The sequence below is a fragment of the Notolepis coatsorum genome (genome assembly GCF_963971535.1).
Source record: "Notolepis coatsorum genome assembly, chromosome: 11".
In the NCBI taxonomy this organism is placed as follows: Eukaryota; Metazoa; Chordata; class Actinopteri; order Aulopiformes; family Paralepididae; genus Notolepis; species Notolepis coatsorum.
In genome coordinates, this window is record NC_140175.1 from 55,423,074 (window position 1) to 55,495,162 (window position 72,089).

The 72,089-nt window shown below is 44.0% G+C and overlaps 1 protein-coding gene across 1 annotated transcript; it reads right to left on the reverse strand.

Annotated features, from left to right (window-relative positions):
• Positions 1–18,242: 18,242 nt before the first annotated feature.
• Positions 18,243–32,444, reverse strand: LOC311237308 (myosin heavy chain, fast skeletal muscle-like; the record flags this gene model as incomplete). Its single annotated transcript, XM_084325123.1, has 39 exons — positions 18,243–18,263; positions 18,374–18,505; positions 18,606–18,701; positions 18,823–18,927; positions 19,038–19,208; positions 19,393–19,518; positions 19,609–19,812; positions 19,991–20,299; positions 20,450–20,574; positions 20,691–20,856; positions 20,943–21,126; positions 21,219–21,415; positions 21,505–21,623; positions 21,698–21,824; positions 21,910–22,299; positions 23,003–23,093; positions 23,227–23,372; positions 24,172–24,348; positions 24,437–24,679; positions 24,781–25,036; positions 25,131–25,267; positions 26,410–26,533; positions 26,616–26,733; positions 26,855–26,942; positions 27,036–27,106; positions 27,321–27,621; positions 27,721–27,891; positions 27,996–28,145; positions 28,356–28,474; positions 30,021–30,159; positions 30,697–30,800; positions 30,921–31,019; positions 31,100–31,163; positions 31,251–31,343; positions 31,432–31,540; positions 31,634–31,661; positions 31,750–31,906; positions 32,004–32,147; positions 32,238–32,444. The coding sequence occupies 39 exons, from the start codon at positions 32,442–32,444 to the stop codon at positions 18,243–18,245; spliced, it is 5,808 nt and encodes a 1,935-aa protein (XP_084181249.1).
• Between the last annotated feature and the right edge of the window lie 39,645 nt (positions 32,445–72,089).

Here is a 72,089-nt window from a genome sequence, read left to right on the forward strand (position 1 = left end):
TTGCCGTAGGCGATGATGTCACGTTCGAAAATGTAAACACAGGAAGTGTTAACATGGCGCTGGAGGCTGGATGCTGATATAAAATGAATAAATAAGCAATAAATATGAAGTTATATTTGAACCTCTGTTGTCAAGCCTTGTCAATATAACCCACCCCATTTTATCACGAATGGATGGTGTTGTAGAGTTTGCTTTTGAGCGTTTCCCAGGGCTAACGCTAAGCTAGCGGTTAACGCTAGTTAGCTTAGCCTAGTCTAGTATAGCCTGTAGCACTTTTTCTTTTCAGCAAAGAACGTGCAATAAACAAAACGGATACATTCACTGTGTGTTCTGCCTCTTTTCTCACGAATGGAACTCTGTTGTAGAGTCAGCTTTTGAGCGTTTTGCAGGGTTAACGTTAACGCTAAGCTAACAGCTAACGCTAGTTAGCTTAGCGTGTCCAGCAGCTAACATTATCCCATCGTTCGTGGCAATTATATTACATGTCATTGATCTACTGGTCGACCACGGCCGACTGGTTGGGCACCACTGGTCTAATAGAAATAAATGCATTCAAACAAGAAACTAATGTATAGAAAATAGCATGGCAAACAAAAATTGCCAGGCCTAATGCGAGCCAGGGAAGTGCTGTGCGTTTGTAACATGGCTTCATGTTTTCATCCACTTCTTTTTGGTTGAGGTCTGAACTCTCAAATTGCCCATAAATATCGTTTTTGTGGGTATTCTCCAGTTGTTGCTGTGTGGTGCTATCTGCCCAAAATTCAAGCAAGCATGACAGTAACAACGTTGTGTGTGTCAAGCCCCCCGCACCCGCACGGCCCGATTCCGAGACCACCTAATCCAACTGATCCCGTTCAGCGGGGGGTAAAACGAATCAGCGCCGTTTCGCATCCCAAAAGGGGTGAGTGAGAACACTCCCCCCCGTTCCCGGGAGCAGTGATTCGATCCCCAAACGTGAGTGAGAAAGGGCCCTAAGACAGTCTATTTGTGAGCTCCCACACAGATGTAATAATAATAATAATAGCTTTATTTTATATAGCGCCTTTCAAGAGACCCAAGGTCGCTTTACATAGGGGAAAAAAGAACAAAGTAACAAACATATTGGACAGACACAACATATAAATATGATGATGGAATTCATGTTTGCGTTTTTATTGATCACATAGGCAGGCTATACATAGGCTACATGGCAGTGATATTCATTGTTCTACTCTTGTATTATTGTTATAGTATATGCTATTGTCAAGAAGGAAGTACATTATTTTCAATCGTGGCTTTAATTCGTATAGCCGAGAAGCAGTCTCCTATCAGCTTCATTAATCCAGAGTCCCGACCCATCTCAGCCACAGCATAACTGAGATCGGCTATGGAAACAAATCATAAATAGACTACTGTAAATAAAATAGCCTAGGATAGGCTATAGCAGGGGTTCCCAACCTTTATTCCCCAGAGCCCCACGATTCCTTGGAGACATAGGAATATGATATGATATAAAGGTATACTGGTCCGTCAGCGAGGAGATAGCCCACAGCAGATATAGCCATTAAATGCCATTTGAGAATATAGGCTATTAAGGCAAAACGACGGCCTATAGCCTATACATATTATTTAATGTTTTCATAAGCGTAAAGATACAAGGACAACAGTTATATTAACGATCAAGTTAGTTTACTGTATGCAGGCGCGGGACTCCGTGTGACATGTCTGTGCCATGCTGCACGCGTTATGCTCAAATGACTGTTGCATAATGTAGGCTATGCATATATAATTTATATAGGCTATACGTAATACCGACATCAAAATAGATTGTATGCCTCTACAAATGATATTAAACCATGCAGGTAGAAAATTATGGAAAATCCGTCGCGATTCGGAATCAAATTGACGGGGGAACTTTAATCACTGGGTAATCGAACTTTAAAAGAACGAAGCGAAAAAGGTCATTCATATTCCAGCACGGTTATTATTAATGACACCAACGCCAAACAGTGGTTAACGGTCTTTATTAGTGTTTGTTAACTAGTCAAGTTTGTCACAAAGACAACATGTGAGGGCGAGACACAGACAGAGGAGCCAGAGCTGGACTCCAGAGTAAGGTGTGTAGAAACAGAGACACATCAGCCCAGTGTACTTGGCACGGTTGTGCAGGCAGACAGTCAGCCACCCCCAGAGGGCGGTGATGAGGAGCACCCGAGGGTGACGTCGAGTGCCCCAAGCAGTGGGAGGTACCCCTCGAGGGAACACAGACCCCCAAAGTATCTGACAGACTATGCTCGGAAAGGGAGTGACGAGGAGGACAGTACACCCATCACCGTTGATTACTGCTACAGGGTAGTTAGTGGGGTCCCTCAGACCTTTAAAAGGCCATAGTGTCCCCTGAATCAAGTAAATGGGAGAGAGCGATGGACGAGGAGATGAGGTCCCTAGAGGACAACCACACCTTCACTCTAACCTCTTACCAGAGGGCAGACAGACAGTGGAAGGAGGAAATTGATGGCCACGATAAGTACAAAGCTAGGTTTGTAGCTAAGGGTTTCAGTCAGAGGGAGGGGATAGACTATGGTGAAACATTCTCCCCCACAGCCAATCTGACCAGTGTAAGATAGTGGTTCAGAAAGCAGCTGAGGACAATCTGATTCTACATCAGATGGATGTGAAGACAGCCTATCTGCACGCACCCATAGATAGGGAGATATATTATTATATATATATTAGAGGTGGGCATAGATACATTTTTTTAATCTAGATTAATCTATCTGCAATCCTGGATTTAATCTAGATTAATCTAGATTAAAATGGCTCAAAAAAAAAAAAAAACCTGCCGAAGGCATTCAAAATATGTGTGTTCTACCCAAATAATGACCAGAAGTAAGTCCTTACTTTTTCTTTCCTCCTTATGTTTCTCAGGCCAGTTGGCCCATTACACCATGAGCCCATCTCCCATTTCCAAAATGCATTACAGACTGTTTGAAAAAGCTGTTTTGCTATGATAATTGGTAATGAAATATCAAAATAATGTTCAATAAGATGTACTTGTGTTTAATAAGTTGTTTTATTCAGAAGTTAACACAAATACATAATATTACCAGTACAGTACAGTATCTAGCACACTCTCAGGAGCAAAACAGAAAGAATCATTTCAAACTTGAACTATGTGACATGGCTTGAATCAACTGCTCCAGTGGAGTTGCTCAGTGGCCAATGGTGTCAACTGTGGTTGTACTGGGCAGCTCCCAGGTGTGAATGGAAAAGAACATCTGTGCTCAGCGAACCTACCCTGGGTAAATAAAGGTAGAAAAAAAAAAAAAAACAAAAAAATGTTTTTTAGATTAATGCGTTAATTATATTATCGCGCGATACTAGTATAGCGTTAACGCAGCACGTTAACGCCGTTAACGGCCCAGCTCTAATATATATATTATGGAATGAGGGTTACGAAAAGGAAGGAGAGAAGCTAGTGTGTAAGCTGGAAAAATCCATTTACGGCCTGAAACAGTCTGGGCGAAATTGGAACGAGATGCTGCATACATGCCTTATCAAAGATCACTTCCTACAGAACCCAGTAGACCCCTGTGTTTACTCGAGGGAGTCAAAGGAGTCGGGAAAAGTGATCATCGTCATTTGGATAGACGATTTGATCATAGCAGCGGACAACACCAGGAGCCTAGCACAGGTGAAAGAGATGCTCTCCAACAGACCTTGGGAGGTTAAACACTTTCTAGGTATGGATTTTGAGCAGTCTACCAATTGTGTAACAGTATCCCAGAAGAGATATGTGGAAAAGATTCTGAAATATTTTGACATGCAGGAATGTAGAACAAGGGATACACCATGTGATCAAAACAGAAACTGACAGATGTAAAAATGTACAGGGAAGTGGTGGGTAGCCTCATCTATTTGACGACATGTACTCGCCCTGACCTATGTTTTGTAGTGAGTAAGTTGTCACAGCATTTTGCTGATCCCACAGAGGAGCACTGGATTACGGTAAAACATGTTCTTCGTTATCTTAAAGGTACAGCAGACAGACAACTGTGTTTCAGAAAGAGCAGCGAGGGTCTAGGGCTTAAAGGGGAACTATCTTATAAATGACCTTTTCCAGTGTTTAGGGTTATTTTCTAGCTATGTGGACTTATAGTAATAGGATCTATGTCTCTAATTCTCGATTTGGCGCATTCTTCCAATTCTCCTCTCACAATAATGTCCCTCCCTCAAGTGAGTCATCTGAAAATTAGCCTATTCGGGACGTCAGGTGGTGCGTATTTGCATAATAACACCCGCCCCCTCTAGCTGCCCGCCGAGCGAGAGCGAGAGAACTGTAAACACTCTGCGTGTCTCCCTCTCCCTCTCGAGGAAGTCCACCACCGTGCTGCGCTACAGCCCATGCTCCCGAACCGAGAGAGAGAGAACTGTAAACGCTCTGCGTGTCTCCATCTCCCTCTCGAGGAAGTCCACCACCGTGCTGCGCTACAGCCCATGCTCCCGAACCGAGAGAGAGAGAACTGTAAACACTCTGCGTGTTCTCCCGGCTCCCTCTCCCGGGAGGACACGGAGAGTGTTTACACTTTTTTTTTCTTTTTTTTTCTCTCTCTCTCTCTCTCTCTCTCTCTCTCTCTCTCTCTCTCTCTCTCTCTCTCTCTCTCTCTCTCTCTCTCTCTCTCTCGACTGACTGTCACTCTCTCTCTCTCTCTCGACTGAAAGTCACTCTCTCTCTCTCTCTCTCTCTCTCGACTGACTGTCACTCTCTCTCTGTGGACTGATTGTCACTCAAAGTGCTTATGGGCGGAGCCAGGCCATAACAGCCTGATTTCTTGTGGCTGAAAAATGATGGTTTTGAGTACTTGATTAGAAATATAAACCAATGAATTTTTTTTGAAAAAAAACGTACAGATGTCTTCAATAGACTCACAGGAATTGTGTAAAGTTGCCCAAATAGTGCTAGGAATAGTAAAATAGTTCCCCTTTAAAGCCTACAGTGATGCAGACTGGGCAGCTGACACCACAGATAGAAGGAGTACCACCGGATATTGTGTGAGTTTGAACACAGACAGCTCATTGGTTTCATGGAAAACAAAGAAACAGCCCACTGTGGCTTTATCAACTTGTGAAGCCGAATATATGGCTCTAGCTATGACCATACAGGAGTGTATTTACCTGGAACAACTGCTCGAAGGGATGGATACCTATGTACAGGGCCGCCTCAGGGGGTGTGCAAGCAGTGCGGTCGCACAGGGCCTCGCGGGAAGGGGGGCCTCGCAAAATAAAATAAAAAAAGGCCCCCCTTCCCGCGAGGCCCTTTTTCATCACAGACCTAAAATCTAGTTTTGCTTATATGCTTATATATTTCACATTAGACACGTTTGTAGAATGTGTCTGACTTGTTCCTGCCTCTGCGGCTCTGCAGACTGCAGTGTTCCGGTTTCTGCGGCTCTGCTGCTCTACAGATTTTAGAATAGTGTTTCCGTGCTCTTCTCGGACCCACGAGGTACAGGGATCTAATTCAGCGCTATTCAGAGGAGCGAGTGGATGTCTTTTCAAAAGCAGCATGGATCAGAAGAAATTACACAGTGGGCCAAGAAAGTCTCCTTCCAACTTTACCATTGATACTGCGTTATGGTGAGTTCATGCAACCTATTCTATTCCCGCCGTGGATCTCTCTCTCTCTCTCTCTCTCTCTCTCTCTCTGGAGCCAAACTGGCCGACTAGCTGTTGTAGTACTAGTAGCTATAGCTAACGGTGTGTGGCCTGGTGTCAGCACCTGTATTGCTTTTCTCATGTTGTACAGTTTCAGTGGTAGCCGCATAGCTTGCTTCTGCGTTAGCTAATGGTTAGCGATAGCCGGGTTGAGCTAACTGTTAGCCAGTTAGCTGTTTAGCTACGACGTTAGCTGCCGGCTGCGCACGTTAGTTTGATGCTATCAGTTAGCCTAGAGTTAGCTGTTAGCTTGTGCTACGACCATTGACATTAGCCGTGAGAATAGCAGGGGGTTCTGGCACTCTGACTACGACATCATCTTTGACAGAAGATGTAGTCGGGCCTGCACCATGACAAGGCTCCGGCCATAGCATAGCTTCTTTTTGTCCCGCCAGCGAGAGGCCTTTCGTCAACGTGGAGACCTGGGTTGCGGCCTTTCGCCCTGCGTTCCTTGGTGCAGGTAAGATGAATGAAAATGTAATGACATTACCCCACTCTTCCTTCCTTCCCCTCCCGAATGTTTTGTTAATAACGATGTTTTTTTCCAGGCAAAACATATGTTACTTCACAACATTTGGAGATACGACATGTGCTGTGTGTGAATGTCTTGGTCGTTTGTGTAGCTTGGGTAGCGTTGGGCCATTGGCCAAAGCTGTGTGTGGCCTGGTGTCACAGTACCTGGCTAGCCTATTTAGCTGATGTCGGCCATTGGCTCCTTGCTGCTTTGTTTTCTCTGGTATAGACCCTCTTCTCTTTGGATTTAAGTGTTGATCTTTGTCCTTTTGGATCTCTCATACATGCTCTCTCTCTAACACACACACACACGACAAACACACATGCTCTCTCTCTCTCTCTCTCTTTCTAACACACACAGTCTGCCTATGGCGGCCTTTCTCGATGGCTAGGCTGTGCTCGCTGAGTCTGTACCTAGTCAAGGATCTTCAGTCACAGTGCTCAGGTATTCTGCCACTGTCTGTTTAGGGCCAAATAGCATTTCAATTTATTTCCAATGTGTCTCTCTCTCTCTCTCTCTCTCTGTACACTGTATATTGACTGTAGAACGGGAGCTCTCTCTCGCTCTCTCTCTTGCTATATGTTGACTGTATCATGCCCAGCCTCGGGCAGCGCTATTATTTAAGAATATGTTGACTGTATGAAAAAGAAAAATATATATATATATATTATTTTTTTATTTTTTTTTACTTTTGGGGGGGGGGGGGGGGGCTCGCGTTTAAATCTTGCACAGGGCCTCGCATTTCTCCCAGGCGGCCCTGCCTATGTATATAAGAAGACTGTTGTTTACGAGGACAACCAGGGAACCATTGCGATTGCTAGAAACCCTGTGTGCCGACAGAGATGTAAACATGTCAATATAAAATATCATTTCATTAGATTTGTCATCAGAGAAGAAAGGATGACACTGATGTATTGTCCAACGGACGACATGGTAGCAGACGCTATGACGAAACCTGCCTCCAAATTGAAATAGAAGAGATTTGCAGAGGCCATGTTTGGTGTGTAGATATTGACTGTCATGTTCTATTGATGTTTTTGGAGTATATTATTTCCTTTGTAAAATGTTTTTCAAAGAAGTTATCCAGTATGCTAATACAAACCTAAGTGGGAGTGTTGAAGTCAGAGGTTCTGTGTAGGATTGTTAGTAACTGTCTAGCATATATAACTGTTTCCACTAGAGGGCGCTCTAGGCGGAGCCACTCAGGTACACATGTGGCGAGTATAAATGTAGATGTCTCCTCCCACTTCTTTCTCTCCCCCATGTCTCTCAGTGAGAGAAGACCTGTAGAACTGCTGCTCTTCATGTGAATAAATAAACCACGCCAGTTAAGGCTCAAGATAGAAACCATGCCTCTTGACCACATTATTGTCACCCTATAGCCGAATTCTGTTAACACTTTCTAAGAATTGTTGATAAATGAGGGCCCAGGACTTAAAAAAAAACACCCATTCTCCCAATAACCATCTCAGACCAACCCATAACCCTAACTGAATCATTCAAGTTCCTCGGCACCCACATCAGCAATAAACTCAAATGGGACATTAACACCACTGCCATCAACAAAAAGGCCCAGCAGCGCCTGTACTTCCTCAGGCAACTGAGGAAGTACAGAGTCGAACAACACCTACTGGTCCATTTCTACACTGCCATAATTCAAAGCATCCTCACCTCATCCATCACAGTCTGGTACGGTTCGACTGACAAACACACCAAACACAAACTCCAACGCATCACCAAGACAGCCTCCAAAATAATTGGCTGCCCCCTCCCCTCTCTGGACTCCATCTACACCTCACGCACAGTCGCCCGCTCTGGTAAAATAGTCAGCGATCCCTCTCACCCAGCACACCACTTATTCCAGCGCATGCCCTCAGGTCGCTACAGGTCCATTCTAATCAGACACACACGCTTGAATGAATGAATGAATGAATGAATGAATGAATGAATGAATGAATTAATGAATGAATGAATGAATGAATGAATGAATGAATGAAAACTTTATTTAACAGATTGCAGAATGGGTACAATACAGTACGGCTCAATACATACAATTGTTAAGGGGATGCAGACCTGAGAAAGACGTTTGTCTTGTTTCCATCAGGGTCCCCCATTTTCAATTCATATAGACATTTATGACATACACAACATACATGACATTTATGGCATAGGGACATATAGGTATTTAGTACTGATACATTTGTGACATAACGGTATTCAAATATACAGTACTGTTACCCCTAGATCCTGACAGAGTATATACATATGATGGGGAGGGGACTGTACATTAGGAGGGGGTGGGTGGGTGGGAGGGAAATATACATACGGCGGGGAGGGAATATATACATGCGGTGGTGAGGAGACTGTCTATTAGGAGGTGGTGGGGGTTTTGGGCATTTACGGTGGCCAGTTTCGAATTGCAGCCTCCCGTAGGTGCTCTTTAAGAGCGGTTTTGAATGTGGGCAGGGATTCACATTCCTTTACAGCTTTGGGTAGGGCGTTCCACATTGTTGTGGCATAATTGCGAAACGTGTTTAGTCCCTTGTTTGAGCCGAATCTGGGTTTAACATGATTTGTTGAGCTTCCTCTGGTGTAGTGGTTGTGGTATTCACTGACCTTTGGGAAGTATTTTGACATGTACATGGGCACCCCGGTCGTATAGTGTATCTTGTAGACCAGGCCCATTGCAAGTTGTTGTACTCTGTCGTCTACTCTAAGCCATCCTAGGTTGGCAAAGTGGGCAGGGGTGAGGTGGGTTCTGGGGTTCAGGTCAAGTAGTAGTCTGACCAGTTTGTTTTGTGATGTTTGTAATTTTGTTTTAAGCGCCTTTGAGGTGCTTTGGTACCATGAGGTGCACGCATAGTCATAGTACCCTTGAATGAGTGCTCCTGCCAGAGTCTTCAGGGTATTCTTGTTTACCAGAGAGGAGATCCGGTACAAGAATCTAGTTCGTTGGTTGACTTTTTTTATTACATTGGATGCCATTTTGTCACAGGAAAGATTTGCCTCTAGGATGGAACCCAGGTAGGTAATTTCGTCTTTCCTTGTGACAATATTGTCACCCACTGTAACTGAGAATCCGTCGGTCTTGCTGAGTTTGTTATTTGAACCGAAGAGAATGGACTCTGTTTTGCCCATGTGTAATGATAGTTTGTTATCAGCGAGCCATATGCAGATTTTGCCTAGTTCCGTGCTGAGGGTTTTTTCAACCTGCAATTTGTTCTTGTCAGAGACCAGCAGGGCTGAGTCGTCCGCAAACAGGAACAAGTTGCAGTCACAGGCTGACGACATGTCATTTGCATAAATTAGGAAGAGTAGCGGTCCTAGTATGCTTCCTTGTGGAACACCACAGCTCACTGTGAGGGGGGGGGATAGAGTACCGTTTACCTCTACCATCTGTTCTCTTCCCTCCAGGTAGGATTGCATCCAGCTCACTGATAAGCTATCAAAACCAATTGCTTTTAGCTTGTCCATTAGAATGGAGTGATTGACAGTGTCGAAGGCCTTTTGTAGGTCCAGCATGACCATGCCGCAGTATTTGCCCGCGTCCACCTCTTGTTTGATGTGGTCATTCAAATAGAGGAGGCATGTGTCAGTGGAGTGGGACGTTCTGAAGCCAGATTGGAATTCGTAGATTCGATTTTTTTCCGCCAAGTACTTTTCGACCTGTTCATAGACTATTTTCTCCATGACTTTCGAGATGGAGGTAAGAATAGAAACAGGGCGGTAGTTGCCTGGGTCTAATTTGCTGCCCTTTTTGTGTAGGGGTCACTCTCGCAATTTTGAAGTCCTTGGGGACGTGCCCCTGTTTTATAGAGAGGTTTATTATGTGTGTGATGACTGGGGTGATGGCGGCTGCTGCGTCTCTGAGGAATTTGGAGGGGATGTTGTCATGGCCAGTGGCCTTGTTAGGTTGGAAGGCGCTCAATTTTTTGAGTACCTCATCGGTTGTTACCATTTCAAGTTTGAAGTCGTCTTTGTGGACCCCTAGGTTTTTGTAGTATGCTACTATGTGTTCTACCCCATAATGCCCTGAGTGGGAGGGTAGTTTGTTTACCAGTGTTGTGGCTATGTTTGTGAAGAAGATGTTTAAGTAATTGGCTACATCCAGCTTGTTTGTGATGAGCGTGTTGTCCATCTTTATGTTTATGTTTGAGAATCTGGTTTTACGTTTTTTACTGCAGCCTAGTTGATTATTGAGTAATTTCCAAAGTTCGCGGGGTTTGTTTTTGTTTTCCTCAGTTTTGTCGTTGATGAAATTTCTTTTTGCGGTTCTGATCATGGTGTTTACGTCATTTCTTAGTCTGTTTCTTTGGATTTTTAGTTCAACCACGTGGGCTTGGAGTTCACTGTTTGAGCTTTTGGAAAGCTTTGTCTGACTTTTATGAAGTTCAGAGCATTTTTTGTCTCTGGTTTTCATAGCGGCCAGTATTTCAGTGTGCATCCATGCCTCAGCGCGATTTTTAACCCTGGTGGTTCTTATCGGTGCCATGTTGTTGAGTATTGCTGTGAATTTGGTTTTGAATCCAAGCCATGTTTCTTCAACCTGTGTACCACTGAGTTCATCTGACCAGTCCAAGCTCCCCAGTTCTAGGTTAAAGGCCTCTCTAGAGTAAGTTTTGAGGTCTCTAGATGTGACTGTTTTGTGACAGCCGGCCTTCTGTTTTAGCTTTTTGCGGGTACAGAAAATCATATAATGATCACTTAACCTGCATGCTATCACCCCTTTATTGGAGATCATTGACTTGTCAGTGGTCAAAATGAGGTCAATGGTGGTTTGTGTCGAATCGCATACCCTTGTGGGTTGGGTGATTAGCTGGCTGAAACCGTGCAGATCAGAAAACCTACTGAAGGCCTTGAAGACGGGTGCTGATTTACGCAGCATATCCGTGTTCCAGTCCCCCACAAACAGTTTTTTCCCCACAGCAGTCCGAACACTGAACACCCTGGCCCGCCCCCCTTTGCACAGACGGGCAAGCATCTGTCACTGACTGACACTGTTACACGTGACTGTCCTGTATGTATTTATGTATATGTATTTATCAGTGGCGAAGCGTACCGGAGTTAACCGGGCCTTCATAATATTATATATTATTAATATTATATTCCAAATAAAATAAGTCCCTCGATACTCCGTGCTGCTGCTGACTTGAAATAAAATAGACCGTTCTGTGGGCAGTCGGCCCGACACTAAACAGCAGTCTGTTATAATCACATTTGTATGAGCTAACGAATTCCGTTATATTGGACATTTGTATTAATTATATCAAGCGAAGAATTGAGAAAGCAGAGAGAGACGGCAACATTATCGTGTGGTTCAACGTTGCGTGATCGCTGAAACCAATGCCGATCTCCGCCTCCCAGCGAGTTGTCATTATTATCAACAACGAAACAAATGTAACTATTTTAATACAATTCAAATTGTGCTTAGAGGGAAGTTACGGTATGCAAAGAAAGATCAAGTCAAGAATTACCAAATGAAACGCACAGCAGCCCAGCCAATATTTCAAGACAGACATATATTTGTGTGGAAATAAAATGCGCAGCGGCAGATCAATATAATCAATATAAATTAATTTGTTTCACTCACCATTTTGACGTGGTTCACCTGAAGACGAAATCCATCCTCCTGTCCGTTTGGGTGAACTTTTCAATGACCCGGTCATACAGCTGATCAGTCCTTTTCAGATCCAGGAGCATTTCTTTTTCAATTGACATGGAGGATAATGCAGAGAGTCGGGCTTGTCCGGTTGTATTCCTCGCATATGTTTTAATGCGCTTGAGGGCAGAAAATGTCCTTTCCACGGTTGAGGTGGTGACAGGGATAGTTACAACTAAACACGTCAGTTTATATAGCTGCTTCATGCTTTCACTGAGTTTTTTTTGTTGAAGAAATAGAAGAAGGTCAGATGGGTCCTTTCCCTGAAAATCTGCCATAGAATACATGACACCGAGTTCGGTTTTCAGCCGTGGCAAGTCAAAACGCGGCCCGTAGCTGTCAGTCAGGCTTGTGAAAGCAGTTTCAGGGAACGTTTTCTTATAGATGGTGAACTGCGTGGGATCCAGAAGGGAAAGGAATGAAAGCTTTTCGTGATCTTTAAAACGAGTTGTCATTTGATTTAGAATATTGTCAATAATGCCATCATGCACCTTCTTGTAGTATGTACGTGGATCTCCGCGCGCTCTGCGCCCAGGTGGCACACCGGTGGTGTTCACTGTCTCGTCATAGAGTTGCTCAAAACGTGGCCTCTGCTCCTCAATGCGAATGCAAAACTCGTCCACCCGAGCCAAACAAAACTGCATGTCAAATGACTTGCTCTGCAAAATGTCAAAAAGAACATCTGCATGGGAAAACATTTCGTAAAATGTTGAAATTAAAAAGCTAAATTCAAAGGTGCTCAAGTATGATATATGAGCATCAGCACCGCCTGTAGCAGTATCGTCAAATTCCTCATGGTGGTCAACTATGTACTGGAACACGTCCTTAAGAGCATCTTTCTGTTCAAATACAGTGCAAACCAATCTTGATGTGAAATTCCACCTAGTTGGTGCAACTCGTGGCAGTCGCCTTTGACACATCTGGTCAAGCACTTGCGTACGTTTGGGCGATTTAGTAAAGAACGCGGCCATGGAAGACAGGTGTGAGAGGAAGATTTTGCATTCTTGAATTTTTTTTACACCTTGAGATAAAACTAAATTAAGGACATGTGCATAACAGTGTATGAAAAGCGCATCGGGGACCCTTTCCTTCACTTTGGCTTGGACACCGTTTAGTCCCGAGGCCATAACAGGTGCACCATCGTAACACTGCGCTGCAAGTTTATCTGTGCATGCATATTCCTCCAAGAAATTAAGAGCCAGGGTTGCAACCTCTTCTGCTGTTTTGCCCCCCGACACATCCACATATTTAATGAACCTCTCTTTTACGCCACCGTCTGTTACATAACGAAGAACAATTGACAGCTGTGCAGCATTGCTCACATCTGACGTTTCATCTAGCATTAGAGCTACACATGACGCGTTCCTTATTTCTTCTTTAATTTCGTCATTCATCACATCAGCAACAGCACTTATCAAATCGTTCTGTATTTGACTTGAGGTTCCAATAAATACCTTGGAAGTGGTCAGATGGTAGTGCAAAGCTGGATCATATTCTGCTAAAAATGACAAAAGCTCCAGGTAATTCCCCCGGTTCAAAGATGTTCCACTCTCATCATGGCCCCTGAAAGCCATCTCCTGTTTCCCTAGGAAAACCACGCAGTGTATAAGCCGTTTTAAAATCTCCCGATTTTTTTTGACCTTTTCGTTGTGCATCGTTGTTTCTCTCCGTCTCTGTTCATCCAGCTGTAAATCAATCCTTGCGTCTCCAAATGTTTTCAGACTAATTGTTGCCTTAAGGTGACTTGCCGAGCCTTCATGCTTTTGTGCAGACTTTGTTAAACAGGTAAGGTTATCGAAGCCTCTAAAGTTCCACGCACCCTTGTCGGTCCCAAACAACAAACATTCCCAGCAGAAAAGCTTCTTCCGTGAAACCGAGCCAGTCATCCAGGGGTACCGTTCTCAATTGCTAGCCTGGAAATGTCGCTCGTAACCGGCCTTTGATGCCTGGCTGATTTCCAGTCCTTCTGGGGTTGGGCGGCCTTTTTTGACAATGTCCATCTTTTCATTGAATGTTCTTCTTGAAAAGGGAACTGTTAATAAATCCGCAACAACATCGACGGTATCATTTGCTGCTGCCATGTTTCAGTTTGTCTCGTGTTGTCTTGCTTGATAGTTCACTAAGGGCATCGCGTTTGCCGTTTTGCGCTCTGATTGGCCGACGCAGCCAGACTCTAGAATACTTTGGCATCTAAAAGACTACGCCCATTGACTACAGCTCCAAATGTGATTGGCTGATCAAACTGTCACTCCACACCTGGGCTCCTGTTAAGGTTTATTGGGCAGGTCGAGCTAGAATACCCGATGGAGGAAAGTCTGCCCAGAGACTTGTGAAAAGAAATCTCCGATTGGCTGTTATTTTCTCCTGTACAAAAACGCTCTAATGCGCAGTGAATGGGTCGAAAACAACTATGGCGAGTGAAACTGTGCGGTTTTAACAGATTAGCGACACAAACTATTTTAATACATTTGATTAAAAAAAATAAAAAAAATAAAATTAAAAAAGTAATTTTTAAAATTCATATTTTCTTTCTTCTGAGGCTCACAGGGCCTTCTCTGAATACCTTGAAGGCCCTGAGAATTCGCCACTGGTATTTATTGTGGGGATTGGGAGGGGGGGGGGGGGGGCGTTTGATGTTTCATGTTGATGTAACCAGTGCTTAACAAACTGTACCGCAAACAATTACCACCAACCATCGTTGTGTGGCATTACAGTATCTTGTATCTTGTAGGGCCTTTGAGATGCTTTGGTACCATGAGGTGCAAGCATAGTCGTAGTACCCTTGAATGAGTGCTCCTGTTAGAGTCTTCAAGGTATTCTTGTTTACCAGAGAGGAGATCCGGTACAAGAATCTTGTTCGTTGGTTGACTTTTTTTATTACACTGGTTGCCATTTTGTCACAGGAAAGATTTGCCTCTAGGATGGAACCCAGGTAGGTAATTTCATCTTTCCTTGTGACAATATTGTCACCCACTGTAACAGAGTAGCCGTTGGATTTGCTGAGTTTGTTATTTGATCCAAAGAGAATGGACTCTGTTTTACTCAGGTGTAATGATAGTTTGTTATCAGTGAGCCAGGTACAGATTCTGCAGAGTTCAGAGCTGAGGGCCTTTTCAACCTGCAACTTGTCCCTGTCAGAGACCAGCAGGGCTGAGTCATCCACGAACAGGAACAGGTTGCACAAGCTGATGACAACAAATTTGCATAAATTAGGAACAGTAACGGTCCTAGTATGCTTCCTTGTGGAACACCACAGCTCACTGGGAGGGGGAGGGGGGTAGTGTACCATTTACCTCCACCATCTGTTCGCTCCCCTCCAGGTAGGATTGCATCCAGCTGATGAACTATCAAAAACAATTGCTTTTAGCTTGTCAATGAGAATGGAGTGAGTTCACTCAGATCTATCACTTCTTACCAGTAATTTAAAACATCTTAGTTTACTCATCTGCAGACTACTTGCACTTCTTACTAGTTGCATCTGATGTACTGTGTTATGGTTTACATGTTTACAGATCAAACTGTAATTTTTTATGTACACTTATATGGGAATATATATACTGTATATTGACAATCCTCTTGGGAGGAATCAGTGTGGACCGAGGGGGTGAGCTTGGGAGAGCGTCTGTCAGTGTATAAGTGTATTTTGTTGTCCTGTGTTTTGTTTTGTTTAGTTATGTATTGTATTCTATGTTTTGTATTTTATGTTAACACTTTGGACCCCAGAACCGATGATAGTCGGTTAACTCGCCGACGCTTGGGCACCAAACCCGAGTATAGTCGGGTTTTCATCGTTATTTCTTTTATTCGATATTTCCATTCATTACAGGCACACGGACATCTGGGTTAGCATTGGAAATCATCCTGAGAATGCCAAAGTGCAATACCGTCCGCATCCACCCAGGTGGCAGTATCGAGCACCCTTTGTAACGTTATATCTTGGCCTGTGCGTCAATCAAAAGTCTCCGGTCGGATTTCTATTGGTCGGGCAAGGAGGGCAGTTATAACGTCGCATTGAGAAGCATGAATTGCTCCCGGTGCATGATGTGTGGCGGATTATGTTGGCGACACGATCGACACCAATACTGGGACTCGCGACCAGATAATTGGAATATTATTTTTGGGGTACATCCTAGTGAAGGTAAGGGCTATATAATGTCAATCCTGCTGTGATCCAATCATGACTTCACCTCGATCACAACATGTGTCTGTAACGTTACTCCACAGCGTATGCCGTTGGTGACAATCAAAGCATCAAGCATTATTTTTTTTTAATTTATTTTTAGCGTTTTTCCTGCTTTTTATGGTCAGACATGACCGACAGAGGAGGAGAGGGTGAACGGGAGAAGAGGTGGGGAAGACATGCAACAAATTATCCCCCGGGAGCGGGAGGCGAACCCGGGACGGCCGCGTGGGTGTGCGAGGCACTATGCGGTGCGCCCCATTTCTTTTAGATTTTTATTGGTTTTTACTACCGGGCAGTCCGGTAGAGAGAGAGAGAGAGAGAGGAAGAATGGGAGACAGAGCAGGGGAAGACATTCGGCAAAGAACACCGGGTCCGGGAATCGAACCCGGGTCGGCCGTGCCGCGACGCAGCGCATTACGTGGTTCGCCATTCGGGCGCCCCCCTTTCATGCATTCATGATGAAACATAATACCGATAATATAGATGTGATTTCGAAATAGTAGCGTGTACAGGCGAGAAATGGCAACGTTTTTAGTAAATTGCACGTATTTCTGCATAGCGTCGTTTTCTGGGATTAGACAGGATTATTCTAAAACTATAGTAATTTTCCCCACGGTATAAAACGGGAATGTATGGATGAAAAAATTATTTCTTTAACACATATTGAACGTTAGATAGTCGATGTCAAATGGGCCATAGTATTGTAACCATAGCTATAATATAGAATAGTTATAGCCCTGCAAACACCGCCACGTATTCCTATACTTGACTCTAAAGTTTAGAGCGTCAGCCTTTTAACAATACATCACGCATATCGCTCCGGCGCTGATTGAGTTAAGGACCCCTAGAAAAAGAGATAGCATATCTCAAGGGGTTTATCCTTCAAATAAATTTCAAATCTCCCCATCAAATTTTGTCAAATGAAAATATAGGCTATATTAAATTGTAGAAAATAATGTTTTCTGATTCTGACGCCCCACCTAATATGTGTAATATAAATGTTTAGGCTTCATTGAAATGCAGGACATTTTTCTTCTGTTGCAGGACGTGGGACAAAGCATCATCAGAAAAAATATATCAGACAAAATATATATGACGGAACAATAGAACTCACAGTAATTATCATTATCATCCAATGCTTATAAAGGCATGATGACCTATATCATATATATATATATATATATATATATATATATATATATATATATATATATATATATATATATATATATATATATATATATATATATATATATATATATATATATATATATATATATATATCCATAACTACTCTTTGGCTTGTATGGTTTATTAATGTAATGTATTCATACTTGTACCACTGCATATAATAATACTGTACATACTTAGTTTTTTACTCTGTAGCTTTGTCATATATACTCCACATATTCTGTATACTGCAATGCAATTTACTGCTACTTTGCACTCTGACTAGATGCCAACTTAATTTGGTTGTATTCTACAGTAGTAGGCTACTATTATAATTCAATACATTTGATCTAATCTAATTCCATATATATATATGTCTTGGGTGAAAGCGTTCATTGTGTTTCTGTGTCTGTTGAATGAAGTGTTGAAAAAATTTAGATGTTGACAGCTGCTGGTCAGAAAATGTGGCTATATGCACGTTTATCATGGCACTGAACCGTAAATCATCAATTTCTCTGTTTTGGCTACAAAGAGGAATAGTGAGAGTGGATGCTGACTGACTTCTTCCTCTACTATATACCTGTTTATAAAAATATAGTATTTAGCATAGACTATATTATAGTTTTTTAGATAGTTACTAGGTTTAGTCAGTGTATGTGTATCAGTGCAGTTGAGGCAGATATGTAAAGGAAATAGTGGGTACTACTCACGACACCTCTGGTGCACCCTGATTGCAGGACAAGCTATCAGTGACCGAGGGCCTGCGTTGTATGCTCACTATTTGTGTCATTCTTAGCCTAGAATAGCACTGTTATTCTTAGCCTAGAATAGCATGTACATATTGCTAACTGGGAAGCTTTGACAGACCACCAAAGCAAATAGAAAATCTTAGTTTGGACATGTTAATGAAACAAAGGATAAACAAAATAATTTGTATGCAACATTTATTGAAATACAGTAGATAATGTTGTCATATTACTGTACAATATATAACATGTTTTCAATTTTCCAGATTAGGAGGCTTATTCAGCAGCTTCTTTTCCCTGTAAAAGATAAAGATATTTAATTGGGACAATATCCAATGGAAGGTTTTGAGTCTTATCATACTTAAAATTCACTGTATGAATGTTCACAGATAACATATTCACATTACCTTGCCAGAGTCACGGGTCTTAGCTCTCAGCTTGTTGACCTGGGACTCAGCAATGTCAGCACGCTCCTCAGCCTCCTCCAGCTCATTCTGAACCTTCCTGCACTTGGACAGGTGACCATTGGCCTGCTCCTCCTGTGGAAGTTTCATAGATCAGTATTACTTAGGAATACTAAGAGTAGAATGAAAAGCCTAAAGAAAGACAAGTAGAGCATTTTGACTTAAAAAAACGTACCGCTTCCTCAGCCGTCCTCTTGTAAGTCTTAACCTTGAGCTGCAGCTTGTCGACAAGATCCTGCAGCCTGGCAACATTCTTCTTGTCCTCCTCAGTCTAATGGAAGCAAGGAATTCAAATTAATCAGCTAAATGAGGTAGCAATCGTTCAATATTTTCCTTCAGTCAAAAGAAACACTAATGATGACCAGCTTGTCATGAATGTGAACATGACATACCTGGTAGGTGAGTTCCTTCACTCTCCTCTCGTATTTGCGGACACCTTTAACAGCATCTACTCCACGTCTCTGCTCAGCCTCAACCTCTCCTTCCAGCTCACGCACCTTCAGAATTGAATAAAATATTAAGAATCAACTTTTCTCTGTAATTGTACAGATTACTACATTAGTTCACCGATATATATCTTTTACAAGTGGCTATTATTTGATCTTACCCTGGACTCCAGTTTCTGGAGCTGCTTCTTGCCCCCCTTCATGGCCAGATTCTCAGCCTCATCCAGGCGGTGCTGCAGGTCCTTGACTGTGACCTCCAGGTTCTTCTTCATCCTCTCCAGGTGAGAGCTGGTGTCCTGCTCTTTCTTCAGCTCCTCAGCCATCATGGCAGCCTATAAGATAAATAATTTGTATTCACTAGAATTGTCATGAGAAAATGTTACATTGTTTGACTGAAATTACATGAAGAAACCAAATCACCTTCATGGCCATAAAGAAACTATCATATGAAATGTAAACCCACAGCAATGATGGCCTTATTGGCCATAAAGCAACTCTTATGAAATGTAAACCCACATCAGTGATGGCCTTCTTAGCCTTCTCCTCTGCATTCCTGGCTTCCTGAACACTGTCATCTACTTCACCCTGGACTTGGACCAGGTCTGTCTCAATCTTCTTCTTGGTGTTCAGAAGGCTGGTGTTCTAAAAGAAAAACAGATACAGATAAGAGTTTCAAGGATGGCTCACACATAATCCAAATAAACAAATGATCACATAATGTTGTTTGTTTACCTGAGAGTGCAGCAGTCCAACACGCTCACTGGCGTCCACCAGTTCCTGCTCAGCCACTTTGCGGCCTCTTTCTGTCTGCTCCAGACCAGCTCTCAGCTCCTCGATCTCAGCCACCATGAGTCCATTTCTACGGTCAACCATGCCAGCCTGCTCCTTCAGGTCTTCCTGTGCTCTGAGAGCATCATCAAGTTGCAGTTGGGCATCCTGATGTTAAAAGACATAGGTGACTGAAATGATCACAAAATATCAGAATGTGGCTACATATAAACAACAATTATGGGTGTGCCCTTAACCTTTCATATATTGGATCACTGATTAATAAGCATATAGAGGACTATTATACTGTGACAGCGTAATACAAAAAAGGTTCCTCATTCAGTACCTTGAGCTGTCCCTGAACATTCCTCAGTGACTTCTGGGCCTCAGCAGCCTGGCGGTTGGCATGACTCAGCTGGATCTCCATCTCATTCAGGTCTCCCTCCATCTTCTTCTTGATTCTCAGGGCATCATTCCTGCTCCTCACCTCAGAGTCCAGAGTGCCCTGCATGGAGTCAATCACCCTCTGGCTGTTCCTCTTGATCTGCTCCATCTCCTCATCCTTCTCTGCCAGTTTCCTGTCAACCTCACCCTTAATCTGGTTGAGCTCCAGCTGGACACGCAGAATCTTGGACTCTTCATGTTCCAGAGTTCCCTAAAAATACATCCAATATATAGATAGTCCTGGTTCACTTCCAAATGTAATATTGGATATACTGCATACATTAGTTGATTAACTGTAAAAACTACATTTACAAACAAAATAACATTATTATAATGTAGAGACATCTAAGATAGTATTTACCTCAGCTTCCTCAAGGGCTGTCTGGATCTCTGATTTCTCAGTTTCCACTGTCTTCTTGGCCTTTTCTAGCTCATGGATGCTCTTTCCAGTCTCACCAATCTGTTCAGTCAGGTCTGAGATCTCCTCTGTAGATGCCACAAAACAGGGATTATAAATACTAAATTCCAGCTTTCCTAGCTAGTGTATTCATTCTACACCTATCATGGTATTAAGTGACAGTTATTTTTCTTAATGGACTCACGCTGCAGGTTCTTGTTCTCGCGTTTCAGGGTCTCCAGCTGATCCAGAGCCTCCTCATAGGAGTTCTTCATCTTGAATACCTCAGTGCTGAGAGAACGAGCCTCTTTCTGAGCTCCCTCCAGCTCTGCCTGGCCCTCCTCAAACTTCTGCTTCCACTCTGCCAGGACCTGCAATGTAATTTAAATAAATGGAACCTAGTATTATCAACATTCTCAATACATGTCCTTAGTTAAAGTATTGAATATCAATGTACCTTGTCAAAGTTCCTCTGCTTCTTGTCAAGGTTGGCAGCCAGACCATTGGCCCTCTCCACATCAATCATGAGGTCCTCCACCTCACCCTGGAGTCTCTGTTTGGTCTTCTCCAGAGAGGCACACTTGGAGTTCACAGCCTCAATCTGCTCCTCAGCCTCCTGAAGGCGCTGGGCCAGCTTTTTCCTGGTGAACAGTTATTAAATGTAACAATGTTATGAAATGTAATTAACTATGTTTGTTGAGATGGACAGTAAAAAAGAACAATATTGACTTACTTTGCCTCCTCAAGCTCCTCTGTGCGCTGGACAGCATCAGTTTCATACTTGGCCCTCCACTGGGCTACCTCACTGTTGGCCTTGGACATTCCACGCTGCAGCTCAGCCTTGGCCTCCTGCTCCTCCTCAAACTGCTCCCTCAGAAGGTCACAGTCATGGCGGGCTGATTGAACACCATGGGCAAGGGCATTCTTGGCCTAAAAAGGTTATTGAAATAATTTAATTAGAGACAATAATAATTCAAAGAAAAAGATCTGTCATACATTTTTAAGAGGATTCTCCTCACCTTAACCTCCTCCTCAACCTGCCTCTTCAGCTCATCAATCTGCTGAGTGAAGGCCTGCTTGCCTCTGGTCAACTGGGAGACAAGGGCTTCTTTCTCTTCAAGCTGACGACCAAACTCACCTGGTTTTGAAATTTGATTAATTTTATATACATTTGAGTAAAAAATAAAGGCTAGAGAAAAAAAAGAACCATACCATTCTCAGTCAGTAGTCTTGCTCTCTGACCGCCGATATCATTTATCTGGCGCACACTCTCGTCGCTTTTGGCCTTCAGTTCACTAAGTTGGTCCTCAAGGGTGCGGCTCATCTTCTCAAGATTTCCCTGTTAATCACATTGGAAGGGTTGTGTAATTTTTTTAGGCATGTGTTCTAGACATGAATGTATATGTGTATGTAGATTAGTATACCTTGGCCTTAGCAACAGCTTCCATGTTGCTGGAGAGGTCATCAATTTCCATCTTGTATTCACTCTTCTCCTTCTCCAGCTTCTGCTTGACACGCTGGAGGTTGTCGATCTGCTCTCCCAGCTCTGCAACACTGTCAGCCTGCTTCTTGCGGAGAGCAGATGCGGTGGCTTCATGCTGCAGGGTGGACTCCTCAAGGTCACGACGCAGCTTCTGGAACTCAGCCTCACGCTTCTTGTTCATCTCAATCTGAGCGGCAGTGGCTCCACCAGCCTCCTCAAGCCTCTCACTGATCTCCTCCAGTTCCCTGGAGAGGTCAGCTCTCTGCTTCTCAACCTTGGCACGAGCAGCACGTTCAGCCTCAATCTCCTCCTCCAGCTCTTCAATACGGGCCTTTAATTGATTTAAAATTAATATGATAAATGATTGCAATTCATACGTTTTGACAATAGGTTCATTGAAGGAAAATGAAGGAGCAGCCAGGTGTAGCACTCTTTAATGTCACAACACAGAGGTGTCACATATTACACTCTGCACAAATGGCATTTCAATTGTAACTCCTGGGCCCAAGTACATTTTTCATACAACCACTTACCATCAAGTAATATAATTTCCACAAAAACCTAGAAAATATGGTCTTTTTAACTTTGGAAAATTTAATCGTAGTTTTCCTGGCAATACCTGAAGATTTAACTAATGTACACAACTTGTCATAAACATTCGATTCCTATGCAATGGACATTTTCTTTTACTGTTAATGTTCCAGCAAACAACTACACATTTTGCCTTGGTGGTTTTGGACTAGGACATAGCTACCACATCATAACAAAATGATTTGTACCAACACTGTTGTATGGCAATAATAAAGTATCTTGTATCTTGCCTAGCCTCAGATTATGGCGCTCTCTTGTTACTGAATGTCATTGCAAGGGTAAAGTAAATTTCTGTTGTAAATTTGGGAATTGATTCAGAACAGCAACTACTTATTGGCACTACTTTGGTGGATTCAATGAATAAATGCCATACTCTCAGCCAATCAGAATCTAATGTTTGGCGAATATGTTGTATGGAAGAAGTAAAATATTATCGTACTCACCTGCAGCTCCTTGATCTTCTTCTGAAGCTGAGCACCCAGGGACTGCTCATCTTCAATCTTGCTAAGCAGCTGGGCAGTTTCAAAGTCCTTCCTATACGATTCAGAAGAAAAAACAGTATAGTCATATATCTGAGTGTATCTACAGTACCTCATCTTCACACACAGTATATTATGTCATGCATGAGAAAATATACAGTATATAAGTGAAACCTAATCTATATTACTTCTTGATCTTCTCGTCAGACTGCTGCTTGTCATTCTCCAGATCCATGATGGATTCTTGAGCCAGTTTCAGGTCACCTTCAAGCTTCCTCTTGGTTCTCTCAAGGTCCATGCGGAGCTTCTTCTCTTGCTCCAGAGAACCTTCAAGCTGTGAATTTAAGTTTAGAAATTGGTCAACAATAGGATTTTTAGATGCAACCAAGCTAAGCTAATAAGTTTGTATATTGGTTGGACCGTCCCAAAATGTAAATAAATAGTTTGCCAAGACATAATGATAGATATTGTTGTGTCAACGCATCACATCACATTTCATGCCAGTTGATCAGATCGTGGCCAAATATTCAAAGATAAACACCGTACATCTGATTGACGCTAGACTTTGTGCTCATCCAAGCTATCCCTTTTCTACAACTTCACCAGTAGGATGACACATGTCTGCCATATTGCATGTTCTGCCATTTAGAATCTTTCCACCACTACTCCAAGCCTGACTATTCACCTGATTCTCACAACGCTTGCTGTGTGGCATCTAGGGCACAGCTTCTTGAAATGTGTATTTCTGAAAGTTTCTAGGTCTCTCTGTATGATGGCTACTCCTAATCGAATTTGGAAAAAGGCATTGTAAACAGGAAGTGACACCACACTTGACACACATGCTTGCTCCATGATAGTAAAGAGATGTCCAAAGGTTTGTGTGAATCGGTCACATGATGGTGATATTCAGAAAAATCATATAATAGACATTACATTTGCCACAAAGATTTTCACACTCTAAATATCACCGCCAATTACATAATTGCATAAAGATAATGGCCAGTGTTCAGGTTAAAGCATTTCCAGGCAGCAAGAAACTGTAAATGTAACATTTCCTGATGACAAATTGGTGACAGCTCATCTAAAATGTCCTGCTTGTTTTCTTCAACATTTTGATAGAACTCATAACTCACATCATCCACTTGCTGCTCAAGCTTGGTCTTGGCCTTGGTCAGAGTGTTGACTTTGTCTTCCTCTGCCTGCAGGTCATCAAGAGTCTGCTGATGTGCCTCTTGGAGGGCTTTCTTCTCCTTTGTCAGCTTACCAACACTCTCATCCTGAGCGGCCATCTCCTCAGTCAGGTTCTTCACCTGAATAAGGAAAACAAATCATGTTATCAAAAATGAATGATCATCTTGTTATTGTTTGATTATTTAGCTAGAGAAAATACTTATCAACCTTATTCTCAGTGGCATGTTTCTCCTTCTCCACTTTGGCCAAGGTGAGTTCCAGGTCATCAATGTCCTTCTTGAGCTCAGAGCATTCATCCTCCAGTTTCCTCTTCTTGGCAGTCAGCTCACCATTCATTTCCTCCTCATCTTCCAGTCTCTCAGTTGTCTCTTTGAGTTTGGCCTCAAGCTGGATCTTACTCTTGATAAGTCCCTCACATCTCTCCTCAGCATCTGACAGATTATCTGATTCCTAGGGCACAATACAAATGATAATATTATTCTCTATGACAAAAACAGCAAGACAGTTTATAATTTACATCAACAGTTTCTAGACAGTTGAAGTCTACTTACAGATGCCGCTAGCAGCGACAGATCATTCTTCTCTTGGAGAAGAGACACCATCTTCATCTCCAGCTCCTTCTTCTTAGCCAGAGCAGTGGCCAGGTCTGTCGTCATCTTCTCATAGTTCTCCTTCATGTTAGCCAGCTCCTTTTCAGTCTCAGCAGAGACAAGAAGAGGCTTGATCTTGTAGTAAACCTTCATCCATGGCCAGTGTTTGACATTCATGAATGAGCGGATGTTGTATTGGATAGTATAAACAGCATCCCTGTGAATAAAGAGTTATTGTTATTTAATAAAAGCATGTTAGCATGTTTTTTTAACGTAACAATGTATTTAGAATGTGGCTGTTTTCAACATGCCTTGTCGCCGTCATCTTCACAAACTCCCTCCTCATAAGGAAACCACGGCAAAGAGACTGAGTCATTCTGACCAGACTAGCCAGCTTCTCATCTCTCATCTCTTCAAGGACACCCAGCAGACCAGCTTTGAAGAACACCTGAATAAGAAACAAGATAAATGACATATTCATATATGACTTTGTTGGTTTTTATTCATGGGATAATGCCAACATTTTTAAATAAAACTCAGGCATGGATTTTTCATAGATGACATTATCAATGAAACAGCTATCATGTGATTCCTTTCCCTACCTACTAGATGCCATTCACTTCATAATAATCTCCAACAATGTAAACAAATCTAATTTAAGATAATCCAAACTTAGGTTGCTTTCACACCTAAGTTTGTTTGAAATTGTCTGAATCAAAAGTGAAATTTTATTTATTTTGGCAGCTTGTATTATTTAGCTTTTGTTTCATATTGCCAATTAAAAAACAAACATTGGACATCATTTTGAATGCTAATGAACCTATATAATAGTGTGATCTCCACAGTTCTGAGCTACTTTTTTTTCCAATTGATCTTTCCCAGCCTTCACCCTCTTTTCTTGACCCTCCAATCACCACTGTTGCTTTCCTCTGACAATTCTTTTTTGGTGATTACTTATACAATAATGTGATCTGAATTATGCATGCATGGTTTAGTATCACAGCATTATATGGCTATTTTAATAATATAATAACATTGTGATTAGCGTATATTTGGAAATACATGGAAAACTGTCCAATCAGCTTATTATGTTCAGTTTTTCAGGTATATTTTTCAGATTGCTTTCACACATCAAACAAACCACTCCAGGGTTTCCTTGGAAGCAGACTGAGACCACCTCAAACAGGTGGACCAGGATGCGGTTGTTTGCACCCGAGTTCGATTCCGGTGTTCACACCAACCCAAATGAATCAAGGGGGTAAATTATCCAGCATTCCATTCAACTGGACTAAACAAACCTGGTGTGATTGCCCTTGGTCTGGTTACATAATTTATGAGGCATAAATTGTAAAGCACTTTGGATAAAAGTGCTATATAATTGCAGTCCATTTACTAGGGCTGTACCCGACTCAGAAATGTCTTAGTTTCGGCATGTAAATACGACGATTTGTTTTATATATTAAGAAAATAATGTATATGTAATTATCTGGTTATCAGGTTATACTGGACACCCTCCATACAGTCAGTATTGAGACTTATCTCAGGCCATGCTATCAAATGAAGTTAATCAACATTTAGTATTTTCTTTACCTTGGTGTGCCCAAACTTGTAATCTTCGTGTTCCACATCAATTGAACCAAGCAGCTTCTCAGAGGCCTTCTTGTTGTCCATGAACTGACCATCAGGGATGACACTGGCATTCAGTATTTTGTACCTTTTGTGAAAGAGTTCATGGTCATGTTCAGCACTTTAGTTGTAGTTGTACGTTTCAAAGTTTGTTGAGAGTTAATGGATACCTCTGCTTGAAGTCAGCATAGATAATTCTGCTGGGGAATCCCTTTCTGCAGATTCTGATACCCTCCAGTACACCATTACACCTCAGCTGGTGGATAACCAGGAAGTTCTGCATCAAACCTACAGAGAAGATTTTTTCATGATTATTACGACAATGTAATGACCCATTACCACTACACTACACTAAATCACTAAAGCACATCATAATAAGACACAAACATTATGTTAACTGTTAGTGTACCTGGAGTCTTTGACTCATTGGGAATCAGGCAACGCACAAAGTGAGGATGGGTGGCCCTCAAGTTGGTCATCAGCTTGCCCAAGTTCTCCTGTAGATACATTATATAAACCAAATATTATTCATGAAAAGCTATTATTTGTATTTAATTCCAAAAAGTCACAGTGTTGTTGTTAGATCTTACCCTGAACTGGGAGGACACAGTCTGCATGGAGCCACCCTTCTTCTTGCCTCCCTTCTTTGCGCCACCAGTCTCTATTGATTTGATAATACATAGAATATGTTTATAGATTCAACATTATTATCTAAATCGAATTATGCTGGTTGTTGGACAATGTAATTTAATTGATAGTATTGAAAATACATGTTGTATGACAGAGGGTACTTAGAAGTTGAGATAATTGTCTCTTAGACCAAAGTGTGAATTTTAATAATCACACTTAAAAGTTAATTTCTCATAATGACGTACCTTCAACTACAGCAGGATACAGCACAGGCAGCAGTTTAACGGAAGACTTCTGGTAAAGCTGCATCACCGAATCGTTCAGTGGATCCTTGTTCTTGTCCAGCCATCCAGTGACGTTGTAATCCACAGTTCCAGCATAGTGTACCATGGAGAAGTGGGCCTCAGCCTTGCCCTTGCCGGGTTTAGGCTTCTCAAATGCTATGTTCTTGCCCATATGTTGGTCATACAGCTTGTTCTTGAAGCTCATGTCAGACGCCTTGGGGAACATGCACTCCTCTTCAAGGATGGAGAAGATGCCCATGGGCTTTATAAAAGTGGAAAAGAGATATACAGATAATTTAGACACACCTTGTGGCATTCTAAGGAATATTTTAATAAGTCACAATGTTATGGTGTAGCCTACCTTCTCAATGAGCTCAATGCAGGCAGCCAAGTCCATGCCGAAGTCAATGAACTCCCAGATAATACCCTCCTTCTTGTACTCCTCTTGCTCCAGGACAAACATGGTGTGGTTGAAGAACTGTTGCAGTTTCTCATTGGTGAAGTTGATGCAAAGCTGCTCCATGCTGTTGTACTGTCAGTGGGGGGAAATATATTAGCCTAATCTCCTACATTACTTGAGGAAATGTCCTTCCATGAAATTAGGCAGTCCATATATTGCTATAATTGCATACTTACATCAAAGATCTCAAAACCAGCAATGTCCAGCACACCAATGTAAGACGATCTTGGCATCTTTGTGTCCAGCTGCTGGTTGATACGGATGACCATCCACAAGAACATCCTCTCATAGATGGACTTGGCCAGGGCCATAACAGAGTTATAGACCTAAAAAAAAGTCATTTGATTTAATTAAAATGCATGTATCTACATACATTAGCACTCCAATGCTGTCAGTCTGCCACTTGCACACACTCTCCAAAATGTTTCTTTGGAAATTCTGTTAATAGTGTATACAGGAAAATGTGAAGCAACATATTTGCTGTGACCTGTGTGTGAAATACATAGAAGGGGAAGGATGTAATGTATCTTGCTCACCTGAGGCACAGTCTGTCCCTTGGTGACATACTCATTTCCGACCTTCACTCTGGGGTAGCACAGACCCTTGATCATGTCAGCAGAGTTAATGCCCAAAAGGTAGGCGATTTTGTCAGCCTCTGAAATTTGTATAAAACACATTCAGGAGAAATATCCAGGAATATTTGATTCACTATTCATTCACACTAGCATAGCAAAGAGACAAAATAATGCCATAGACTTACACTAGCATAGCAAAGAGACAGCATAATGCCATAGTTTCACTATCATAGTAAAAATACATAATAATGCCATAGAGTTACACTAGCATAGCAAAGAGACAAAATAATGGCATAGAGTTACACTAACATAGCCAAGAGACAGAAAAATGCCATAGAGTTACCCACCCCTCAGTCACATCGAGTCCTGCATATCAGAACTACAAACCTGGCTGACCCACAACCTCCTCAAACTCAAAAGCGACAATACAGAACTTTTCATCATCGGCACCAAAACCACCCTCAGCAGATCCGGACCCATCACACTCACCATTAATGACGCAACCATCACCCCATCCCCCCTACTTCGCAACCTCTGCGTCATCCTGGACCCCACCCTCTCATTCAACCCCCATGTCCGCTCCATCGTCAAAACGTCCTACTTTCACCTTCGCAAAATTAGACATTGCCTCTCCCCCCCTGCCAGAGCTGCACCCTGACTTTAGAACACCCTCCCTCAGACTGTCAGAGACTCTCCCTCACTCTCCACCTTTAAATCCAGACTCAAAACCTACCGGTTTTATGGCTTGCGTACTGTTGCTTATTCCATGTGGTTCTTTGTTTCTCTGTTCATTTGTTTTGCTTATTGTCAGCGTCTTTGGGTTCTTGAAAAGCGCTATATAAATAAAATGTATTATTATTATTATTATTATTATTATTATTATTATTATTATTATTATTATTATTATTATTATTATTATTATTATTATTATTATTATTATTATTATTATTATTATTATTATTATTATTATTATTATTATTATTATTATTATTATTATTATTATTATTATTATTATTATTATTATTATTATTATTATTATTATTATTATTATTATTAGTTACACTAGCATAGCAAAGAGACAGCATAATGCCATAGCGTTTCGCATAGTAAAGAGGCCGCATACTGACATAGGGGTACACTAGCATAGCAAAGAGATAGCATAATGCCTAGGGTTCAGCATAGAAAAGAGACAGCATGATGCCATAGAGGCATAGAGTTACACTAGCAAAGCAAAATATGGAATATAATACTTGAACAAAAACAGAGCCCAAGGCAAATGTGCCTGTGTGAAAGTCAGGATTGTATCACTGAAAATGTTTTCTTCCAAAAATTCTGCATGATAGGCCTACTTGCTCAAACGATCATATATTGTCATTTTAGAACGTTTACTGTAAACATATACTGTGAGTTCAAAAAGTAGATTTATCATGGTTTTTGAAGGTCTAAACTATAAAACTAAAGCCCAATTGGACTGAGACTTAAATAAGTCCACAGAGAAGCTGCAGTGTATGTTTCTCAACACTAAATCTATCAGTGAGATTTTGCGATGCATGATTATACAGTAAATGATGGGAAGCAACATAAGGGCTGGTTTAAAAAATAGTGAACCTATGTTTTAATACTCACCCTCTGTGCCATCAGCCTCAGCCTGCTCCTCACGCTGCTTCTGCTTGAACTTCAAGTTGCCATGGTGAAGCACAGCACCAGTCAGCTTCCAGATATAATTCTTCTCATCACCATTGAAGCCCAGAACGTCAATAGCATCCTGTATGAAAAGAGGTTGAAATAAGTAAAAGAAAAAAATATATAAGAATGTCAACCACATTGTCACACAAGTGACCAAGAGCTTTATTGTGGACTAGGGGGTTAAAGGCACACTTGTAGAGCAAGAAAGATGGATATGTCAGCAACGTTTCTTGTCAATTAGAATTGTCGTGTGGAAATGACCTTCTAAATTTAAGCTCCATTAGTGCTTCCTTCAGGCCAACTAGGTTTTTTTATTCAAATGTTTTGTATACTGTAAGTAGATAAGCGATCATTGCTGTTGCTTCAATGCAATGTATTGACTTGCTTTTCATCTTGAAAATTCATGCTAACTACTTACTTCCCAGATGGTTCTTCTGTGTAACAAACCATCTGACGGGTCAGGTTAATTCATAGTAACACATCTATATCATTTACCATCTTATGGCAATTTGAGAAACTGCATATGTAATGTAATTATTCTTAAATTAACATTTAAACATATAAAATAATATAATAAGTTGGAACATCTGTAGGGAGATTACTACACATCACTCACATCAGTGGCATCCAACTCCGCTTTGTCATCAATGCTGGCCACAGTGATATGACCCTGACTGCACATGGGGAAGTCATAGGGGTTGCTGGTGATGAGACACATTTCTGGTGTGGAAACACATAGAATCAAATAAGTTAGACTGGATCTGCTTCCGTCAAATGATTATGGACCATTGTTGTTGACAATTAAGATTACTTATATCAGTTATCAGTTATTCAGCTCACCAATCAGCTCAGGTTTGTGGTTGGTCATCATCTGGTAGAAGATGTGGTAGCCTCTCTCATCTGGAAGCTGGAAGCTCACTCTGGACTTCTCCAGCAGATCTATGAGGTTTGGTCATAATAAATATCTAGCCTACTAATAATGTCACTTGTTTAATTTGGTAAGTAAATGTTATAATTACATGTTTCAATATCAGCACTGGACAGTTTGCCAGTTGGGAGGAAGTGGATTCTGATGAATTTACCCTTTTCAGAAGAACACAACAGTGTTATTATTGTTTAACCAAGTAATGCCCAAGTTATATTTGATAGAAAAGAAAAGATTCAACTTACAAAGCGAGAGGAGTTGTCATTCCTCACGGTCTTTGCGTTACCATAACTCTCCAGCAAGGGATTGGCTGCAATGATCTGATCCTCCAGTGAGCCCTATAGTTACATTTTCACATTTTAACAATCCACTCTTTGTTCAAATGTCTGTGGTTTCCATTTTCAGTATATTCTCTCAGTATTTTACCTGGATCTTTGATTCTTTCTTCTTCTCTCCACCAGGACCCACTGCGATTGTGGCAAAGTACTGGATGACACGCTTGGTGTTCACAGTCTTTCCGGCACCAGATTCTCCACTGTGTATAGATAATTGAATTAAGAGAAACTCAAACTAATTGCAATAATTTTGATTATATTGATATTTCGTATTAACAATATGAGAAACCTACGTGATAAGAACAGACTGGTTCTCCCTATCTGTGAAAAGTAAAGCAAATACATATTTATTATCTGTTTAACCAAACCAAAAATAATAATTCATCAGATTTTCATGACCAGGACATACCAGTAAGCATGAACTGAAAGGCGTTGTCAGAGACAGAGAAGATGTGGGGTGGGGCCTCCATTCGCTTCTTGCCTCTGTAGGCATTTACGACCTCCTGGTCGTACACTGGGAGCCACTTGTAGGGGTTCACAGTGGCACAGAACAGCCCAGAGTAGGTCTGAAGGGGAATAGAGATTCAAGAATATTTACAGTAGGCTATCTTAAGGGTCATTATTTAATATTGCACCTTTGACTCATATTTGAGAATATCTTACATAGATCATCCATGCGGCATAACGCTCTTTGAGGTTATACAACACAGAGGCTTCATTGAGATGGGTCATCATGGCCATGTCCTCAATTTTGTCATACTTGGGAGGGTTCATAGGGTGAACATCATCCTCCTTAACGATTCTCTCCTGAAATACAGAAACACAATTTCAGTTTACAGACTCATCTGCAAGTTGTATTGCTTTGAATTCTGTATGAAACACTTCAGCCTACTTTACCTCCTCAGTAGTAAGCACTTTGACAGTGACTTTGGCACCGTCTTTCTTTAGGATGGTACATTTGAGGTACAGCTCCTCCTTATCAGCCACGTAAGCAGCAGACTTAGCATCAAAGGGTGAGGTCTGAGCCAAGAGCCTCTCAGCCTCTGGCTTACGAAGGTAAATGGAGGCCTTGCCATAAGCGGCCATCTCTGCGTCCGTACTCATGGTGGCGGCTTCATGTTGACAGACAAATTTTTTTGTAGATTAAGGTGGGTGCGAGCACAACTCAAACTATTTTAAACAATCTCTTACCGGGTGCACAGTCTTGAAGAATACAATAATAGAAAGAACTACCAGTTCTCAAGCTCATGCTGCCCATGCAATACAATTATTACAAAGACATTTTCTGTGTGTGCTGGTAGTTCCTTCCATAATTGACAGACAAAAATAAACCATGTTATCTTATGTTTATATATTTTTAGATGCGAAACACCTCATATACTCACTCACCCACTCACTCACTCACGCACTCATGAAGACAATAAAGTATACCTTTTAAAGGGGAACTATCTTATAAATGGCCTTTTTCAAGTGTTTAGCATTGTTTTCTAGCAATGTGGGTTTGTATCAATGGGGTCTATGTCTCTAATTCTCATTTTCGTGCATTCCTCCAGTTCAGATGTCACGAGATCCTCCTCCGCTGAACTAAGTAATTCTGAAACTTACGCGTACCTCTGACGTAGAAGAATTCTCATCTACATAGTTACGCCCCCTCTATGGTTGTAGCCCACACTCAACCATTATTGATTGCAGTACGCAAGCAAACGCGTGGAATTGAAGTTTAACAGTGAGTTAGCATTGGGTTAGCATTTAAAAACGTTATGAGTAAAACGGGCAAGATATGTTCAGTTGTGCTGTTCCTGACTGCCAAGCAGCGAATATGGCCTGGCATTCATTTCCTGATGATGTCGTGATCCGCCAGCAATGGGCCAAGTTTGTTTTTGGAGACCGAAGGGGCCCGTTTTGGACCGCCGAATGCTGTCCCAAACTGCTCGGAGTCGGGTGTGTACCGCACACTTTTGCAAGGAGGACATTGAGAATCAAGGACTTTATAATGCTGGGATGATTTCCAGGATATTACTAAAGAACGGAGCTGTACCGAGTATTCGGGACCCGAAAGAAAATATCGAATCAGTAAGTACAAATGTCGTAATTAGCCAGCTAACGTTAGCTATCTTAGCTCTGTTTATTACACCAAGAAAATCTAACGTTACTTAGTACAAACACTGTGTCCGTGTGTATGCGTGTGTGTGTTAGACAGAGTGAGAGAGCTTTGTTTTTGCAGCGCCCACCGGCACCTTCCCGGGACATCGGTTGCCAGACTGACCCCCCAAATAGGATATCTGTTGGCACCCAGCTCTCGAAGAAAATTCTTCAGACACATGTCAAAAGTTGAGTGTATAAGACGTGCATGCAATATAACGTTATGCTTCTCTTTTCGTTGGGCATGCTACCTAATTTACCCGAAGAAACTAGCGTTATAGCTCGCTATCGAGTCCTAAATCGTGCAGGTGGGTGTCTGTCACTCAAATCACATTGCGAAAATGTCCAGCCAAAAACAGCTTGAAATCTTGAAGTGCAGAAAGTGGTGCTTTAGAGTACTTGATTAGAAATACAAAACAATTAATTTCTTTGAAACCTTACAGATGTGTTCCATAGACTCACAGGAATTGTGTAAAATTGCCCAAATAGTGAAATAAATTGTCAAATAGTTCCCCTTTAATGTAAAAATTCTTTGCATCTTTAACTTCATAAACTTTGTCCTTGTTCATTTTAGTTTGAACCGATCAAACCAAAACTCAATTCAGCAGTACATTGGATGTGATCTCATGATGCCCAGTTTTTGGCAAGAGATAACTATATTACATGCAGTGTATTGGTAAATCAGCCAAATCTTCCCTATAACACAAATAAATGTTAGTCTTGTTTTCTATTGTAGTATATTATTGAAAGACTATTTTTAAGTTCTACAAGCTACACTAGGACCAAATTATGGATGTGGAAACAAAACTAAATTCACCCTGAACCACCACTGGTTTAAAAATGGCAGAAGACTATTGGAGAAATAGTGGCAGGTTGTAGGATGTTCTTATCTTACCTTGTTCTACTACCCGATCACAGAAGAACTTTTCACAATCTACAACCGTGCATGAGAGAAGAATCATGTATATGTTACATTATTTGAAGGATGGAAGGTATAACAAATATGGTATGGATATTTACTATACAGCCATCCATGATATATACATAATATACATACTGTATACATACATACAAAATATACATACTGTATGGTTGCAAAAAAAATCCTTTCACAGTATCTAAAGACAAACAATATAGAAATGTTTATGATATAGCACTATGATAATTGCATTCAAAGATAACGACATAAATATGTCATGTCACATAGTAATTTGTACTGGAAAACAATATACTGTAAAAAAAACATTATACAGTCAAAACTATAAGACAAATATTGTGATATGATTAGTCAACTTGTATTTGATTTGATCTTTATTTATCTCGAACATTTCAACCATAAAACAAACACACATTTGTAATAACAAAAAAGAACAAAAACTAAATAAAAAATTAAATAATAATAAATAAAATACAATAATCAGCATAGCTCAAGCCAATGGTTTTATTTTCGAGAAGGGACAGAATGAATGCATCTGGTCCTGCCCATTCCTTACAATATCATATTCATATGTAATAAGTTATCTATCAATATAAAAAAAGAATATACCTATCGTCCTATCCACTACAGCAACAGATAAATAAATAATTACAAAAATACTAGTTCACATTATTTTCAAGCTCCTCTAAATTATACTTGTCCAATAATTCCTGTTTATATCTGCATAGTACTTGTTTTTATTGCTACATCAAGGCCATTCCAAATGGATACCCCACAAACTGAAATGCACTTTCTTTTGAGAGTTGTACGGACAATAGGCTGTTTTAAATTCAATTTCCCTCTTACTGAAGCATCTCCCCATGCAATACCTTCACTGTGAATGGTAGCTGAAGCATCAGTGTCACTTACCACCAGCTGGAACAGATCTCCACTCCTCTACCTCCATCTCTCTCAACTGTCTTATATAGAGCTCACTCTGCAAGTCATGCAAAAACTAAATATGGGCATCTCCTCAAATGGTTTTTGTTCTATATTTGCTTTTTTCATCACCACCCACTTTTGTGGTGCTGTATCATGTCCCTTTGTACTAGGTATTTCTATATCTGCCCGTGTATTTCATTCACTGTATGTGAAGAAATACTTATCATGAGACTTATCATGCTTAGATCCAACAGAACTCTCACATGCTGACTTCATACACAACAACAATTTTTTCATATTTGAAATGCAGCCAATTTAATATGCATGAATTATTAATAATATTGCTAAATATTATTATCAACAAGATAACAAGAATGTGTTGTCATTATACAAGTTGAATAATTGTTATACATAATCAGATATAATATATCCTAATATATAACAACATATACTATGGTATCATAATCACATTGACATCTACATACAACTCTATTAATAAACCAAGGGTGCTCACAACATTGCAACCATAACTTGGAGTGCATTTCTTGGCAATGCTCCAAGACATAAAATCTTTATGGCTTCAGCGGGTGTCTAGCTTCTTCACAGTGGGTGTAATGTTGCATGTATTTATAATCTGTTTGGGATGTCCATTTCTACAATTTCAGCTTATGTTATTTTTCCATAAAAGTTATACAGTTTCCTTTCATATTCATAAATAAACTAAATTAACAAAATAGTAAAACCCAAGCGAAGAATATATTTGTTTGCATAACCATTAGTGCATGAAGCCCTACTGCTTCTATTATTACACCTTTGACATTTGCCATGTCCATCTTTGTCAGAATTAACACACAGAGGTAGAGGTCTCTGCTATTTTAGGTTTGCCTGGTTTAATTGTGTAATAATGCATCTAAAACCTCAACCCTGTATTGTATTGTATACATCTTTTTTTTCAGGACAACCTGGGCTATCAGAATATATATGCTTCAGTTTTGTCAGATCAAGGTATACATAAGTTATACCACTATATATAAATATCAAATATATACAAATATATATCAAAGAATTGTATTGAAAAAAAACATAGAGAACAATAAATAACTAGATATTTGTCTCCAAAGATGTATTCTATCAATACCTCAACACACCCCACCTTCCTTACACACAATTAAATGGTACCATAGCTGATTAATCCCTGCTGAAGGCAAGTGGGCTTTTACTTTTCATTTTATATTGAATAATTGTATCGTTTTAGACTCAGAAAACTAGTATACAGTTTATTTTCTTTCAATCAAGTAAGGAATTTGTGTACTTGATTCACCAGTTTCCTATTCATATACATTTTCGTTTACAGTAAGTATGCCTTTTATTGATTTTGATGAATGCTTCAAATTTTTCACACTGTGTCCTCATAGACTAAGAAATGATCCCAGTTCACGGCTGGTAACCCTGCCTCCTCATCATGTAATTATAGAACACTTGTCCAGGCGATGCTGCAGGCTCTTGAATGTGCCCTCCAAGTTCAGTAAAACCCTCACTGTACCCCCCTCTGTGCTTGTTGTGGGCTCATGTTTCTCTGTGTTGCCTTGCCTGAAGCCAAGACCTGATGCTACCCGCAAGCTGGTGTCAAGCTAATGGATTTAATTACTATCATCACACCACTGATCTGTGAACACCCTTCAGCTTACACAGCCATAATTCATGTCGGAGCAAATTACATCAAACTATGTGAATCTGAACAGCTAAAGGATGACTTTAAGACACTCATTGACACTACAGTACTTTGGCAAAAGATGCATTATCTCTGGTCCCTTCTCCTCCCCTCGCTACTGGAACGTAATGTTAAGTAGAATCCGTAGGCATCACACCGGGCTGAAATGCTACTGATCAGGGCCGCCTCAGGGGGTGTGCGAGCAGTGCGGTCGCACAGGGCCTCGCGGGAAGGGGGGCCTCGCAAAATAAAAAATAAAAAAAAATAAAAAAAAAAATATTTTTTATTTATTATTTTTTTTATTTTTTTTTTTATTTTTTTTATTTTTTTTTGCGAGGCCCCCCTTCCCGCGAGGCCCTTTTTCATCACAGACCTAAAATCTAGTTTTGCTTATATGCTTATATATTTCACATTAGACACGTTTGTAGAATGTGTCTGACTTGTTCCTGGGTCTGCAGACATACTCACTATTGGAGCTCAGCCTCTGGGGCTCTGCAGCAGACATACTATTGGTTTCAACGAAGGGAGTGGTTACTTACATCATGTGTAGTACGCCGGCGTGAGTCAGCTGCGTTTTACTATTTCGCGCGTGCAGCTTTTGACTATTATGCTTAGTTATGCCAGCCAAGACGAAGAAAGAGGTCGGTCATTATCAGTCGGTCGGTCACCAAGGAACGTTGACGAAAGGCCTCTCGCTGGCGGGACAAATGGCCGGAGCCTTGTCATGGTATAGCCATGATGATGTCGGCTAGTAGCTAGCTTAGCTAAAGGCTAACTAGCGTTAGCTAACCTAGAGACAGTGCATACAGCCAAGATGAAGAGGATGGTCGTTTGGCAGATGAACTTCGTCAACTCCACGCGGTTGTCTCCATCCTCTTGGACGTTTGGTGAGTTTTTAACCTATTCTATTAACTCTATTCTATTCCCGCCGTGGACATCTCTCTCTCTCTCTCTCTCTCTGGAGCTAAACTGGCCGACTAGCTGTTGTAGTACTACTAGTAGCTAACGGTGTGTGGCCTGGTGTCAGCACCTGTATGTAGCCGCATAGCTTGCTTCTGCGTTAGCTAATGGTTAGCGATAGCCTGGTTGAGCTAACTGTTAGCCAGTTAGCTGTTTAGCTACGACGTTAGCTGCCGGCTGCGCTCGGCTGGGAACGTTCGTTTGATGCTATCAGTTAGCCTTGAGTTAGCTGTTAGCTTGTGCTACGACCATTGACATTAGCCGTGAGAATAGCAGGGGGTTATTTTTGTCCCGCCAGCGAGAGGCCTTTCGTCAACGTGGAGACCTGTGTTGCGGCCTTTCGCCCTGCGTTCCTTGGTGCAGGTAAGATTAATGAAAATCATGACATTACCCCACTCTTCCTTTCTTCCCCTCCCGAATGTTTTGTTAATAACGATGTTTTTTTCCAGGCAAAACATATGTTACTTCACAACATTTGGAGATACGACATGTGCTGTGTGTGAATTAATTGTCTTGGTCGTTTGTGTAGCTTGGGTAGCGTTGGGCCGAACATTGTACATATGTCTATACTGAACACTGTGACCTCATTTTCTACTTCTAAATTACATGCTATACTATGTTATTTGATACTATCTTGTCTAGCACAGTCTCTGGAGCGTAACAGTAAGAAGCATTTTGTATGAAAGTATTCTGTACTTCTGTATGACAACTATTAAAGAAACTTGAAACTTGAAAACTTGGCCAAAGCTGTGTGTGGCCTGGTGTCAGTAGCCTACCTGGCTAGCCTTTAGCTGTCGGCCATTGGCTCCTTGCTGCTTTGTTTTCTCTGGTATAGACCCTCTTCTCTTTGGATTTAAGTGTTGATCTTTGTCCTTTTGGATCTATGTATATTCATGTTGCCTTTGTGAAGTTATCTTTTCCTTCTGTTTTGTTCTTTCATTAAAAGTTGAATATCCTTTAGGGGGTCATCTTTGCTTATCTCTCTCATACATGCTCTCACTCTAACACACATGCTCTCTCTCTCTCTTTCTCTTTCTAACACACACAGTCTGCCTATGGCGGCCTTTCTCGATGGCTAGGCTGTGCTCGCTGAGTCTGTACCTAGTCAAGGATCTTCAGTCACAGTGCTCAGGTATTCTGCCACTGTGTACTCTCTGTTTAGGGCCAAATAGCATTTCAATTTCTTTCCAATGTGTCTCTCTCTCTGTACACTGTATATTGACTGTAGAACGGGAGCTCTCTCTCGCTCTCTCTCTTGCTATATGTTGACTGTATCATGCCCAGCCTCGGGCAGCGCTATTATTTACGAATATGTTGACTATATGAAAAAAAAAAAAAAAAAAAAAAAAAAATTATATAATTTTTTTTTGTACCTTTTGGGGGGGGGGGGGGGGGGGGGGGGCTCGCGTTTAAATCTTGCACAGGGCCTCGCATTTCTCCCAGGCGGCCCTGCTACTGATGTTCCCTGGGCAGACCATTTGTTGAAAATTTACGGCTTTCTGGGACAGAGATTGAAGAGTTTATCGCCGGCCACTAGAGGGCAGCGTCTTACCAGCATCCTACCGGACATGCCTTGCTCTGCGCTGTTATAGACCACCGTAACACTTCCGGGATTCTGAAATCAGGGAGGAGATTGCGGGGGGGGGGGGGGGGGGGTCAAATGAATGAATGTGGACGAGAGCCGTGATGTAAGTGGTTGCCGATACGGCTGTGGGGGTGCTAGAGACATGATCGAATAGACGTTTATGCGCCTCGCTCTCCTGAACACGGCGTGACCCATAACTAATCGATCAGAACTAAATCGGCAGAGAAAAAGGCCATTTTAAAGCACCTATTCCGCATGGACATGCGCAGAGTGCCCATGGAGTCTGGACGACGCGAGATGACGCTCGAATTAATGACTGTTCCATCAGAGGGGGGAGCTTCGATGGTCATGTAAGTGGCTACAGACCGCTGCACTTAAATATAAACATTAGTCTACCTGTAGACTCAATGAGGTAATTGTAGATGTCGCCATAAGACGCGTCTGGCCATTTAGTGGGATAATTTTTTCATTATCCTGTTCGGCTGGCCACCGAAGCTCCCCCCTCCGATAGAACAGTCCACATTCATTCGAGCGTCATCTCGCGTCGTCCAGACTCCATGGGCACTCTGCGCATGTCCATGCGGAATAGGTGCTTTAAAATGGGCTTTTTCTCTGCCGATTTAGTTCTGATCGATTAGTTATGGGTCACGGCGTGTTCAGGAGAGCGAGGCGCATAAACGTCTATTCGATCATGTCTCTAGCACCCCCACAGCCGTATCGGCAACGACTTCCATCGCGGCTCTCGTCCACATCCATTCATTTGACCCCCCGCAATCTCCTCCCTGATTTCAATGTAACGCGGAAGTGTAGTGGTCTATTGCTGAGCGGCCATCTTAGTTTTCACGGACATTCCTTCACTTCGCCTCTGGCAGAGACGCGTTATTTTTTTCCGTAGCCGCATTTCTGGCAAGACGCTCTCTGATTGGCCGACGCCTGTTTCTACACTGGTTAAGCTTAGGCACTCTTTCGAAGTTGGTTAAGGTTAGAGTTTGTCTTAGAGCGTGACGGCAAGTTCTTTCGACGGTTAAAGGCACTCTTTCGAAGTTGGTTAAGGTTAGAGTTTGTATTGACTTAGAGCATGGCGATAGAATGCCAGGTAGTTTGCAGGCTGTTCGACTCGGAAATGGGCAAAGACACAGCTCGTCACGCGATTGGGCAAACATGTCAGTGGCCAATCAGAGAGCGTCAGTCAGTGGCCAATCAGAGACCGTCTGCCAGAAATGCAGCTACGGAAAAAAATAACGCGGCAGAGACGTTCGTTCACTCATTCACGTGAGATGTTTAATGCACTTTTTCTGTTCATACATATTATATATTATATTATATGCATTATATATATATATATATATATATATATATATATATATATATATATATATATATATATATATATATATATATATATATATATATATATATATATATATATATATATATATATATATATATATATATATATATATATATATATATATATATATATATATATATATATATATATATGTGTTACCATAGTGTTATTATGTATTTATGTTATACGTTGTCAGCTGAGTTTGCTGTCTTGGTCTGTTTCAGGGTGTCTTCATCTTTGTCAAATATTAAATACTAAAACTGACACTGAGGAGTGTGTTTCTTCATGAAGACACCATGGTCGTCGTTGGATGCTCTGACCCCGGCTGCGAGTTCACATCCGGCAACGTGTCTGAAGCACTCGCCATTGCTACGTTGAATAATCATGGGCTTGCCCATCAGCACGCAGCGCCTGTCATGGCCGCGCCGGCCCAGGCCCCAGCCCCTCGCAGCCGAGACTCGATCGGCCCAAAGTTGACGTGGGCGTGTCGATAGAGGAATGGAACGTGTTCATTCGCCGTTGGAATGTATTCTGCACCGGCTCAGGCATAGAGGATGCCCAGGCCCCCGTCCAATTGTTTCAGTGCGCTTGGCCGGTGCTTGGAGACAGCCTGTTGAAAGCCTTTGCAGGACCTGATTGCCGTCATGCGCTCTCTGGCTGTCATCCCGGTCGCTACATGTGTCCTGCGCACCGAGCTACTTCAGCTACGCCAGGAACGCAACGAGACATTCCGCGCACTCGCTGCCAGAGTGCGGGGCAAAGCAGAGACATGCGCATATAGTGCGGCATGAGTGTGTGGTGCGAACGTGGACTACACAGACCACATTATCCATGATGTCCTGCTCAATGGCATTTATGACTCTGACATACGCCGCGAGACGCTGGGGACGACCGACATCCTGGTCAAGCCAGTTAACGATGTAATCGCACTCGTCGAGAACAAGGAGATGGCCCGTAATGCTCTCCCGTCGTCCTCCCTGTCAGCCATGTCGTCATTCCGGCGCCTTAAGACAACTCCACAGACGAGCCCCGCCCGAGCCCTGCGGACGGGGCTAAACGAGCGTCATGCCCGGAATGTAAGAGCGCCTTTAATATTTTCACAGAGGAGCCTCGCGGGTGGAATCCTAAGCCCCACCAGGTGTGCATCGGCTGCTACAGGGCCCGCCGACGACAGAGGCGTCAACAGCCGTCATCAGACGGTCAACAGGCCGCCATGGGGTCGGAGCTGATCTCCCAGGTCTCATCGGTGCAAGCTGGAGCCCGCCCTGGCCGACGTCGCCCTGACCCCGACTGCAACCTCTCGCCAGCGCAGATCATCTTCGGCCACACCCTTCGTGGCTCGCTTTCCTTCGTGAACCGCCTCGAGAAGTTCTCGCACCCGCATATCCGCCTGCTGTGGCGCGAGGCATGGGCGGCAACGGAGGAAGCCCTTCTGACCCGTATGTCCCGTACCACCGAGTCTCTGGGGACTCACTCAAGACTGCTCCGCCCACTGGCGTTCGGCGAGAGAGTAGTCCTCCAGAACCAGCAGGGCCCGAGCCCTCACAAATGGGACAGGGCAGGGGTGGTGGTGGAGTCATTGGGCCACGACCAGTATCGGGTCAGGGTCGACGGTTTGGGACGTCTGACATTGCGCAACCGGTGTTTCCTCCGCACCTACACACCGGCCACACCCTGCGCCCATCAGCAGTCGGCTGTCGCCGCCACCTACTGCTCTGGGACATTAGCCCCCACTCGTTGTCCCCACCCCGGCCCCCACCCGTCGGCCCCCGCCCGCGATGCCCCAGGGGTTTACTCAGCAGCCGGCTGATGGGCCCCCGCGACTCTGCGATGGGCGCTTTCCTACGGCGCCTGCTAATGAGACGACCTCTGACCTCACCGCTCCTGCGGGTGCATTCCTGAGCAAACCGCTCCCGGTGCCGCAGTCGCCACCGACGCTGCCCCAGCCTGCTCGTCCGGGCCGCGTGAAGAGGCCGCCTGCACATTACGAGCCTGAGTCCGGCAGCTGGATACAGGATTTAGACCGTTAATCTATTCCGGCCTTTAGCTTTCCGGTCTGGATGGGATGAAGAGTTTATCGCCGGCCACTAGAGGGCAGCGTCTTACCAGCATCCAACCGGACATGCCTTGCTCTGCGCTGTTATTGCTGAGCGGCCATCTTAGTTTTCACGGACATTCCTTCACTTCACCTCTGGCAGAGACGTTTGTTCACTCATTCATGTGAGTTGTTTAATGCACTTTTTCTGTTCATACATATTATATATTATATTTAGGGATGCTCGATATTGGCTTTTTTACCGATACCGATATACCGATATTGTCCAACTCTTAATTTCCGATACCGATATCAACCGATACCGATATATGCAGGGTTTCCCCCCCCCCAAAAAACGGAATAATTTCATTACATATCTCTTGTTGTGGAATTAACACTATGCATACTTTTGACAATATATAAAATCTGAATTTGTTCTTACTTGCTTGCCTGGGTAAATAAAGGTTATAGAAATGTAAAAACAAATTTAATAATTTTTTTATTTTTATTTTTTTAAACCGATACAGATATTTTCCGATATCACATTTTAATGCCGATATCGGCCGATAATATCGGTAGGCCGATAATATCGGACATCCCTAATTATATTATATGCATTATATAGATATATATATATTTATGTGTTACCATAGTGTTATTATGTATTTATGTTATACGTTGTCAGCTGAGTTTGCTGTCTTGGTCTGTTTCAGGGTGTCTTCATCTTTGTCAAATATTAAATACTAAAACTGACACTGAGGAGTGTGTTTCTTCAGAGATTACCTTTTCTCAATGGATGGTCTACATCAAAACAGAGCAGGTTCTTGTATCCTTTTTTATCAATTTATTTTTTCAAAAACAAACAGAACATTGATGACAACAATAACTACAATAATGACAAGACAACAAAAATAACAAACACAGACCTAAAACCAGACAAAAAAATTTATCCAAAATCCTGGCTGCCAGGGCAGGTAAATAGAAATACTGACATCTAGTTAAAAACACAACCAGATAAATAAGATGTAATTAATAATATCCCATACCGAATCAATCTCAGGAGATGTTTCAGTCATGAAGAACTGTGACACCTGGGCCCCGTTCCACGTACCTGGATAACTGAGTTAGCCGGATAACTTTAACTGGATAACTGAGTTAGCCGGACTTTCCGGTTCCCCGTACGTGGATTTTCCAAATCACCATGACAACAGATCCAAAAGTTTGAGCCTGGTCGAAAGCAGAGTTTAAGTTCAAGTTAGCCTGAACCATCGCCACGCCCCCGCAAAAAAGTGACAGCCCGTTTCCTGAAACTATTCCCACAGTCTACGATCTGCATTATACCATTCTGAATTACGTTTTTGTGCTCCATTCTTCCAGAGGGGGCTTTTGAAATGTAAAATAGACCCAAAATGCTGATACTAAATTCACTTTGTCCTAAATAATGCACGTTATATATACCGTGGCGCTCGCTCGGTGCGATGTACACATTATGACGTGGTTATTTTAATTGTAACTGGGATTAAGATGTCTGATGAGATGCGCTGTTTGACGGATTTGAGGAATTGAATGAGCCGTTGACGTCACATTAATGAATGAGGATAAAGAAATAAAACTTCATTCAAAATAAGGAATATTCTAAACACGGGTCTCTCGTTCATTAATGTATAAACAATGAATTTATCCCATCTGTCACAGTGGCCCAGCGATAGTGCTCAAGCCTGCCAACCCAGCGACCGGGGTTCAAAACTCTGTGTTTCCAATATAATTTTCTTGAATATAATATTAATGATTATACGCCAAAGTAGCCTGGTTTTAAGTTAAAATATTATAAATCTACATGCATTGAGGATGTCATTCTTTATATAGCTCTCAACGTGCACCAAATTGAATTATTCCTATATTGCAAAAAGAAGGAAAAGACTAGGGTCTCGAACACCGGTCGTCTGCGTGAAAGTCAAACGAACAACCCGTTAGACCACAGTAGAGATAAGTTAAAGATCGACTATACATCAATCAATGGGTAAGAGAGCCGTATCGTAATTCTGTTTAACAGTTTAACTAATTATTTTCGCTAGCAAGATCTCATTTGATTATTCAATCCAGCAGGCAAGTTTAAAGAAATATAATCTGATTGATTGAGGTAATGAGGGACTTAAAATTAGCCTATAGATAACGCATTTAACTTGTCGGCGAGGCGATTGAGCCGTATTGCAATCTGTCAATAAAGTTTCAAATCAATTAATCAATCAATGCCGTTAGAGAATCAGGATCTCTGCCATCGATACGTGCTGGCTTTTCACCTGAAGCGGCCGCGCGCATTTAGCCTGAGTCGCAAGTCTGGCTTGAGTTAACGAGACTGAATCCACCTTCGAGGAACAGGAAAATCCCGACTTCAAACATCGGGTTAACTGAAGCTGGATAATGACATCTTGATCGACTTAGTTGAACCACGTACGAGGAATGGGGCCCTGTGCTTGGGTCCTTTGCGTTCTTATATTTCGGGAATGGTGTTCTCTTATGCATGCTGTCTGATGTCAGTCAGTCCACCATGTGCCACAGAAAACACACGCCTACATACTTTACAATTTGCTTTGTAAACATCTCCACTGACAGTATCAAGCCAGGGATTTGCCTCTTCCCACTCAGGTCGGTACTTCTGGATGCGTTTTGTCTTTTTAGGACACGTGGAGTGTCTGCTGTAGACATTTTCAAAGCGTCTTCGAAAATAAATCACTCAGCGCGCAGACAGAGGGTTGACACAGCGGCACAGAACTCTTCCTAGCAACGTGAACGCGCTAATTCTCATTGGTCGGTGAGCTGCTGAGCGCACGCCCACCATACCAGAGTTGCCATGTCTGTTTATATCCCGCAACAAATTGTGCTTGTTTTTGTAGCTCGGCTGGCTCATTTCTCTCACTAAACTGGCAACCTTAAAATACGGGACAAGGGGCGTCCCGTATCAGTTCAATACGGAATGCGTCTTTTAGTTTACAATTACGGGACGAATCCGTATTTTAAGGGACGGGTGGCAACCCTAGCCGCCCAAGTCATCCTCCCAGACTGTTGGAAATGAGCCTCGGAAGTCAGTCACAACAAGTCACACAAGTGAGTCAGGCAACTGGGGATTTTTTAAAGTAACAGGTGTTCTGACTGCCAAGGACATAGGCAATACGCCAGGAAGATGCAGCAGTGTGAGGAGAGTACAGCCAGGCAGAAATCTCAATTTGACAAAAAAAGGAACGACCTAGGCAACTACCGTATGAGGCCAACGATATATTGATCCGTCAACCATAAGGGTTGCCTTCACATGCTTACTAATCTATCTAACAGTGGCGGCTGGTCAATAGGGGGCGGTAGAGCGCCGCCCACCCTGGTTTAGAGCAATGATATGGTAGGAGAAGAAGAACTTTCATTTTAGATATTTTGAAGGCTTGAAGCCCTAAAAATAAACTAAACATGTTTAAAATGAATAATAATTAATATTAAAATGCACTATAACGTTAATATAGCAAGTATAAATCATTTTGCATATTATATTATTCTATCTCCTCTCCCCCCGTTTGTGATTGACGTCACGTCCGTCTATTAGAAACTACCTCCGAATCCGGGCGCTCTCCAAACGCTTTGACAGATTGATTGATTGACAAGCGGCCAATCGTAATGACTCTAGTAAATAAATGTTAGCATATCAATGGTCATAAATATGATCTGGGAGGCGGGCTTTGGGGAGCTGGGTGGTCGATGTTTGTCCAATTATCTAGCAGTCTCAGTCAATGAGTCAACTAGATGTCCCCCTTGGAAGGGTGTGGGCGAAATGACTTTTCTTAAACCATAGAAACAATTCGGACTTTATAAGAATGTTCGTTTATTTGGACCTTGAAGTCCAGCATCCAACTCATCCTCTGTTACAATAATGACCAGGTGGTCAATTAACAAGGGGTTAGCTTGTAGCTGATAGTTGGTAGTAGCTTACATCCAAGCATTAGTGGATAATGTTAGTAGAGGTCGATATGGTATCGGTAATGTTCAACCAAGTCGCCTCTGTTGATAGTTCGTTAATAGTTAGGTTGCAATTTAGCAACCGGTTCTGGATAGTGTAGCCAGACATTAGTTGGTCTGCATGTAGTTTGTCTATAGTCAGCATGTATATTCAGTCAGACGTTAGCCAGTCTATAGTCAATAGCGTGTAGTCAGCATGTAGTCAGCATTTCCATTAAGTCAGTTAGTACATTCAGTCAGCGTTTAGTCAGCAACGTACAATCAGACGTTAGTCAGATTATTTACCTATACAAAGGAAAGGAAAACAAACAGCATTAGTTAATAACTAGATATATGAATTAAAGAGAAATGCGGATATTAACGGTGCATATAATGCTACGTACCGTTGGCCAGTCAAGAGTTCGCCCACAGGGCTTTTCACCTTACAGTCTAGACTGAGAGTGTCACTTAAATAGCGCGACGCGCCGGCGCAGAGACAGCTTACCTGCTCAGAGTCGCAATACGTACTCCAAAGTGCGTCCACTAGGCGGCACCAGATACTAATTAACTCATGCAATAAATGTATACAATAAATGTTACCCATGATAATAATGAGGGATAATAATGATAAATATATTGGGAAAAACGTCGGATAATTCTCCACCTCCCACTTAGTTTTCTGAACGTCAGGCTCCTAAAACTATTCAAACTATACAAGTGATCCCGGTCTATTATTATTATTTCTTTACAGGGGCACGAAGAATTAAACTATGCCGCATTTACGGTGGTAGCACAAGCGGCCCCCGCGAAAAACTACTCAGGTTCCATCCGCATCGGGTGATTCTTCACGTCCTCAATCCTGCCAGAAACAGGCGACTTTCGACGTCCTTTTTTGTGCCAGAAACAGGTGACTGTCGACGTCCTTCTTTGTGCCAGAAACAGGCGACTTTCGACGTCCTTTGCGCCAGAAACAGGCGACTTTCGACGTCCTTCTTTGTGCCAGAAACAGGCGACTTTCGACGTCCTTTGTGCCAGAAACAGGCGACTTTCGACGTCCTTCATTGTGCCAGAAACAGGTGACTTTCGACGTCCTTTGCGCCAGAAACAGGCGACTTTCAACGTCCTTTTTTTTGCCTGAAACAGGCGACTTTCGACGTCATTTGTGCCAGAAACTAGGCGACTTTCGACGTCCCTTTTTGGTCATTGTTCCTCGAATGGTAGAAGTACCACCAACCTCCTGACGTCCCTGTGGAGGACGGTGGTGGGGCACACCCCGACGTGACGATCACGCTTGGGATGACCGGCGGTAACGGGAAGGCTATGGCAAGTCCTTACTTCCACGTCCCTGATGACACCCTTTGGGTCAGGGTGAGTCTTTATCACTCTGCCCAGTCGAAACTGGCCTCTGAGTGCGTTCTGGTCCGCAAGCCAGACCAGGTCCCCCTCAGTGACATTCCTAGCAGGTCGAGTGTGCCACTTTTTTCGGACAAAGAGTTCTGGTCCCGCCAGTTGGCTCCATCGTTTCCAGAACCTGTCCACTTCAATCTGGATTGCTCTCAGACGGACGAAGGGGTAGCTAGCGGACTCGAAACCTCTGGGGTCTCCACGGGGCCTTGCACGTCCCAGTAGGAGAGTGTTGGGGGTGATGACCTCAATGGTGCCATCCCGAAGCTGGGCATTGGCGCCAATAGGCCTTTCATTTGATAGATTGGCAGCTAGGTATAGGAGGGTTTGGAACTCCAGGGCCGTGAGGCTCCCTTCTTCGCCTATGCTGCTTAGTGCTCTTTTCAATACTCGCACAGCTGCTTCAGCCGCACCATTCCTATGAGGAGAGTCAGCGGGGTGGAACACCCAAGTCCAATTGTACCAGACTCTGCGGCTTTCTTCTGTACTTTGTTATTGTCGATATTTGCTAGGAATTTATAAAGTTCTTCCAGCGCTGGCTTTGCTCCCACGAAATTAGTCCCTTTATCGGACCAGAGCTTCTTAGGATGGCCTCTCAATGCAGTGAAGCGTTGGAATGTTTTTAGGAAACCTTCAGTCGAGAGGTCTTCCACTATGTCGGCATGTATTACTCTGGATGCCATGCAGCAGAAAACTACGCCCCAGGCTTTCTTACTTGTTCTCTTTTTCAGTGAGTCTTTGATCGTGTAGGGACCAAAGAGGTCCAACGTGGTATACTCGAATGGTGCGGCCGGCTCTGTGCGCTCCGGGGGGAGTTCGCTCATGATTTGACGGCACATTTTTGCCTTGTTCTTTCGGCAGTGTATACACAAGTCAATTGTGCTTCGGGTTACTCTTGGCCCCTGCACAACCCAGGCTTTATCTCTCATGCGCAAGAGGGTTCCTGCAATGCCCTCATGGTTTGCCCTGTGAGCTTCCTCTGCCAGGAGGATGCTCACCCATTCCCTGTAGGGAAGTAAGGGCACCCCAGGCCATTCTTTGGCCATGGCTTGAACTCTGCCGTGGCACAGCAAGAGTTTGGAGTACTCCTCTTTGTGGACCACAAGTCTGTCTAGTGTGGTCACGGGGAATTCTGCGCCTTCCTGTGCGGCCAGGCATAGTTCTCTGAATGCGCTTTGCAGTTCATTTACAGTTAATGCCTCCCACTTTAACAATGTGTGGGTTGGCAAACGTGCTTTCATCGTTTGGGCCTTCCGGGTTTTTACTGTCGCCCAGAACTTCAGTGCCCTTCGGATGAAGCCGACAACGTTGCAGAGTGTCTTGAGAGAACTGTATCTCCTTGGGTTTATCTGGCCTACGAGAGCCCCGCCCCAAAGTTTGTCAGGGCTTCTGTTTGGCGAGATAATGATATCTGATTCTTCTTTTGTGGCTGTTTTCATCTCTTCCCCTGAGCTGGCAAGGGGAAGCATTGTCTTTGCTTGCGCTCTTGTGATAGCAACTGTGAAGGCCTTTCTTTGAAGCCTGCTTACTGCGTCTCTCACAGCGGTAGAAACTTCTGAGGCTGATTTCATTGGCCATTCCTCTTCGGGGTAGGCAAGGAAGTCAGGGCCGCACTGCCATGCAGAGTCCTCTCCGAGTAGCTCTGGGGAGCAGTGGCCTCTTGTGACCAGGTCAGCAATATTGCGCTCTCCTGGTACCCACCACCAATCAGTGACGGGACCAGCCTTCTGGATCTCTCCGACCCGATTCGCAAAGAATGTCTGAAAGCCATATGTCATGTACGCAGGTCTGATAATAACAACTGGAGGGCGGCACATGAGCAAAAGCAGCCCCTCTCAGTAAATATGTTCAAAATCAAGGTCCCAGGTGTAGGTGAAAGAAGACACAACACAAGACGTTTTCCAATTAGTAAAGTATATATTTATGGTGGTAGGAATTCAAACCTCCACCATAATGCAAGAAGGGGAAAAGGTAAGGGAGGACAAACAATACATACAGGTACACAAACAAACACTTAGTAGTTACGATACAACCTTGGGCCCATCCTAGGCCACCACAGCTGTGGAGTCTAACCCACACTCCATGTGATAAAATGGCACCGTGCCACACAGTGTTGTTTTAGGCCATAGACAGGCGAGACAGCAGCCTCCCCACTCCACCATAAGGCAAGTGACTTCCAGCAATGAGACTCCCGTGTGTGTGTCATATTCCCGCTTATATTCACTCATCCCACTAACTGCCCACAGGTGTAATCAAGCAGGTGCAATCAGCTCAATCAGGAGGATGAGTGGTCTCTGGGAAGAAGAGAAGAGGCAGCATTAAAAGATGACACATCACACCACCAAGAACAACATAACCCAACTCATGATACTAATCTGATGTTCACATGGTCTCCTAATACAGTAACAATGATAATGACCAACCCACGTACGTCACACCTCCCCCCATAAGAGCGAACCCGCAGGGTTAGCAAAACATTATCACCCATTATCAACCAACATCCGATTAGCATCACAGAACAAAAAGAATAAAAATAGAAAGGTCCACAGACAAAACAGCAGCCTACACCATAAAACCAACCCATGTCAGATGCATCAGCTGCCGGACGGCTGGCACATTCCTCATACCGAGGCCATGACGGCATACTGTAGTCAACCATACGCGAATTGCTCAATGGTGTTCGCACTCCCAACATCAACCCCGTGCGTCCTGTAAGGCACATTAGAACACAACACAGCATGTGAAACAACAGTCCTGTCACATCTCAACTCCGACGAGACGCGGGCAGGACTTTTCATTAGCCTATTCACATGACACCAGCGTGTCCTCCTCCGCCGCCCGAGTGTATGCAACATATACTTAGTGGCAGAGACCTTTCCCCTTACCACATAAGGTCCTGAGAACCGGGCAGTGAGCACCGTACTAGGCGTGGGCAGCACAATAAACACCTCATCCCCCGCCTCAAAATGCTGCGTCACCGCCAACTTGCAAAACTCACCACAGACCGAGTCACCCAACGCTAGACCTTGGTCTCGCTTCTGCTCCTGTGCACTAGGGACAGCACAAATAGAAGGGACATTGGGGTGATTATTAATCAATGCATCACACAATAAGTTCGTAAATGGAGCGTCTCCAACCTCCAACACAGGGACGACCTTACCCCCAGCGATATCATTCCCCATGATGAAATCCACGCCCTTTACGGGAAAACATGGGCGAACCGCGACCGGAAAACAACCTGTGATCAGTGCAGACTGTACATGCACCTTATGCAATGGCACGCGCACACACCCCATGCCAATACCTCTCACCAATCCGCTCGACCGACAGGAGTCCACATCCAACGGTAATACATCAGCCAGGATGAACGATTGAGAGGCTCCTGTATCACGGAGTATTCTCACCCGTTGGTAGTCCCCAACTTTACCCGACAGGGACACACAACCATCAAACAAAAAGGACTCAAAAGAGCTATGCTGGTCAGGACATGACACCGTACCAATCAACCCCACCCCTTTCGGTTCCTGGGCTGACTCCCTGGTCTCCTGTCGATCCCTTAGCGCATGACAGTCCTTCACAAAATGCCCTTCTTTTTTACAATAATGACACACTCGCTCGTCACCCAAGGCATTTCGAGACGGCGGTGAGCGAGGTCGGAATGGTCGCTCGTCACCTCCGCGATACGGCGGCCCCGACGGAGAAAACGTGCCCCCTCCTACATACACACCATTTCGTACAGAAACATTTTTGTGGATCATTGCTAACTCGTCACACAAAACTGCAGCTTCCTGGAGGGTAGAAACCTTTCGCTCCTCTAACTATATTATCATGTGTTCGGGCACAAATTTTTTAAATTGTTCAATGAGGATTAACTCGCTCAAAGCCTCGACCCCATCCACCTTACACGCTTCACACCAACGAGTGAACATCAACCGTTGTTCATGGGAAAATGCCACATGTGTTTGCGAGGGAGCTTTACTTAGTCCCCTAAACCGCTGCCTATACGCCTCCGGTACCAGTTCATATACGCGCAAGACAGCACCCTTCACTTTCTCATATACCATGCTGTCCTCCTTCGATAATAACTGGCATGCGTCCTGAGCCCTACCCGTGAGCTTATATTGCAATAATAGTGCCCACTGATCCTCCGGCCAATGCGAAGCCCACGCTATCCGCTCAAAATTAACAAAAAATGCTTCCACCTCAGACTCTCGAAAAACAGGAACCATAGAAATATGCTGCCCAACATTAAAACTGCCCTGGTAACCTTCAGATGAGGGCGAAGAAGAGCCAACACTCTCCAGTTCCATCCTCCTTAGTGTAATCTGGAGCTCTCTATCCTTCTCCTTCTCCCTTCCTCGCTCTTCCCTGTCTTTCTCCCTCTCCTCTCTGTCTCGTACAGCCGCTTTGTCCTCTCTGTCTCGTACAGCTGCTCTGTCCTCTCTGTCTCGCTCCTCCCTGCGCAAAAGCGCTCTCTCCTCCATCTGGAGACGGGCAAACCGCAGACTAGAGCGCGTATGGCCAGAAGACGTGGATTCTTTATCCGAATCCCCCGCGCCCTCACTTTCAGCTCTGGGCGTACTACCATTCTTCCTAATAGCACCACCCTCCGGGTTAAGATCACGCAAGGGAGAGTCAACCCATTCGCCAGTGTTTTCAACCTCCTGGTCACTATGACTCACTACTCCCCGAGCCGTGCTGAACACCTGTTGCTCCACCAACCCCGCTATTACAGCCGCCTTCATATCAGCCTTGGACTGGGAACTTTGCACAGTAATATTATAATGCTTAGCAATAAGGCATAATTCCGCCTTAGTGCAACCTTCCACCTGATCCTCTGTTGGATCCGCCACGAAGACTTCAAAAACAAACGCCGACGCAGCCATAATATGTCTTTATGCGTGACTATGATACACCAAAAAAATAAATATATATATCACGTCCTCACTTAATTAACCATGACCGTGCGCAATAATAATAGACACATTCTGCTTTTATACCTCTTAACCAAAACAATCCAACTGACCACATCTACCAAATGAAAACAATAACAAATGGTCCTAACCACTCAACTAGGAGTCACCTGTGTCACTCTAGCCTATCCCAGATAAACTACTCCACTACCTGGATGAAGGCTACACATATCTTCAGTCGCTTACTGATTTCATTGCGCGCTCCACCAGAATCACGACTCGTGCCCCCCACCCTCTAGCCAAGCAGGTGACCCCCCCCTGTTACCTATGTGGCAGAAAAATAGAATGGTTAGGAGCATCACAACAACAATGGTTTACATCAATCAACTGTGTAGCACGGACAATGGAACCCACTAACTTATCAATTTAGAAAACGCTATCTTATTACACCTGATATGCTTCAATCGACAAGTCACCCCGTTATTTTACCAACAAGGAACCATACAATTGCGCAAACTTAACGAGCCCCCATGTCATGTACGCAGGTCTGATAATAACAACTGGAGGGCGGCACATGAGCAAAAGCAGCCCCTCTCAGTAAATATGTTCAAAATCAAGGTCCCAGGTGTAGGTGAAAAAAGACACAACACAAGACGTTTTCCAATTAGTAAAGTATATATTTATGGTGGTAGGAATTCAAACCTCCACCATAATGCAAGAAGGGGAAAAGGTAAGGGAGGACAAACAATACATACAGGTACACAAACAAACACTTAGTAGTTACGATACAACCTTGGGCCCATCCTAGGCCACCACAGCTGTGGAGTCTAACCCACACTCCATGTGATAAAATGGCACCGTGCCACACAGTGTTGTTTTAGGCCATAGACAGGCGAGACAGCAGCCTCCCCACTCCACCATAAGGCAAGTGACTTCCAGCAATGAGACTCCCGTGTGTGTGTCATCTTCCCGCTTATATTCACTCATCCCACTAACTGCCCACAGGTGTAATCAAGCAGGTGCAATCAGCTCAATCAGGAGGATGAGTGGTCTCTGGGAAGAAGAGAAGAGGCAGCATTAAAAGATGACACATCACACCACCAAGAACAACATAACCCAACTCATGATACTAATCTGATGTTCACATGGTCTCCTAATACAGTAACAATGATTATGACCAACCCACGTACGCCACACCATAGCTTTCTCTTTGGATGGCTCCCAGCACCGTCTGACTGTCGACGAAGTGGAACCACCTTTCGATTTTGATTCTTCCATGTTTAAGCACATACTTTTTTAGACGGGATGCGAACACCGCCCCACAGATTTCCGCCTTTACTGGATCACCTCTAAGGTCAAGAGGGGCCAGTTTCGCTTTTGACTCCACTAGCCGGGCAACTGCTCCCCCAGACGTCTCCCATCGTAGATACAGTACTGCGCCATAGGAATCACAGCTCCCGTCTGAGAACGTGATCCCCCATGGCTTGCCCAACCAGCCGGCGGGCGTGATACTTCTTGGGAATGTGACGCGGCTCAGGCGAGCATATTACTTGAACAACTCCACTGCTTTCTCTCGGAGCTCCTCTGATAGTGGCTGGTCCCAAGTGTCCTTGGTAATTTTTCCAGCCTCCTGGAATGCTCTTCTCCCTTCTGCTTGAGTGGAGTTGCGAGACCAATCGGGTCATATAGTCCTGCGACTTGGCTGAGTAGGACTCGGCGTGTCAGAGGGTTAGGCATCCTCTCTATGATATTTTCTTTGGCTAGATCTGCTTCCATCCTCATCTTTTGCCTTCTCCGGGAAAAGTTGATGGATGCCATTACGAAGAGCTTATCTTCCTGAACAAGGTAGCCGACTCCCAAAGCCTTGTTATCTTCATCCTTAAGTTGGTTCGGTAGAACCAGTGTCTCTGGCTTGGTCTCCTGGGTGTCATGCCTCCCACTGTGACCAGATCGGACCCAGGGTTTGAGGTGGAAGCCGCCTGCCTTCAAGATGACTTCGACCCCCTTAAGGATCTCTTCCAGTCTGTGAGAGTCATTGTGTGATACGAGGAGATCGTCCACGTAGCTGTTGTCCACGATGACAGATCTTTCCTCTGTTAGATGGGAGAACCGAGGGAGGTATGCGGTCTCTCGCATAGCGACTTGGGCAATACATCCGGCCGGCTTGTCTCCCATGTTCACCCTGACGACGGCGTAATCTCCTATCTCGTCTTGCGGTGAGTCTCTCCATAGAAAGCGGTGTACATGAACTTCCTCCTCTTCAAGCCACACTGAGTTATACATCTTTTTGATGTCACCGATGGCTGCATGTTCTCCCTCTCGGAATCTGAGGAGTACTGCACGGATTTGGTTCAGCACATCAGGACCTTTCAGTAGGATATTGTTCATGCTTACACCTCTGTATTCTTGGCTGCTGTCCCAGACGATTCGTACCGGAGTGGTGACGGAGTGTGGATTCGGTGCGGTCAAGTGACTCACGTACCATACTGCTCCTTTCCATTGGTCCATCATAGACCTAGTTAGTTTCACGGCAGCTCCTCTCTCCACCATTTCGTGGATTTGCCTGGTATAGGCGACTTTCCATGAAAGATCCTTCTCAAGGCGCTTCTCTGTCCTGAGGAAGGTCGACTCCACAGCTCGGCGATTGTTAGGGAGAGATGCTGGTTGTTCCTTCCAGGGGTATTTTGCATCCCAGTGGGAGTCCCCACAGTGCGAGTCTTTCTCCTTGAAGGTCAAGCCAGCCTTGATGATCTCTAGCTCCCGCTCGTCAGCCAGTGTCATCTCCTTTCCTCCGGGAGGACAGTTGCCACAGCGACAACCCCCACAGATGGGGTCACAGGCTGTGATTTCACTCCATTTCATCCAGTCGAAGACTTCCTTGTTGCTTGTGGCAGTTACTGCCTCTTTCATGCTTTTCCTCTTGGTTAAGTCTACCGTGAGGTTTTTGCATTCTCTCTTGATGGTTGATCCCATGGAGCGTGCGAAGTGGGTCAATGAATGACGCGTGGTCATTTTTACTTCTTCGAAGAGGTCCGGATGCGCACCGCTCACAGTTTTGCCCAGTGGGCCGTCCCATAGCACCAGATCACCGGCTCTCTCCATTCTTTGTGGGGCCAGGCGACCTTCCCGGGTGCTAATGAGCAGATCAATTGTATCAGGCCGGGTCAATTCTCCTGGCTTGACACATGGGAAAAACTTTTCTGACAATTTCAACTCTGTGACCACCTTTTCCTGCTCAGCCGTAAGGCCTCGGAGCCCTTTACGAGCGCCGGGCTCATTGGTTGCTTCGTTCCTGCTCTGTGTCTTGGAGCAGAGGAGAAAATGATGGTTGACAGGGCCGCCCCCCTTTACACACTCATCTTTTTTACAGAGGAACCTTTTCTCTCATAGGCCGTTGGCCCCGTGATAAGCGAGGCATTTTAAGCAAGCTCCAGCTTTCTTCACCTGGGCTCGTTTCTCCATTAGTTTAGCCTTCTTGAAGGCCGGGCAGAAGTACAATCTTTTCCCATGTGCTTCCTCTCCACACATGGTGCACAAGTCCCTTTGGGGCTCCCTTCTTACTTCGCTCGCTGTCGTTCTTGTAAATGACCGTCTATCACCTCCCCTGTCGCTCAGCCTTTCACGCTGGGTTGGTCTTTCGCCAGCGTGGGTGGCTCCGATCTCCAACTGTGCTAGCCTCTCGAGGATCCTTTCATGTCCTTTCAGAAATGACAAGAGTCTGTCAAAGTAACTAGCGGGAGGGAATGACGCCATTCGCGGGGTCACGCTCATAGGAGATCCACTTCTCTCTCATGCCTATAGGCAGTTTTCTCTCTATGGCGGCAACAGTTAGGTGGTTTTTGATCACGTCCTCCATCCCAAGGTCTTTTAAGTCATACAGTGCGGTTTCCACTGCCTGGACCAGGTCAATCATTGGCCTAGGCTGGTTACTCCGTACTGGAGGCACTTCTTCCAGACCTTTGAGGATCAGACTTGCGGTTGTGCTCCTGTCTCCAAAGCGGTTGTCCAGGAGCCTGAAAACGTTGTCCGCTGTTCTGCAGCGATCCAGCCTGAGTTTCTTTCTCAGTGGCTCTTCTACGCTGTCAAGAAGGTGACATAATTTGCATACAGGCAATCCTGATGGTTCTGCCAAAGCCTGGAGGTCCTCCCAATTATCCCGCCAGCGCCAATAGGTCCTTCTGTCGCCACAGAATCTGGGCAGATTGATGGTGGCAAGCTTTATCTTTGGTCGGGCCCCCTGGTGGGCTCTGTGGTGAGCAAGACCTTCCCGCGTTGCACCCTCATCGCCTGATGGTGTGGCGTGGTCACCTCGTAACTGAGGCATGATAGCAAGGTCAGCGCTCTGGTAGAGATAGGGTTCGCTTACCCGTGGGAGCGAACTCCTGTCGGTATACTCATGAGGTCCACTTCTTGTGGTCTTTGCTCCAAGCTGGAGATGGGTTGCTTTCGGGGCCCCCTCGTGGCTCCCGAAAGGTAAGGGAGAGTCTTTGGAAGCGTCCTCTATTTGACTACTGTCAAGCTGAGGAGATGACGAGTGGATGTGAAGGACTTCACTTTTGCCGTTGGTGGACAGGGAAGGTTTAGCTTCCGCGACACGTTGCAGAACATCGTTTGAAATATCAAGTGGGCTGGTTACTTCGCCGCCCCTTTCAATGTTGTGTGTCCTTATATCCTCTTCACCCTCATAAGCACATCCAGTGTCACCCTTTCCCCCAGGCTCTAGGAGGGTCGACCACTTGTCCATCAGTGCTGCTCTTTCCTCGTCCAAGTGCCTGTACAGCTTCTCTAATTCAGACATGTTGGGAGTTGGAAGAAGGTATCTACACTCTCTCATCATTTGTTCGAAGGCGTTGAGTCTTCTCTCCAATTTGTTCCCCTCCAATGCTCTCTTGTCTTGGGGTGCCCATTGGGTGCTGAGCCTCTTTGCCTCTTCCAAGGCCTCCTTAAACTCTGCTTCAAGGGGGCCTAATTTTGGTTGAACGAAGCGGGACCATACCTCCGAGAAGATCTTCTTCTCTAGTGTCATTTTCCTCTGCTTGCTTCCGTCTTTCTTTGCTGTGGCGTCGGCCATCACGGTAGCATGCGCAGTTCTGTCGGCTCCTCCAATGCTCCAACATAGTCCCCTGTCGTGTCAACGAGCTTCGCAAACTCTATCTGAAGAGCTTTCTTGTCGTTGACAAGCTCCGCTAGCGATGCAGTGTCAACATTGTCAGCTACTTGGTTGGCTCTCCTTGTGAGATAAGCTGTTTGCACCGCAGTATGCCTCTTCTTTAGCTCTTCCACATCTACACCTTCCATCTTGTCCCAGTCAGCCGTTGCCCCAATTGGAGCTCCTTTTGCGGCTGAGTCGCTGGTCGCAGGCAGTAGTAAACAATGGGGTTAACAGTCAGAAGCACAGTTCGTACAGTTGGCGTGTAGCAGAGTGATTACAATGACACTGCTCCAAGCAGGAGATAATGACGGGACCGTATAGTGGGTCAACGTAGTTTCGCTTCACTCACTTGAACCTGGTAATGGCCACAATGAGAGTGAGCTAATAGGATATAGTTTGTGAGCACCGCTACAGCTTCTTCACTCACTTGAAACCTGGTAATGGCCACAATGAGAGTGAACAAGTAGGATAGAGTAAATGAGCACCGTTTCAGCCTTCGGTTAATCCATTCATAGTATAGTTTACGGCGTCTGGAGCAACAACGTATTTGCACCATTCAACACATCCAAGGCATAGGGGTGTCAATGATAATGTTCACAGCATTTGGAGCAACAATGTATCTGCACCGTTCAACACAGCCAAGGTATAGGGGTGTCAATGATAATGTTCACAGTGTTTGGAGCAACAACGTAGTTGCTTGGTTCAACAAAGCCAAGGTATAGGGGTGTCAATGATAATGTTCACAGTGTTTGGAGCAACAACGTAGTTGCTTGGTTCAACAAAGCCAAGGCATGGGTGTCAATGATAATGTTCACAGCGTTTGGAGCAACAATGTAGTTGCTTAGTTCAACACAGCCAAGGCATGGGTGTCAATGATAATGTTCACAGCGTTTGGAGAAACAACGTAGTTGCTTGGTTCAACACAGCCAAGGCATGGGTATCAATGATAATGTTCACAGCGTTTGGAGCAACAATGTAGTTGCTTAGTTCAACACAGCCAAGGCATGGGTGTCAATGAAATGTTCTTTAGCTAGCATTGGTGGCCAGCAGTATTAGCATTCTTTGGCTAGCAATGTTAGCAGTCTTTGGCTAACAGCGTTAGCATTGGTGGCTAGCAATGTTAGCAGTCTTTGGCTAACAGCGTTAGCATTGGTGGCTAGCAGTATTAGCATTGGTTGGCTAATGGCTAGCGTTAAGCATTGGCAGCTAGCAGTGTTAGCAGTCTTTGGCTAACAGCGTTAGCATTGGTGGCTAGCAGTATTAGCATTGGTTGGCTAATGGCTAGCGTTAAGCATTGGCAGCTAGCAGTGTTAGCAGTCTTTGGCTAGCAATGTTAGCAGTCTTTGGCTAACAGCGTTAGCATTGGTGGCTAGCAGTATTAGCATTGGTTGGCTAATGGCTAGCGTTAAGCATTGGCAGCTAGCAGTGTTAGCAGTCTTTGGCTAACAGCGTTAACATTGGTGGCTAGCAGTATTAGCATTGGTTGGCTAATGGCTAGCGTTAAGCATTGGCAGCTAGCAGTGTTAGCAGTCTTTGGCTAACAGCGTTAGCTTTGGTGGCTAGCAGTATTAGCATTGGTTGGCTAATGGCTAGCGTTAAGCATTGGCAGCTAGCAGTGTTAGCAGTCTTTGGCTAACAGCGTTAGCATTGGTGGCTAGCAGTATTAGCATTGGTTGGCTAATGGCTAGCATTAAGCATTAACATTGGATGGAGTTCGGCGACCCCACCACTTCAAGAAACCAGCATGTGGGCGGAATACGGCGATTCCAACCCAATAAGCAGTCAACATCAACGTTTCACTTCCCTTGAGCTGACCGCGTCCTCTCCAATGTGCCCCGTCGTGTGTATCCACTCCGTCCTGGTTCCACCTTGACGTTGAGGGGTATCCCACGCGGCACTTCCTTCTGCGTTCCGTCCGTCCCGTCTCGTAGCGGGCGCGTGCGGTAAATAATTGTCCAATTATCTAGCAGTCTCAGTCAATGAGTCAACTAGATGTCCTCCTTGGAAGGGTGTGGGAGAAATGACTTTTCTTAAACCATAGAAACAATTCAGACTTTATAAGAATGTTCGTTTATTTGGACCTTGAAGTCCAGCATCCAACTCATCCTCTGTTACAATAATCACCAGGTGGTCAATTAACAAGGGGTTAGCTTGTAGCTGATAGTTGGTAGTAGCTTACATCCAAGCATTAGTGGATAATGTTAGTAGAGGTCGATATGGTATCGGTAATGTTCAACCAAGTCGCCTCTGTTGATAGGTCGTTAATAGTTAGGTTGCAATTTAGCAACCGGTTCTGGATAGTGTAGCCAGACTGTAGTTGGTCTAATAGTCAGCATGTATATTCAGTCAGACGTTAGCCAGTCTATAGTCAACGTGTAGTCAGCATGTAGTCAGCGTTTCCATTAAGTCAGTTAGTACATTCAGTCAGCGTTTAGTCATCAACGTACAATCAGTCGTTAGTCAGATTATTTACCTATACAAATGAAAGGAAAACAAACGGCATTAGTTAATAACTAGATATATGAATGTGACGTACATAGGTACGTGGGTTGGTCATTACCATTATTACTGTATTTATGACACCATCTGAACATCAGGTTAGTATATGTAAATATGTTATGTTTTGTATGTGATGTGTGTGTGTGTGCATGATAGTTAATGCTGTCTCTTTTTCTCTTCCTGTCAGGTGCCGCCCGTCCCTACACTGAAGAGTGCTGATTGCCTAATGAATGACAGCTGATGGCAATCACCTCGAGAGGGACGGGTGGACAAATACCTGACAGCACACACACGTCTGGGCGCCTCATTCTGTCAATTGCCAGTGACCAGAGTGGAGTGGGGTTGCCATTGTTTTCCACTGTTGTGTGGGATTATTATTGTGCTTATTTAACATTTTGGGTGGACCAAGTACTGTGTGTATATATATATTGTTGGCCTATGTGCCACTTCTCTACCTGAGTGAGTATCCTCTTGTTGGCCTTTGCGCCTATTTTCCACTGAGTGTGGAGTGATACTTTGCTGCCCTTTTGCTATTGTTCCCTTTAAGTGGAACTGTATATATATATATGTATTTGTAAACTGTATGCCATTGCCGCTTTGTGTGGACTTGTACCTTTGGTACGTTTTGGCTGGGTGGTTCCCAGTACCAACCTCTGGCTGGTTGGTTAGTGTCGGCGGACGCTAATCTAGTTTGTTTATCTATATCTCACCTTGTGTGTTCTCCCACTACCTTTTCCCTTTGTGTGTGTTCTGGGTTTAAATCCCCTCTAAAATAAACATCATTTTCCCTTTGGGGAAAAGCAGTGGGTTTCAAATCCCGCTACAATAAATATTATTTACCATTTGAAACGCCTTTGTTTATTACCTACCTGCCCGGGACTGAGAGAGGCTGTTTTTTGTTCATGTGCAGCCGGCTCCAGTTACTTTTTTGTGTGGTCATCAGACCTTTGTACATGACAATGAATTAAAGAGAAATGCGGATATTAACGGCGCATATAATGCTACGTACCGTTGGCCAGTCAAGAGTTCGCCCACAGGGCTTTTCACCTTACAGTCTAGACTGAGAGTGTCATTTAAATAGCGCGATGCGCCGGCGCAGAGACAGCTTACCTGCTCAGAGTCGCAATACGTACTCCAAAGTGCGTCCACTAGGCGGCACCAGATACTAATTAACTCATGCAATAAATGTATACAATAAATGTTACCCATGATAATAATGAGGGATAATAATGATAAATATATTGGGAAAAACGTCGGATAATTCTCCAATGTTCCAGGCGCTCGCCTCCAAGCACTCTGTGCTCACGCCCCCCTCCGCACTCTGACTCTGTGTTCACTTAAGGCTATACTCGGTCAACAACAACAACAACAACAACAACAACAACAACAACAACAACAACAACAACAACAACAACAACAACAACAAGCTATATGGCTGGACAGTGGACATCAACAGTCTGGACAATGGACATATACTGTACACTTTATCAAGCCCTGCTGGACCGCGTTTGAACTAAACAAGTGAGTCCGGTCTCTCTCTCTCTCTCTCTCTCTCTCTCTCTCTCTCTCTCTCTCTCTCTCTCTCTCTAATTTCGCCGCGGGTGGGGCATAACCACTCAGACAATGAATGGTAACTTGTTTAAAATGACAAGATATACATATGTGTTTATTATTGAATGGATCTGAGAGAGAGAGAGAGAGAGAGAGAGAGAGAGAGAGAGAGAGAGAGAGAGAGAGAGAGAGAGAGAGAGAGAGAGAGAGAGAGAAGAGAGAGAGAGAGACAACCAGTCAAATAAACCACAGTCTAATTCACAATTTGACAAACAACATGAAGATAGAAAAGATAGAAAACTCACGCGTACTTCCTCAGACTCTCGCACCACTCCACTCACCAAACGCTTCCACCATACACACGCATGCGCACAGAGAGAGAGAGAGAGAGATAGAGAGAGAGAGAGAGGGGAGAGAGAGAGAGAGAGAGAGAGAGAGAGAGAGAGAGAGAGAGAGAGAGAGAGAGAGAGAGAGAGAGAGAGAGAGAGAGAGAGAGTGAGAGAGAGATTTTTGATTCTATAAAAAACTTTATTTTTTACTAAAACTACAAATGATGCAACAAACCATTCAAAATTAAAATACTCTACAACTCAACAATAAAAAACAAACAACAAAACAAAAAACAAAACAAACAAACAAACACAAAAAACAAAACAAACAAAAAAATCAATTAGGGACAACGATGCTGAAACTGAACCAAATTGTCATTTGAATTTTCCCCCATGGAAAAAAATAACTCTAAATGATCTAAAGTTCTGGGTGCATCAGAGAGAGAGACACCGGAGAGGCACTGTAGAAACCGTAGTCCTGAGAAGAGCGTCTCTAGCTTCACCTTTCCCCCTGTGGTACAACACATCAGGCCTTTGTGTGTGTTCGACAGACTCCAGTCAAAGCCTGTCCCGCGGATAAACAGGGCCGCCTCGTCAGCTGACCTTCCTCCTTCAGCCTTATCATTTATGCTCCTACCGTTCACCAGTTGTATATCACATGGCATCGATGATGTCAGGGGCTGAAAACAGAGCAGGGGGACCGAGATGCACACTCTGGACCGACATCCTCATTAGACAGTTTCTTACCCTCGCCACCCCGTCCGAGGCCGCCTTTTCCTTCCTGGTTCAGATGCCGCTCCAACATAACCTCCCACTCCCCCGTGCGGAGACTGGCAGCCCCCAGTGACTTCCCATCGAGCAGACTGATTCGAGAGCTCAAGTCCCTGATGAAACCCCTTCCGAACATAGGGTAGAAATTAACCAGCAAAGGCCGCTTTGCCATCATCCTCCGAGGCTGAATCTGGAAACCGTTTATTCCGGCGTAGAACGTGTTGAGCCCCACAGTCATACCTTCTAACCCTTGAACAAGGTAAAGGTGCCGGTAATGTAAAAAGACGGCAGAGAAAACATCCCCCATGATGACTCTGATGAGAGGTTTGCTGAAGGAGTATGGCGTGGCCTTCCCATCGGGCATGAAAACGATACGCTCCGCTCCTGTCTCTGAATCCTCCATAATCCCAGTCTTTACAAAGTTCCACAAATGTATAAAAGTATATGAGATGATCAAAAATGTCTCAGCCTCCTGGCCCCGGTAGCGGGACACCTTGAAATGTCCAGCCCTAAGTGACAACACACCAGTCCTGTCAACAAAAAAAACTCTCATTTAGAAATAAAAAGGTAAAAAAAAGAAAAAAAAAAAAAAAAAAAACTACACTGATTCCACTCCGTCCTCCACCGTACTGGGGCCCCGCAGTACCTTCTGTACAATTTTTCTCATCCTGTATAACTCCGTGTCAGCAAAACGACCATCTCCTTGAAACCTCATATTTTTCCTTGCTGACAAAATAAACAACGCCTTATCTGGAAAGAATTGTGCTATGTCTACCCCCTTCCTGTTCTTTGTCATCCGTAAAAACATTTTCATTGCCTCCAATGAATAGCTCTCATTATCTGAAGTCGCAGATGCATCGCTCTCATATTCCTCATCATCATTAGCGCCCATCTCCGACCATGTACTCTCTTGTGTACTCTGTGTACTGCTGAGTACTTCCGTCACACCTGTCTTCTTAGCTTGAGAGCTTGACAACCCAACTACTTCAATCTTCCTCTTCTGCCTAACAACCTTCATCCCGTCGTCCCCCTCTTCCATGTCAATATCCTCTACTTCCTCCACCCTGACCCCCTCAACTGAGTCCTTTGACCCTGTTCCCTCAACAGTCCCACCCTCCTCCTGCCCATATATCTCATCCTCGCTGATACCAGCCCCTACCACGACCCCCCCCCCCCTCATTTTCATCCCCACCATATGTCCCTTGTACTGCAACAGTTCCACCTCTTCTCCTGGCTATTTAACGTGTCCCGGCTGACACAAGCTCCTTCCACAACCCCCCCCCCCCCCCCCCCACATTTCCATCCCCACCATTCTTTCCTCGTACAGCATCTCCAGCCTTACCTACTCCTTCCATTTCCTTATCACTTCTATCTGGTACAATAACCTTCTCAGAAGTCTCCCCACCACCCCTCTTCCCCTGCCCCCCCCCCCCCTCAACCCCTTGATTCACACCCCCAAGCTGCTCTTCCTTTCTTCGTTGCACCTTCTTCCCATCATTTGCCCCCCTGCTTGGGCCCCTTGTCTTTGATGCCCCTCCCTTCCACAACCAAAACAACGCATGTTTTGTGTCGTCGCATACATTTACATTTAGTCATTTAGCTGACGCTTTTATCCAAAGCGACTTACAAGTTCTGTACGACAAGCCATCAGGAAGGGCACAACTCTATCAGCTGAGTAACAATGTTCATCAAAGTGTTGAGTGCTACAGTGTAGGTTAGTTTATTAGGACAAGTGCATGACAGTATGGTTAGTTAGGGTTAGATTTTTTTTTCTTTTTTTTCTTTTTTTAATTCAGATAATGGTTGAAGAAGTGCGTCTTTAGTCGACGGCGAAAGATTGGACGTGTTTCGGCTGTCCTAACTGGGGTGGGTAGTTCATTCCACCATTGTGGGGCAAGGACTGAGAATAGGCGACTTCTCTTTGATGACCCTCCCGGAGCTTGGATAGGAGTAGGTCTGAGGCGGCCAGAAGATGCAGAGCGTAGGGGTCTTGAGGGTGTGTAGTTAGAGACCATTGACCGGAGGTAGGGCGGGGGATAAATAATATACTCAAAACCCGTCTATTATTACTTTAAATTAAGATCCAACTCGTCCTCACGTTTGTTCATTATAATGAACGTCTGCCTTCTGTGAGAAACCACATGCTGTAACTCAGGTGCTTTAAACACCCTGAAGACATCTTCTTTAAGGGAGATACAATCTTCCCAAAACCTGGCGAGTTCCCTTAATATAAGCTTGTCGCCCACCAACGGGGGAACATTTGCCAACGTCACCTTTTTTGCCGGTGTTGTGAGTGGCATCACAGACACAAACGTATCATGTATGACCAACCTGTCCGTTATCAGTTGATTTACTTTAATCAAATCATCCACAAAGAAAACAACTCCCCCCGTTCATCCTTGCCGCAGATTTAACGGCCGGAGCGCCTACCACCCATCGCAACAGCGAGACTACAGTCCTCCACTGAACACGGAAATGCCGGCGAGACTTTGAAACCATGTTTTCTGGTCAGCTTCACGAAATCACATCACCCCGCGACAGCAGACAGCTGCCCAAGCGAACACTGACAACGCTACCAGCCCACCACAAACACACAACCAGTCAAATAAACCACAGTCTAATTCACAATTTGACAAACAACATGAAGATAGAAAAGATAGAAAAACTCACACGTACTTCTCGACTCCTCAGACTCTCGCACCACTCCACTCACCAAACGCTTCCACCATACACATGCATGCGCACAGAGAGAGAGAGAGAGAGAGCGAGAGAGAGAGGGGGGAGAGAGAGAGAGAGAGAGAGAGAGAGAGAGAGAGAGAGAGAGAGAGAGAGAGAGAGAGAGAGAGAGAGAGAGAGAGAGAGAGAGAGAGAGTGTGTTTGTGTTGGGCTATTGGAAACGTGGTTGCATTTGACTGACGGCAATGGTGATAATATTCGCCAATGCGTGCCTTGTACATGTTTGCAAAATGTTTGGTATAGCGCCCCTAGTGGAGAAGAATTCACCAGCCGCCACTGCTATCTAATCTAATATTAGGTTCTTGTATCCTCTCGAAGAACATGGACCTTGCTCTGAAGTCCTCCAATGCACTTGGTGCTTGATGTAGAGTGGGTCTGAGCCATTTTAATGTCTCTGAATGTCTCTAAAATACATGCACTTTTGAACAATAGGCCTTTAACCTACAACCTATTTTTATTTAAATCATCTTTGTGTCTGTTTTGAAGGATATCACTTGACCAAGTCCTATTGCGTTTCTTACTTCTTCTTCTTCTTCCACTCTTTGTCAGTTTTGTTTCAGTCTCCCATGGTATTAGCACTCCAAGTATAAATCTTAGCCTATTAAAAAATGTTACGTCTTGGTTTTGTTTGCTTGAGACTGAATGTTCTCTCTCGTGTCCAGGACCACTCCTTGTCTGCCTGTCTGTTGCCTGCTGATCTCACCTGCCTGTCTGTCGCCTGCTAACCTCACATGTCTACTTGTTGCCTGCCTGCCTGTTTGTCTCTGACCTCACATGTCTACTTGTTGCCTGCCTGCCTGTTGTGTCTGACCTCACATGTCTACTTGTTGCCTGCCTGTTGTCTCTGACCTCACATGTCTACTTGTTGCCTTGCCTGCCTGTTGTCTCTGACCTCACATGTCTACTTGTTGCCTGCCTGTTGTCTCTGACCTCACATGTCTACTTGTTGCCTGACTGCCTGTTGTCTCTGACCTCACATGTCTACTTGTCGCCAGCCTGCCTGTTGTCTCTTACCTCACATGTCTACTTGTTGCCTGCCTGCCTGTTGTCTTTGAAAATGTCATAATCACGGCGAGAGCCTTCCTCTTCCCTCCTGCTTCCACACCCTTATATGGGCAGCATCCGACCCCAGCATTCCCACGCTGCCAGAGGGCCATCAATCAGCGCGGCTGTGAGGGATTCCCTCATTGTATTTATAATTCACCGTGTGATCCGGGGTCTTAGCGAGGAGTGGGCTGTAATTGGTCGAGATACGTCACGTGGTGTCAGTGAAAGTTGTAAACAGGAAGTTGGCGGGGAATTTGACAGCGAGAGAAGGGTTACGAGAGGGAACTGGTGAGTGGATGTGAGAGTAAGCGATTTGTTTTCAGAATGATAGTAGTGTTGTGGTGGTTATTGACTGAATGTGTGTTTTGTTTCAAGGTTTGTAACCTGTTGGAGAAAAAATTTAAAGCTTTTGACAACTGAGTGGCATCCTGTCCATCCCTTCACCCCAGCTGCGGGCGCAAAGCAGCACAGTTACAAACCACCGGCGGCGGCAGAAGAGTGGCTGAACGCGCCGTCAGAAAAGGACAAAATAACCGAGGGATATGAGGTACTCCCGTGTTGTTGTAAATGAAATAACTCGTGCATCAGGCCATACGGGTCAGCGAGCAGGAACTTTCACTTGTTTCAAATGATAACGCGAGCAGCTAACACAGCTAAGGAAGCTAATGCAGCTCGGAATGAGTGAATGAATAAGGACTATGTTTTTACAGATTGCAGAGTGCTAACTTCAAATGCGATCATGAGTAAATGCCAAGCTACTTTCACTTGTTTCAAATGCTAACGTGAGCAGCTAACACAGCTAAGGAAGCTAATGCAGCTAACTTCAGATGCAATCATGAGTAATGCCAAGCTACTGAAACTAGCTATCAAATAGCATACAAAAGCTAACGTGGACAAGCATGAAGGCAGCTAAGGATAAAAGCTATAGCTCGTTTACTAGCCCTGTGATGGTGCCAATTATATTATTTAGGTATATGATGATTTAGTAGCCTCCTAATTTCAAAATTTCAAGACCTTTAGCTTAGCTTGAGTGTACCCGGGTGGCAAGCCGGCGGGAGAAGGTGAGACCTACTCCACTTTGTTTATTTGTATTGTTTTCCATTTTTGGGCGGTATCCCTGGGGGGACCCCTGGTGAGCCTGGTAACGCCGCAGAAGACTAGTCAGGCTAAGATAGTCAGGGAAGAAGTTTCTGAGCTAGTTTAGGCAGCTAGAGAGGGCGGAAGACACAAGATAGAAAAGGAGTTACGGGTATGCTCAATTAGCATCCAAGGTCAAATAAAATGGATCAATTAAAGAAAGAGAGGGCCAAAGTGAAGGCAGCTTTCACAAGAAGGGCCAACAGCATTTTACGAATGGCGCCAACTATGCTGCGAGAATAATTGAGAGGTGAGTGGAAAACCCTTTCTGAGAACGCAGAAAGGCTTCATGAAAACAATAGAGCTCATCCAAGCTGTTGAGAAGGGCCTTACTGACCTGACAGACTTAGGGAGCATTGATGCTATAAAGAATCCACTAGCTATTAAATCTATTGAAAGCAAGCTGCCTGAATGTGAGCTGAGGAGCTGGCTCACCTTTAAAGCTGCACCTGTGAACAATGTCACCCCTGAAGGCCACTTTGACGCTCTCCTATAATTCCAAAAAAATTAAGAAGTAGTCCTTGAGGCGTTGGTGCAGCTAAGACCCTCAGAAGTATTTGAGAAGCCAAGCAAGCCAGAGTAGAAGACGTTCACACGAGCCACAGGAATGGATGCGACTGGAGAAGAATGCAGCGTGTGTGGAGATGAGGAATACGGAGGCAAGATTTTCTTCTGCAGAAGGTTCAAAGCACTCAGTCTGGCTGAGAAGAGAGACATTGTTGAAAGGAATGAAGCCTGCCAGAGATGTTTGACATCCCATCAGAGGGATGGATAATGCAGCGACAGGTTCCTTTGCAGGAAGAAGTGCTGCCAAACGGGAGAGACCTCTGACCACCACTACCTCATGTGCTCTGCGGAAGGAGGGCAAAGAGGAGAGGATAATGGGAAAGCAGAGGGTGGAAACAAGTGGCGTAACCATGGGAACACTCTCAGACGAGCAACAGAAGGCGCTTGCTAACGTCTCCCCCCAAGCAGCAGACCAGATTTTAAGGGCATTCACCAACCAAACAGCGGTGTCCATGAGTGCAAGCGGTAAGGGTGGTAGTCTCCATGAAAGAAATTGCCTGAGGGAGCATCCTGTGCTTATGATGATCATGGAGGTCATAACAAATGGAGGGCAAACTATTGGGACCCTAGTAGACCTTGCGTCCGACACCAACTACATAACCCACCAAGCTGCCAAAAGACTCAGACTGAGAGGGAAGAAGATAATGTTGGTTGTGCATGGAGTTGGTGGAATGAAAGTGAGAGTCAAGACAGAAAGGTACCTGCTCAAGGTCAGGATGCACATTTCAGAGGACACATGGAGTCCCCACCAGATAGTCTGTTATGGCCTGGATGAAATTGCCCAAGCAGGCAGAGTTGTCAGCCCGAAGCAGCTTCAAATTCTTCTCAGAGTTCAAGACAGAGGAGCTGGTCCGGCCAGAGAAGATCGAGCTCTTGATCAGCCACCGGGAGGGTCGGCTTGCTCCACAGTGGATGAAGATAGTGGGAGACCTGGTGCTGTGGGACGGCCCGCTAGGGAAGACTGTGGGGGGAACGCACCCTGATCTGTTTGAGGAGATGGAGATGTCAATCCACAACTCTAAGACTCATTTGGCACACTCTATCAGAACAAAAGCGATCAAGGTGGAGGAGATCTCCTGCGAGCTGGTAAACACCAGAAAAGGGGCTCAGGGCCTGAAGCAAGGAGACGAGGAAGATATCAAAGATTTCGCTATCACTCGAGTCAAATGTGAGCAAAACAGGCCAGCTGGGTGCAGAGCGCAGCTGGCCATAAAGGAAACGGCGAGGCTGCCCAAGTTCTCTCACATGGATGAGGAGAGGAGGGTCCTTGATGAGGGCAGCTATGTGGACGATGTCCTCACGTCCCACAATGTCCCAGGGAAACTGGACAAGGTCACGAGAGGAGTGGAAGAGATCCTCACCGCTGGAGAGTTCTCTCTCAAGCCATGGGTTCAGTCTGGTCAAAGTGGGAGGCGTGAAAGAAGTCAGCCCAAGCCATCTGGTGAGGCTCAGACTCTGGCGCTCGAAACCTTGGTGTTGCCCAACGCCAGAGAGGCTGTGTGTAAGCTTCAGAGGAGGGCATCCACATCAGTTCTTATTCGAGCCCAGCTGAAAAAGACATCAAGTTCGTCCGAGAAGTCTCTGAGCAAGGCTAACAAGGCTCCCGGGCTCTCTGAGAAAGGAGAAAAATAACCCTCTAACGAGTCCGGAAGGGAGGAAAGGCTCTGGAGCGCAGCCATCATCGATCTTACTAAACCTGAGAAGTTCAGCGGCTTGGCCAAGCTCTGTGGGGGGGATCAGCTGGGTCCGCCGAGCGTTGAACAAGTGGCTAATCCGAGGTGGAGCCATAGAGAGAGCAGAGTGGGAGGCCAAGCACTTGAAGCAAGCAAAGAGTGTGCTGATAAAGATTAGTCAATTTTGTCGCTAACCATGGCTGAGAAATTTGTTGCATTAGAGGAAGAAAAGGCCTCTTTACATACAATGATGAAACGGTCACAAGAAAGTCATCAGTCTGAGTGTAATTCTTTAAAAAGTGAATTAGATAAAGTATCAGCACAGTTGCAAATGACAGAGTACAGTCTTGAGGACAGAGAGAAGATCCACCATGATGAGTGTGAAGGGGTCCCTGTCCTGAAGGAGAAAGTGGAGCATCTCCACGTACAGTTCCATAAGGAGTCAGATAAAGTGAGAGAGGCAGTTAACAAACATCATTGTCTACACAATGAATTGCAAGCCAAAGATGAGCAAATCAACTGCATCAACATTCAAATAAGTCAACAAAAGAAATTACTTGCTGGACTCAGTCAACAGCTGAAGGAGAATGATGCAGCCATTGCCCATGTCATGGGATCTGCCTCAATTGAAAGGCTGAAACATGCTGAAGAGAACAATGGTCTAATAGCACAGTTGGGAAGCATGGAATATGAGCACAGAAGCTCTCTGAAACAGCTGGAAACTATTCACTTGACTTCAGAAATTGGTGAGCTGATAGACAATGGCCATCTAAAAGCAGAGCTTCTCAAGCTATCTATTGAAAAAAAGGCAATGGAGAAGACACTTCAAGCTGCTCTCGTTGTAAGAAAGGATCTGTTGAAAAAGATTGAAGATCATGAAAAGCAACAGCATGTTAGCAATGGACACCAACCACCTGGACGTTCCTGTTCTGCACGAGGAGTGCACCTGTTGTCAGTGTTGGGCAAGTTACTTTTAAAAAGTAACTAGTTACAGTTACTAGTTACTTCTTCCAAAAAGTAACTAAATTACTTACTCAGTTACAAATTATAAAAGTAACTAGTTACTTCAGAAAGTAACTGTTGCGTTACTTTCAATATTTTTTTTTACATAAACAACATACACAAATCTAAACTATTTTAATGTTGCTGTGGGACAAAGTGAGACTAGCCTCCAATCAAATGCCATGTATGTAGATATTATAATTACTATGTTTATATAGTGGATCATACAAATACAATAGATGTTTTGGAACTTTTTATATGTATTGCCCCTCAACAGGCCACAACTGGGCAACATTAAATTATGTTTGTTAAGCACTATACCAAAAATAAATAACAAATATATACTGA